The sequence below is a fragment of the Hyperoodon ampullatus genome (genome assembly GCF_949752795.1).
Source record: "Hyperoodon ampullatus genome assembly, chromosome: 18".
Classification (NCBI taxonomy): Eukaryota; Metazoa; Chordata; class Mammalia; order Artiodactyla; family Ziphiidae; genus Hyperoodon; species Hyperoodon ampullatus.
In genome coordinates this window covers 2422508-2493370 of record NC_136931.1, presented here as the reverse complement: position 1 = coordinate 2493370, position 70863 = coordinate 2422508, and the positions used below count along the sequence as shown (strand labels likewise).

Genomic DNA, 70863 nt, shown 5'->3' with positions numbered 1-70863 from the left:
TGGAAATGATCCACACATCCTTCATTGGATGAATGGATAAACTGTGGTTTACCCATATAATGATACACTACTCAGCAGTAAAAAGTAATGAACTATCAATGCACACAACCACGTGGATGAATCTGAAAAATAATCATGCTGAGCAAAAGAAGCCAGACAAAAAGAGTACATATTAGATGATTCCATTTATATAGTATGAGTTGGTGGACAGTGGTGAGCATAGCTGCCTTCCATTTCTATAACATTCAAGGAAATGCAAATGAATCTATAGTGACAGAAACAGATGCACGGTCACCTGAGGACCGCGGGGCAGAGAGGGTTGAGTGGAATTTCAAAAGGGCACAAGCAAACCTTTCAGAGTTGCGTACATGTACTGCACTGCTCCATTTTATACAAGGGACTTGAGCACCCTGGATTTTTATATCCACAGGGGTCCTGGAACCAATCACCTTTGAATGCCTAGAGAGGACTGTATATTGTCACAACTGTAGTGGTGGTTTCACAGGTGTGTGCATATGTCACGATTTATCAAACACTACGTTTTACATATGTGCCATTTATCATATGCCAATCGTATCTCCATAAATCTGAACCCCTGATCCCAGTCACCTACCTGCTTTCGGGGTCTCAAGGACAGAGGGACCCAGTAAGGCAGCACTGCCTCAGCCCTGTGCACCGGCAGGCGGCCCCCAAATTTGGCCTGGCACTCACAGCAGATGGGCTCTCGGCGAACAGAGCTGGGGACAGGGCACATCTGAACAAGAGGCAGAAAAAAGAGAATTGAATGTGATGCTGCAGTAGTGATGTGAGTCAAGGTACTCTCTGAAATAGTAAATCCATGCTCAGAGGGAGCAAGGTTAAGACAGGGCACCCAGGGGCAGGGGCAGGGACAGGAGCCGCAGCTCCCGAAGCTCCCGAAGAGGCAGGCTATCTCGGCCTGCCCTGAGGCCCTCCAAAGTCACTTAGAGGGGCATCACCAGAGCCTGCAGACCAGGTATGCTGGGATGTGCGACCACTTACAGCCACATTACCATGAGCAAGTCTTGGATTTCCCCCCTAAAAATGAGGAAGTACAACCAACTCTAGCAGGGGTTGGGGGGGGAATGATTGCTCTTTGTGTGGTAATCCATGTCAATCTGCATACAGTGCTTTATGTTTGCAAAGGCTTCCACAACCACCCCATGTGATCCCACCACACCCACAGGCAGGAGGAGAGGAAAAGTCATCCTCTCCAGGGGCAGATGGAGCTGATGCCCAGAGCAGATACTTCAAGGGGCAACATTGGTTCTCCCAGGCCTCCTGAATCCCTGTCATGAAGAACTGAGCGGTGGGGGAGGCAGTGGGTAACCCTACATAGAGATCTGGGGGCTAGCATGGTCCCTGAAACCACGGACTCCCCCGTCTGACACACCCTCTCATGAGATGCTGCTTCTGGACCCACATTCTCTGCTCTCCCCACCCCACAGGGGTGTGTCAGAGTTGGGGCAAAGTAGTTGAGATTTGCTTTCCTTACCGAATGATCTATGGGACACACTTCTTCCCCAAAAGTTTGAAATGTGCTTCTTTCCCTAGAAAAGAACAGGAGGGCTTAGAAAGTTCTGGGCTTTGTGTAAAGTGGGAGCAGGAGTACTAGGGTGAGGGCCTGGGCCAGCTTGGCTCATACCATTAAACCCCAAGAGTGGAAGGGGTCATCATTCTGAGCCTAAGAGGGGGCAGGGGGTGACAACAGAAGCAGGTATGTGCACACTCACATGCTAAGGTCTGGGGGTTCCCAGATGTCAAGCTCTTTTGGAATCCTGCATCCCCAAACCTACATGCTTCAGGCACACTCTAGCTAAACCCGTGCTAGGCCCTTTGGGAAAGACAGGAACTTTCCAACCTGGTGAGAATTTTCCAAGACGTGGAGCTGCCAACCACAACATATATGATGCTTTAACAGACACCCTGAGCATACCTGGAATACTGAAGGAAAACATCATCAAAGCTCCACATCTAATGAAGCTCCCTGCACTATAAAAACCTGGGTGCTTTGTCTCTGGGATGACACAGCACCTGGGGCTGCAGAGACTCTGTCACTCTTCCCATTCTCCCCCAAACAAGTTGCTAGAATGTTGGCCACTGTATGGAGAGTGTCCAGTGGGCATAACACCAGCACAAAGCAAAGACCAGCTTCCCCGAGAGCGATGCGTAACATGGAAATGGTAAAAGTGACGCCATGTGAATACTATTATTGCTACCTCACGACAGCAATAGCTTCAGGTCACCGAGCTCAACTCCCCCAGCTGACCCTTGACAACACAGCACGTGGGACGCTGCCCTGCACAGCACCCAAGCCCCCAGACGCTCAGGACAGCATTGCTGCTTCCTCGCGGGGGGCCACAACCCCAGCCAAGGCGGCGAAGCCAGCTCGTTTCAGAGGCTGGCTCAGAACTGTATCATAACCCAAGTCAACCCAGTGAAACCCATCCTGGGACTTCGTTACAATTACTGGGAAAGGGAATGTCCTTTTCTGTTGAGGCTGTAAGCCTCCGGAGGTCTTGGTGGTCATTTTGCCTCCAGGAGGGGAAGAAAGCAAAGCCGAAGATGGAGACCAACAGTCCTCGACCACCGTCTTGAGCATCTGGATACATCCATTCCTGACGACTTACTCCTGACATCCTCAGGACAAACAATGAACTGCCCTTCTGGGCTTACATGATGTAGGTATGGTATCTGTCCTGCCTACCCGGTACAAGCTTCTATGGGACAGGGTGATTTGGGGGTCCTGGGGCTTCCCTCAGGTGACTCGGGGTCCGTGTTCCCCAGGTGACTCGGGGTCCGGCTTCCCCGGGTGACTCGGGGTCCGGCTTCCCCAGGTGACTCGGGGTCCGGCTTCCCCGGGTGACTCGGGGTCCGGCTTCCCTCAGGTGACTCGGGGTCCGGCTTCCCCAGGTGACTCGGGGTCCGGGTTCCCTCAGGTGACTCGGGGTCCGTGTTCCCCAGGTGACTCGGGGTCTGGCTTCCCCGGGTGACTCGGGGTCCGGGTTCCCTCAGGTGACTCGGGGTCCGGGTTCCCTCAGGTGACTCAGGGTCTGGGTTCCCTCAGGTGACTCGGGGTCCGGGTTCCCTCAGGTGACTCGGGGTCCGGGTTCCCTCAGGTGACTCAGGGTCTGGGTTCCCTCAGGTGACTCGGGGTCCGGGTTCCCTCAGGTGACTCGGGGTCCGGGTTCCCTCAGGTGACTCAGGGTCTGGGTTCCCTCAGGTGACTCGGGGTCCGGGTTCCCTCAGGTGACTCGGGGTCCGGGTTCCCTCAGGTGACTCAGGGTCTGGGTTCCCTCAGGTGACTCGGGGTCTGGCTTCCGGGTTCCCTCAGGTGACTCGGGGTCCGGCTTCCCTCAGGTGACTCGGGGTCCGGGTTCCCTCAGGTGACTCGGGGTCCGGCTTCCCCGGGTGACTCGGGGTCCGGCTTCCCTCAGGTGACTCGGGGTCCGGCTTCCCCAGGTGACTCGGGGTCCGGGTTCCCTCAGGTGACTCGGGGTCCGGCTTCCCTCAGGTGACTCGGGGTCTGGGTTCCCTCAGGTGACTCGGGGTCCGGCTTCCGGGTTCCCTCAGGTGACTCGGGGTCCGGCTTTCCTCAGGTGACTCGGGGTCCGGCTTCCCCGGGTGACTCGGGGTCCGGCTTCCCTCAGGTGACTCGGGGTCCTGGGGCTTCCCTCAGGTGACTCGGGGTCCGGCTTCCCTCAGGTGACTCGGGGTCCGGCTTCCCCAGGTGACTCGGGGTCCGGCTTCCCTCAGGTGACTCGGGGTCCGGGTTCCCTCAGGTGACTCGGGGTCCTGGGGCTTCCCTCAGGTGACTCGGGGTCCGGCTTCCCTCAGGTGACTCGGGGTCCGGGTTCCCTCAGGTGACTCGGGGTCCGGCTTTCCTCAGGTGACTCGGGGTCCGGCTTCCCCGGGTGACTCGGGGTCCGGCTTCCCTCAGGTGACTCGGGGTCTGGGTTCCCTCAGGTGACTCGGGGTCCGGCTTCCACAGGTGACTCGGGGTCCGGGTTCCCTCAGGTGACTCGGGGTCCGGCTTCCCCAGGTGACTCAGGGTCGGGGTTCCCTCAGGTGACTCGGGGTCCGGCTTCCGGGTTCCCTCAGGTGACTCGGGGTCCGGCTTTCCTCAGGTGACTCGGGGTCCGGCTTCCCCGGGTGACTCGGGGTCCGGCTTCCCCGGGTGACTCGGGGTCCGGCTTCCCTCAGGTGACTCGGGGTCCTGGGGCTTCCCTCAGGTGACTCGGGGTCCGGCTTCCCTCAGGTGACTCGGGGTCCGGCTTCCCTCAGGTGACTCGGGGTCCTGGGGCTTCCCTCAGGTGACTCGGGGTCCGGCTTCCCCAGGTGACTCGGGGTCCGGGTTCCCTCAGGTGACTCGGGGCCTGGCTTCCCTCAGGTGACTCGGGGTCCGGCTTCCCTCAGGTGACTCGGGGTCCGGCTTCCCCAGGTGACTCGGGGTCCGGGTTCCCTTAGGTGACTCGGGTGCCGGGCCCCCAGGTGTGGAGTGGTGGCCCAGAGTTTAGGACTGAGGGGGCACTTGCCTGTCATGACGCGCTCGGGGTGAGTGCGCGCTGACAGACCGAACGGACACCCGAGGGCTCCCGGAAGTGCCCGCCGCGACTCTAAGTCGTGGTGAGGGGGTTGACGAAGCTCAAGATGACGGCGGTGGCGAATGCGGGGACTGGCCCACGCGTGTCACTCCTCCCACAGACCATCCTCCTCTCTGCGCCCCGTCCCTCCCAGGGGCCTCCTCCGACCCCCAAGGCCCCTCCTCTTCCGCCCCCCCCCGCCCCTCAGAGGCCAGGCTCTTCCGGCGACGGCCCTCTGCGCAAGCCGCTGACTGGCCCTCGTTCAGCCAATCAGACGCTGCCTTCTAGGCACTTACCCGGCAGCTGATTGGGCCCTGGCGCCACGGGCCTCGGGGTCAGCGGGGCGGGGCGGGGCGGGGCTCGGGGACGGAGCGGAGGTCGGGCAGGGCGCGGTTGACCGCGTTTCGGTTGTGGCCCCGGCCTGGCCTGGATGGGCGTCGGCCCCGGAAGACCTCCCCCACCCCACTCCCGGGAATGCCCACTCACCATTTCCGATGGATGGGCCTGCGGGGCGCACCAGCCAGGGTCTCTGTCCCCTGGAAGGAGAGAAAGAGGTGGGACGCGCCCCCCGAGGCCGCAGGGGCGCGGTGCCGGCCCAGGGCCGATTCCGGGTACCGGGGAGCATCTCGGTAGGAGTGTGTCCCACGCAGGACCCGGGACGTACTTGTAGTTGAAGTCGTTGTTTTTCTGACGTTCAGATTTAATCGGGCGCCCCGCATGTCACTGGCTGAATCGGGCTCAAATTGTGACTTTAGAGAATGTGTGTTTCTTAAGCAACCTGGGGGTTCGAAGGCTGTGGAATTCAAAACAACTGATATCCAGAGATGCCGTGCGGTTCTGAACGCTCGGCCCGTTTCTCTACCCGTTGGTCTCTCCTTCCTCCCCTTCGCACGTGTGCGCTCTGGGCAGTTTCCGAAATGAAAACACGATGTTTGTCTTCACATTTTAGTAAAATTGAATGTTTTCTGCCTGTGATCTTTATCACAAGATCGTATTTGTATTTCTTGGAAGCATGGGAGTTCCCTGCTGACCTAGTGGTTAGGATTCCGAGCTTTCAGTGCCTTGGCCCGGCTTCAATCCCTGATCGGGGAACTGAGATCCTGCAAGCCACACCGTGGGGCAAAAAAAAAAAAAAAAAAAAAAGTATTTCTTGGAAACAGACTTCTCAGTGTTTGTTTTGCTTTTTTTCTTTTTTTTTGGGGGGGGGCACATCTCCACGTGCTGCGTTCTAGCCATGGACAAACAGCAGTTCCCAGGCACTGCTCAGGATTCTTAGCTCCTTTATTAAACTGGTAAGTTCATGACGTGTAAACAGGGCTGAGCTTCCAGCCAGTACCCCAACGCAGGCTCTCCGGGCCAGCACCGACGCTGATTAGGCAGCACCCCACCATGTTAGCTGCTAATTATTTCAGACACCACCCCCCACCGCATGTGTGTCTATAAATAATGTCACCACTGGTCTCTTAATAGCTAATGACAAAATTATCCAGGAATCTCACCATTAGCCTAGCATTTTATTTATGGCTGGCTCGTCTCTGCCAGCCTTGGAGGGCCCTTGGCTTCCTTGCACTCTCCATTCTCCTCCTGAGCCCACTGGAACATCGTGGTAGCATAGAAGACAGGTTTGTGCACCCCCCCGAGAAACTCTGGCCCTCACCCCTGGGACTTGCCATCTCATGTCAAGAGTGACTCATCACCGTCCCCATCCCCACCAAAAATAGTTAAAATGTATATTCAGGATAGCCTTGCCTAACTGACCTGTGACAGGCATAGGAGTTCCACAAACCTGAATCCTACGGATTAAGTGAAATCATGATTTTCAAATAAAATCTAAATAGGAACTGTAATTCTTAAGTTCTCATGTCTCATGGCTTTTTGGGTCTCTCTGATGTTGAGGACTCAAGTCCCTTCCCAGCCCAAGCCGCACAGCGGTTTTGGTCAAGATCACACCAGGTGCCACTGTCGCCACGGCCCTGGACATAGGACTCACTTTTTACACGGATGGGGGCCCTGCATGCGGTGACAGGTTCCCACCGGTGGACAGCATGATGTCAACTCTGCTGCCCCAAACCTTACCCTTTCCTCGTGGGACCATAGGCTTCATCGTCACCCTCACTGACCGAGACACCTAGACTTCTCTCTTCGGTGGCTGTGACATCAGCGTCTTGGCTTCCCTTCCCTTCTTCACTGCGAGCTCCTGCAATCTGCTGGGGGACACAGGACCACTGTCATCCTCCTCCTCACTGTTGTCAGAGCACTGTGAAACGGCACAGCCAAGCCAGGCCACCAGGCTAGGAGAGTCTGTTTGTTTTCAGGTGCCTCTGTCACTGTCTCACCCCCACCTCCGAGGTACCAAGGGCCCCGTCCTAGTGCTTTCCCCGAAATCACTGAAGCATCCTCTAGGAGAGGCCTCGGCACCACGTTCCCTGCACCCACGGCGCCCCGTGGGAGCTTGCCTTCCAATAGAACTGTGGAACACTGGGAACAGAAGAGACATTCCATGGCAGTGGGGCCATCCACCTGGGCTCACACAAGCACACAGACCCACACAAATGCATACAGTACATATAAACTATATCTGTGGTGTTAAATTGTCATGGGGAGTATTAGGGGAAAAAATGTCTAAAAAGGCTCCTTGGAGGGCAATGATAATGAATAAAAGGCTGAGAAACTGCTGATGAAAGAAACCAGACTAAAAAAGCTACATACTATGCAATTCAGTTTGACATTCTAAAAAAGGCAAAACTAGGGATGGAGAACAGATGAGTGGTTTTGGAGCGGGGTGCTGGCCAGGAAGGGGCAACACCAGGGATTTTGAGGAAGATGGAACATTCTGTATCTCGACTGTGGTGCCTGTTCACAGCTCTATGTGTTGGTCCACTGAAAGAAATATACTTACACTAAAAATTGACATAATTTATATCTCAAAAAACCTAACCATGAAATAAAAAAGGACAGTCCAGTGATTCCCACTACAGTGCCAAGAACAGCTATGTGTTTAAAATCATGTTCCTTGAGGTATTTTCTCTGGAATCCTCTTCCCAAAAGATTTTGGAAAAGGAGGTATTTGTGCAACATCAGAATCCTTTGGGGGGTTTGCAAAACTAGACTGCTCAACCCCTCTCCCCGGAGATCACAGTTCAGCATGCCAGGGCTGAGCAGGCATCTCCCTCCTGCTGAGGACCTAGTGACGCTGAGCTTCACACCCACCCACCCTTCGGGAAGCCAAGCCACCAGCTCGAGTGGCAGGCAGTGCTGCTGTTGACACAACAGCCATTGCCCCCTCCTGCCCACCAGGAGCCGGGGAAATGTGCCAAGGACGGTGCCGGTACCAGGGAGGAGCCCACGGCTCTGGAGCTTTGCGGACACCCCGTTCCTGGGCGCCTGCTGAGGTTCTGGGAGTGACATCCTCCTGGGTAGAGGGAGACAGGTGAGGACACAGCACCTCGCCCACCGTCTGGGCCCTGCAGGCCAGGTACCACATGACCACCTGCACCAGCTTCCATCTCAGCCTTGACCCCTCATTGCACTGGAGACAGATCATCACCTGATATGGCACCCAAGAATCAAGGGGAGGCTACCTGAGCCCACTTGGGGGATGTTGTGTTCTGTGACCTGTGCAGGACTGAGACCCTGCCACCCGTTCACTGCTGTGTCCCCAACACTTGGCACCCTGTTTGGGGCATGGAGGTGCAGGTACTTACCCAGTGTTTCTCCACCAGCTGACAGTCCCCAGGGGACTCTGGCCGCATCTGGAGGCTTTTTTGGTTGTCATGATGGGGGAGGCCAGGGATGCGGCTCAGCCGCTACAGCAAGCGGGGTGGCCCAGCACAGAATCACCTGGCCCCAAACGTGGAGACCTCATGCCTGCTGGAGAAGCCCCGCCCCAAGCAAGCAGCCGGGCTTGGGGACTGAGAAGCTCTAGGGGCCGAGGCAGCAGCGGGGCTGGTTTCCCCTAAAAGATCTTGTGTCTGGGGCTCGGCCTAGGCTGAGGGTGTGTCTGCGTGCCACGAGAGCAGGACCGTCGGGTGGACCTCAGGTCTGCTTCTCAGGTCCGCCTCTAGGGCCCCCCGTGGGTGTCCTGGGTGACCTGCTGCCTCCTTGCGAGTCCGCTCCCCGAGAAGCACCTGTTCACCCCAGGGCGGGGCAGAGCTGCCAGCTCTCCCTCCCCCAAGTTGCCTGAAAGGCAGCCTTCCATCACTCATGGATTTTCAAGTCAAAGTGGGGGGAAAGGTCTGAAAACTTTACCCAAGTGGCGTATCTTTCTTTGTTGTTTTCACCTTGCTGGCTGGGGTCACGCAGCATGTAGTGACTCTACGTGCCCACTAGAGGCCGGGCTACAAAGGGACCCGGTCACAGGGACGCCGGACTGGAGGGGAGCACACTCCCCAGGGCCACCAATGCAGCCTCCTGCCGAAGGGAAGGGCGAGCACGGTGCCTTCAGGGATGGGGGTGATGCGGCGCCCCAGATGGGGGAGGGGACCTAGCCCCAACCCTTCTCAGGGCTCCAGGCCCAGCTGGATGGGAACATGAGGTACTTTTACTTCCTACATAAAATATTTGAATTTTTCACAAGATTACTTTTATAAACAGGTTAAAATAATACGTAAATGAGCTCCTCAGCTGTATGCCCAGCCGCTGAGCACATCCCCTGCCCTATCTGTCCTGCCCTTCTGTTCTCAGAAACAGCAACTTACTTAGACTTCGGACTAAGAAAACCCACTTCGGCCCTGCCCTCAGGGCTGCCTTGCTGGGGAGGGGGACACATGTCTGCTGGGTCAAAGGGAGGGATCCAGGGACCCAGGGTTGTCCGGGTTCCCTGGGGGTCACTCACCACTCCGTTCCATAACTGGGAAAATCAAACTTTTATCAAGATCCAGTGTGAAAAGCACAGGCCCCTGGGGAGGCCCCCACCCGTGCCCCAGTCCCCTCCCACGACCGTCCCCTGTCCACATCCATAGGCCATGTTGCTTAGGGCTCCAGCCTCCATCTGAACCACATCCCCAAAGAAACAAATTACAAAGCACACGACAAGATTTCAGAAGCTGCTTTATGGAGAAACAACCCCGCATGGTTGTCGTGTCCGGGTCACAAGCCGGGGCCCAGGCTCGCGGCAGCTGCTTCCTCGGGTCCCGGCCCTGCCCCCGCCGCACCCAGCAAGCCCCAGCGGATGCCTGAGGGCGACCACAACTCTCTCCATCTGCACTGTTGTCTTTCTCACTCGGGGTGGGGTTTCAAGATCACACAGGACGAATGTTTTTCTTCTCCAAGCGGGCTATATGATCTCAAACAACAACCAAAAGTACTGAATTAAAGCTAAAAAGCAAAATGTTCTGATCCCTTTACATGTTCTGGCTGGTCTCCCGGCAAGCCCAGAAAGGACCCAGAAGAGGGGCTGCCTTTCTGTCTGAGCCTCAGGTGCCACTGCTGGTCACCTTGGCCCCATGGAAGGCTGGCCTGCAGGCCACCGAGCTGTAAATGACACCACTCCGTATGGCTCCCATGCACAGCATCAGGCAAACGGACGGCATTGTGGCTTTCTTCTGTCTCTAAATTGTTCCGAGAACATACAAATTACACTTCAGATCTTCTCCCAAAAGGAAAGACAGAGAAGTTGGCCTACGTTAACACCGGGATGGACCATGAATTGGGTCATCTTATCCTCAAGGCAGGTGAGGGTTATATGACAACATTCCCGTAGGCATTCTTGAAAGAATCCAAAAGAACATGGCTACTGAGTCACAGTCAGGTGCTCCCAGTCTACACTGGAGACACCGTGGTCACCGGGAACTTAGGAAATTCCCCGAATGACAAAGGGCTGAGCAGGTTTCTGATCCTCTTCAGCTCAGCTCACAAGCACTGAAGTGACCTCACAGCAGCAGCTGTGCAACCTGGGCAACCTGCAAACTGCAACCAGCCCTGAAGGTGTCGGGCTGAGAGGGCAGCTGGCTAAGGGAGGGGTCTGGCCATCTAGAAACAACTCAGTAAGAAAGCCTGGCAGGACAACTGCACCCCTGCGCTTGTTCTGCAGGAAGCGGGAATGTAGCTAGTTAGACCGCTGTGCACTCTCCCGCCCTCCGCATTGGCCAGGGACGCAGGCGCCTGGCACTGAGCAGCCTGGGGTCAGGGGCAGGAGGGGGCAAGGGGTGGTGCAGGGCAGCTGTGGCTGTGAGCATCACCCACAGGGAGCTGGACTGGACTGGAGCAGGGGCCAGGCCCACGTCCCACGGCCAAAACATAAGGTCATTTCCCACAGCTTCACACCAAAAAACGCTCAGCCCCAACAGGGAAAATCGCCAGTGACCCGTGTCTGAAATCTCCAATCACATCGTTTCCAATCGACTAGCAGAGCGTGGAGCCCGCCCAGGTACGCAGAGGTGCACCTGAGCTTCCTTCCCCAACCTCACGGCAGCAAAGTGGCAGTGAAGGCTGGGCCAACCATGGGAAACATCCAAAGACCCTCCGAGGTCCACCCACCACCCCCAGATCAAGCCCCACGTGGACGCTGCCAGTCCCTAACCTGGGTCGAGTGCACCACTGGAACCTGCTTTTTCCAAAGCCCGGTTGCCTTTAGGCCTCGGACAATGGCGTCAGCCTTTTTGAATCCTTGCCTACAAGTTAAATGGTTGCAAGTTCCCCTCCTGAGCTGGTTCACCGTCTGCCAGGAAGGGGAGCGGCCACTGCCGGCTTTGCACACAGAACCGCCACTGTCCCTACATCTCACCTACTGACATCAAGAGCTGGCTGAGCACGGGTCAGACTGGGAGACCTCTGCACGACCGGCTGTGCGGATGACAAGCCCTCACCCTTCATGGCTGCTGACCTGCCTGGCGTCACCCAGGCCACTGCCAGCTAGACAGACCCCACCCACAGGCCCGGGGGCCCCGCCTGACACCAGACACAGAGGCCAACGTGAACGTGGCCAAGAGACCAGGGTTATTTTAGTCACTGTTAGTGGAAAGCATGCATAGGCCAGACACTAGAGGCAGAACAGCATTTAGTTTGAGACTGGTTTTTAATCAGAAGTGCTCATCTCCGATCTGTGTGCGCTTTGCAACGCTGGGGGCCTCAGACGGAGACGGTCCCTTAGCTCTGGGTAAAATACGCATTTTCTTGATTTTATTTAAACAATGATGAAACCTAGAGAGGAACAGCCTAGCCCAGCTGTCCTCTGTTTTCACGGTCCTCAAGGCTTTGCGGCCAGTTGTCACCGTTGAGGAAGGCCATGCTTGGCACGAGATAAGAACAGCCACGTTGTGAGAGGGAGGGAGCAGCCTCAGGCTCTGAGGCTCAGTCCTTCGAGAGACGCAGGAGCTGGGACCACGTTCCCACCCAACCCCGGGTCCTGGTGGAAGGGTCTGGGAGGTGGGCCTACGTGCCTCGGACGAGACGGCCGACAGTGCCCGGCGTGCCCAGGGCAGCCCCATGGAGCTTCCGGGGAGGCCCGGTCTGCATTTCTAGGGCATGCCCAGAGCTTGCTACTTCTGTGATTCTGGGAGCAAAGGAAGGCCAGAGTCGCCAAATGTGCTGAAGCGGGGCAGTGCGGGGGTGTTATTTTAGAAAAGGGCCAGTCAGGGAGAACGCTATCACGAGACACAGGCCACGTGTCGTGGGACACCTCAGGTTGGTCTCTACATGAAGGCACCACAAAGCTGCCCCTTCCCTGGGGCCCCCACCCCCAGTGTGAGAGCTCAGCGCTGTCCAGCCGACAAGGACGAGCAACTGGGAAGGAACAGAGTCCGTCCACCTCGGGAAGCCACACGCCCTGGTAGGCAGCTGCAGCCTGGAGGGAGGGCTGAACAGAACTCCAGCAGGTCTGTGCACAGGCACGTGGGGCTCCGCTCTTCAGGAGACAGCAAGATCAGAGCTCACAGGGGTCCCCAAATGCAGGGGTCAACATGACACAGGGACAATGCCAGCAGAAGGGTCAGCGCTGAGGGTCTGCATGCGGGAGGCTCCCCGAGGGTCCTGGTCTCCAAAGTGCACTCCCTATGTGCAGCGTCCAGAAAGCCCCCGGACCCCCCACAAAGGGACGTCACGCTCACCTGGCACAACCCCTTCTGCTGCTTTGCCTCTCTCAAGGGCGGCACCTGTGTAAACCAAGCAGGAGGAACAGACGCAGGTCATCTCAGAGGGTGCCCTGTCCTGGTTCTGAGACCAGCGGCTGCAGCTCAAGGTCTGACACCAGTGGGTGTGGGGCAGGGCGTGAACTAAGTGAATGCCTGTCTGAACAGCTGCAGTGAAGGTCTAGGTTCTAAAGCCTGAGAGAGGCCGGGCAGGCACACGGCACCGCAGGGACCAGGGTCGGGTGGTGCTTGCAGGGCATCCGAGCTGCTGGAGGGCCTGCAGTGGCGTTCCCTAGTGACCCGTATCATTGGCCCATTTCACTGATTTGGAAACTGAGATCAGGGTGATATGCCTTTGTCCAAAATCCAAGCAAGTCGGTAGAGAAGTGGGTCCCAAGCCCGACTTCCTGGAGCTCTTATTCCACACACAGTGCCCCCACCTGCCCAGGCTGTGTCGAAGTCACCAAGGCCCTCTGGCTCACTTCCTGCAGAGGGGACGGTGGAGCCCGCACACCTCACCCATGACCCCTTCCATCGGCTGGAGGCAACAGACTCTGTTGCATTGTGAACCTCCCTGGAGGAGGATTTTGTTTTCCCTAGAAAATGGCCAATTTCTCCGGTTCAGTCACCTACATGCCCTGCAGCCCGTCCTCTAGGTCGGTTTGTTCTGGTTCTGTTGTTTGTTTCAGACATGCTCAGCTTTCCCATTGCTACTGGCAGATATGTGGGCATCCATGGAAAGCAGCTGGGGAGGCCGCGCTGAGGCTCCTATGAGGAGGTGGGTGTTCCGGTCAGAGGCCGCGTCTCCTGAGCGCACACTGCTGCCCTCCCAGCCCGGGCCGCCCGCCACGGGGGAGCGGGCCATCAGGAGGCGAGGGACTGGATGTTCTTGAGCATTTCCTCGAAGGCCTGTGGCGACGGGGCGTCCGCGTTCCGGAAGGCGGCCTGGACCCTGCTGTACAGGCTGAAGGACTTCAGCTCCAGCCAGATGAACCCAAAGCGATCCTCGTCGAACAGGACGAAGACCCCAGGGGTGCGCTCAGGGCTGGTGAAGCCGTGGCCGGCGATGAGGCCCGTGCCGTAGAAACTGAACAAGGACAAGAGGGAAAGCACGGGGAGAGGGGATGAGCGGGGCCTCGAAGACGCGTGCTGTCCCAAGCCCATCACCTGTGGTCCTGGACGTTCTGGAACATTCTCCATTCCACCTCCAGGCCACTTCCACCATCTGCCGGCAGCTCTGCACAGAGGTGGGGCCCTGTGCCTTCGGGGAGCCCGGCGTTCACCCCACACGGTCGGGCTCACCCCGCCAACCACTGCTCTCTCTCTACCAGCTCACCCAAAGGACGAGGGTCCCAGGCAGCCCCACCTCGTATCTCTATCCCAAAGTACACGTCTTTATGGTGCAGACCCAGGTAACAGAAATCTCAATCCCTGGGACAGTTAGGTCCACGTATGAACAACTCAAATGTAATCAATAATGATTTATTGGCATGCAACTGACATTAACCAGAAGCAGAACTTTCAAATACCCATTACAGCCAAGTTTTGAGACTCAGGCTGTAATATGTTTATTTCTTTCCTGCAAAGAACAGGTGACGAGGAGTTAGGGGCTGGCCTGAACCTCCCAATGCGTGGAATGGTGACTGGGATGCCCACCTCCGCCCACCATGCTGAGGCTCTGCCTGGCGGGAGGGGGACAGTAGCCCTGCGCCTGAGGGCCCGTGGCTCAGAGAGTTTCGGGGGGTTGGGGCACCAAGCTTAGATACACACAGACGTGTGTTGCACAGGCACTGTGGCAGTGCCAGAGAACGGATGAGCCCCTCCTGGCCGAGCCCCTGATGTTTAGCACCGGGTGGAGGACCATCCCATGACACAGCCGGGGGCTGGGCCAGAGCTCCCAGGCCGGCGCTGCCAGAGGGCTCTGAGCTGGCCCTGAGATGCTGCAAGTTGTCAAGTTTCCCAGGGATGACAAAGCCTTTTCCTTTATGACCTTTCAAAAATTCACACATTCACTATGTGTACATCTCCCTCCAGAAAAACCCAAATTCAGCCTCTTTTATCACAACAGTATTAACATGAAGAAAATGTAATTAATTTTTTCCATCAAGTCCACTCAGACGCCTAAATTCCCTTTGGGGAGCTCGGCGTGCACCCGCCTACATGTGAAAAGCCAAGGAGACCACTGCGGGCACACGAGAGGCAGCAGATGGCCCAGAGGTAAAGAAAGAAACCTTCACACGTAACGTGACAAAGGCAGAGACACGTCGGCTGTAATAATCTGCCAGGAGACTGACAGGTTCCTCCCTCAATGAACCCCGAGGTGACTGTCCATGAGAACGCTCTATGGCAATGGAATGTTCTAGACCTGCACTGTCCAACACACGAGTGACCACTGAGCACTTGAAATGTGACCAGTGTGCCTGAGGACCTGAATTTTTCATTTTATTCTCTGTAATTAAACTAAACAGCCCTGGAGTGCAGGGGACCAGGGCAGGGCGTGCATCTCTAAGACAGGACCGTGCAAACAGCACGCCAAGGGAGGGGCTGGCAGCAGCGGGCAGGCTCTGTCCCAGACCGGGGCCCACGGCCTCTGTGGGGAGGCTGTTAGAGCCAGGGAGAAACCACACGAAGCAATGAGGAGGCGGGGAGACCCCAGGATAGGCCTTCCCTGCAAGGCCATCCAGGACGCTGCGAGCAGGCTTTCCAGGGGAGGTGCGGGGAGGGACGCCACGGCCTGCTTTCAGCGCTGCCCGACGTCTCACCTGTCTGCCTGTCTACCTTTGACCTTAGTGGCTGTGCGGGGAGAGGCATTGGGGAGGAGGCCCACTGCCTGGCAGCTGAGGCCCCCAGAGGGGTGAGGGGACAGGAGCCTCACAGTCTGCTCGGCCCGGGATGGGACCCGGCCCAAGTAGGCAGAGCTTCCCCACCGGTGCAGGGCCCCCAACGCGGGGTCGGCCCCACCCCAGGCCACCTCCCTGCTGGCCGGGCAGAGCCCCCCTCCGGGAAGCCCCGTCTTGCCCGCCCCGCGGCATCCTTACCACATCCTGCAGGTCCGGGGATAGTCCTCGTTCCTCGAGCTCACGCCCACCGGCAGCACAAACGGCTGCCCCTGCCCCGACTGGGCGGGCGGCTCAGCCGCGGCCTGGGCCCCTCCATCCCCGGGCCCCTCGGCCTGCTCGGCGGGCGGCTCCGCGCAGGACGGGGGGCTCTGCCGGCCGAGGCCCACGGCGTCCCCGCCTTCCTGCGGCTGCTCCTGGCGCAGCTGCTCGCGCACCTCCAGGACGACGCGCGAGAGCTCGTTAAAGTCGCGGAGGCGCTCAAGGTCGGGCAGATGGATGCGGCGCCTGAGGTCGATCTCTACCGTCTGCTGCCCGGCAGGGATGTTGGGGTCACCCTGTGGAGCCAGCGGGCGGCGGTCAGCAGGCTCAGAGACCGCGGCCTCCAGCCCCGGTCACACCTCCGGCCGAGGGCGCTCGCTCAGCCTTCCTACTGATTGGGTGGAGACCCCTTACAAGTCAGAAGATCCTAGAAGCCCTTAAAAAGCAGCACCCGGCGCAGGCAGCCTTCTGTGAAGGACCTCTGAGGACAGGGAACAGCAGCACCCACGAGTGACCCTGGGAGGGCCCGCAGGCACATCTGCACCCAAAGACCTCAGGTGGGAGCCAGCCTGCGTGACAGCTGAAGAGATGCGCGGCCTAGAGAGGTCCACGGACCCTCCCCGGTCAGATGGGGGCAGGCCGGAAACACCAGCCCAGACTGTCTGCCTGGAACACGAAAGCTCCCCAGCATGGACCCGGGAGAACGCCCAGGCCCCACGGCCTGGTCCCAGGCCCTCGTCCACAGGGAGCCCGGCCGACGGAGCTGCGAGCAGTGCCCTGTGAGGACCAGGAAGAGGCCTGCTCTGCGCCTCCACAGAGACTCCCCCAACACCTGCACAGCGACAGGGAAGCACGTGAATAGCAGCCCCTAGAGCGGGTGACAGAGGGCCTGTCATCGAGAACCCCACTCAGCTCAGAAATCCTCCCAGTGCGTTCCCCAGCTGCTGAGGCCAGGACGGGCCACGGGGGCCGGAGTGCTAATGCAGAGGGTGTCCACCATGGCCACACCTCAGGGTCACCCAGGGAGCTCCTGGAGCCCCTCACCTGGCCCACCCCCATTAAATCAGAATCTCTGGGATGGGGCCCCATCATCAGTGTCTCCTCCACCTCCCCAGGGATCCAGGGTGTGGCCAGGGCTGAGAGCCGTGTGGTAAGGCTGCCTTGGAAACGTTCAGAATCGCCGGGGGATCTTGTGGAAGGCGGGCCCTGGATCAGCAGGTCTGGGTGGGGCCTGCGTTCCCAGCAAGCTCCCCGGGAAAGCGGTGCCACGGTCCGGGGCCCACACTGAGCAGCCAGGGTGCGGCCTGAGTCACACTACGCCACGCCGATGTGATGGAGTCCACATGGTGCTGGGCCTGCCAGGGCAGCCCCTGGACTCACCGTGATCTTCGTGCCCCTGGCGTGCTTCCCGTGGAAGCTGAGCATGACGATCTCCAGGCCGTGGCTGCCGTAGGTGCCCTTGAAGAGGCCAGGCCTGATCAGGTCGTCCGGGTGGCTGGGCGGGAGGTAGATGCGGCGGTAGGTCAGGCAGTTGCTGCAGGGGGAGCAGGCAGCATGAGAGCTCGGCCACAGAGCCGCACGGGAGCAGGGGCAGGAGTACAGAGCTCATGCACCTCCGGCCATGCTGCACAGGGCGGGCTGGGCAGGGTGGCCCAGGGCAGCCAGGGTTAGCTCCCCACTAGGGGCACCCCTCGTTCCTGAGCTACGCTCCCCCCAACGCACATGTGCACAGCACACCTCACACCTTCTCCATCACCCTGGGGCAGGGACCCCTGAGACTGCCAAGGGGCTAAACAGGGGCCATGGGACAGGGTCCGGGGGCAGAGGGCACAGCAGCAGGGAGGCTAAGAGGCCCCCCAGGTGGACGTGGGAGAGCAACTATGAGGCTCTAACACACAGGCCAGGCCCGTGACAGCACACGCTGGTGGGTGATGATAGTCCAACAGACAGAAAACAGACACCGGGGTGGGCCAGGAGGCAGGGAGTGTGCTCATAGTACCCTGAGAAAAGGACCATGTTCACAGTATGCAGAGAGAGGGACTGTGCACACAGCACCCACCAGGAGACTGTGTTCACAGTACCTGAGACAAAGGCTGCTCACACCCAGCGAGGGGCCGCACTTACTCGTACTGACTGGTGTAGATGAACTTCATCAGGATGAGCTCCTGCATGTGCTCGTGGAAAATGTCCTCCAGCGTCCGCCCCCATTCTTCCCTCAGCCACGTGCGGAATTCCTTCGAGAGAACACAGGTCACAAAAACCGCCACAACGCTAGGGCTCGGAGAGGCTGTGATGCTGAGAGCATGGGATGAAGACAGAGGCTGGGCAGGAGGGAGGGGAGCTGCTGTGTGTTTGGTCTCCCAGCTCCTGGCCTCCCTTCCTGTTGAGGCGTGGTGCCAGGGGCTCTGGTCCCCGCTTTCCCCGACTTCAACAGGAAGGAAGCGCGGGGACCGTGGGGGTCCTTCGGGGAGGATGGGGCCGCAGCCCGTGTCGAGAGCACCTAGGAGGCAGCTGTGCAAGCCTCACTTCTGTGCCACCCACACAGGTGGCATCTACACTGAGCCTGGTTCTCAGGTTTCTGGGGGAGTGGGCACAGCAGACCCCCGTGCCGGCCGAGTCAGCAGAACTGCTTTCTGCAGCCACCAATGAGGAACAGGATAGGGACAGGCGGGGCGGAGAGTGTGGGCGGATTTTCCTTTTTAAAATGCTCCTTCACTGGGATTGACATATACACACTACTATATATAAAACAGATAACTAATAAGGACCTACTTGTATAGCACAGGGAACTCTACTCAGTACTCTGTAATGACTTATATGGGAAAAAAATTTTTTAAAGTGTGGATATATGCATATGTATAACTGATTCGCTTTGTACAGCAGGAAATAACACCACATTGTAAATCAACTATACTTCAATAAAAAATTTTTTTTTTTTTTTTTTTTTTTTTGTGGTATGCGGGCCTCTCACTGCTGTGGCCTCTCCCGTTGCGGAGCACAGGCTCCGGACGCGCAGGCCCAGCAGCCATGGCCCACGGGCCCAGCCGCTCCGCGGCATATGGGATCCTCCCAGACCGGGGCACGAACCCGTATCCCCTGCATCGGCAGGCGGACTCCCAACCACTGCGCCACCAGGGAGGCCCAAAAATTTTTTAATAAAATAAAATGTGCCTTCACAGTTATTAAGTATATTTGTAAAAAGAAAACTTTCATAAACACCTCATCCGCAAAGCCCAATAATTCATTATGGAATCGAACAATGAAGGATCGTTAGTGCTTAACAGTTTCATTCTGTACACTTAACATAACTAATCCACAGCTCTGAGATCCTGACTCAACACAGCATTTCTAATGAATATTTAGAATTAGCTTTACAAACAGAAGCAAAAGCAATTTACAAAAAAAAAGCTACAATCTGTCAATTGCTTTAATATGTTACTGCCCAAACCCTGGCAAAGAAGAGAAATTACTAGTGACTGAAATAAACAACTATTAGAACTACAAAGTCAACATATAAAATTAACTGAATTTTTGTATACTAGCAGCACAAAACGGGAAAGTAAAAAAAAAACTTTAAAATCCTACTTACAACAGCCTCAAAAGACATAGGATTTAGGAATAAACATTACAAAACATGTGTGATACCTCTACTCCGAAAACCACTAGATGCTGCTGAAAGGCGGGGGAAGAGGCCTACAGAGCACAGGCACCTGCGAACCGGGAGACTTGGTATTAGGTCAGCAACTGTCTCCAAACTGATCTACAGACTCAACATCAGGCCAATCGTAATCCCACCATGCTTTCTGTAGAAACTGACAAGCTGATTCTGGAATTTGTTTGGAACATCCAGAACAATCTTGCAAAAGAACAAGGTTGGAGGATGTACACTAGCGTGCACTGTGACCCACTACAAGACGACAGTAACCAAGATGGTACCTGAGCAAGAGGGCAGAGCTAAAGACAGAACCTGGAGGGAGTTCCCTGGTGGCCTAGTGGTTACGATTCCGGGCTTTTGCTGCCATGGCCTGGGTTCGATCCCTGGTCGGGGAACTGAGATGCCGCAAGCCGTGTGGCCAAAAAAAAAAAAGAGAGAAAGAGAGAGAGAGAGAGCCTGGAAACACCCACGTGTGTCTCAGGAGTGGACTTTCGATCACAGTGTCCAAGCCACCCCCCAGGGAAAGAAAGTCTTTTACACAAATGGTGCTCGAACAACTGCACAACCACAGGGAGCAAAGGAGCCCCGATCCCCACCTCACACCACACACAGGAACCATTCAAGATGGGTCACAGACCAAAAAGTAAAGTAAAGCTACCAAACTTCTAAAAGGAAGAGAGAGAGAGAGAGAGAGAGAGAGAGAGAGAGAGAGAGAGAGAGAGAGAGGCACTCTCTTTGCAACTGGAGGGTAAGCAAAGTTTTTTAAGACAGAAAACAACCACTAAGGAAAAACCTTGACAAATTAGACTTCACCCAAACCAAAATCTTCCACTTAAGTGGCTTAACTCATGAAGGGTAGTCCCTTAAAAAAAAATCAAATAGAGAAATAACAGATAAAAATGGAAGTAAAAGAATGTAGTGATTTCAGTGTTGCCATGGTGCATAATCAGACTTGAGCTAAATACCATGAAGCTGGCCTGTGAACAATCATAATCTTATTTACTTTGCATGAGAAGGTCAGTCATTAAGAATACCAAGCAGACCCAATTACTCAGAACAAATATGCTTACTATGAAATTATCTTACCAGATATGTATCCACAAGGAAAAACACAGGGGCCTAGAACATATCAGACAAGAGTAAGTCCACTATGGACCCAGGGCTCGTCCACCATGGCCAACACAGCCCCATCACTGCTTCACTCTGCACAGCGGCCTAGGAACTGGGTGCTAACATCTTCCCTGTTCTACAGAGGTTTGGGGCTTGGAAAAGTCAACAGACCTTTCCAGAGCCACCCAGCTAGCAGGTGGCAGAATTAAACCTAACCAAAGGCCACGTGCTAACCGGTCTCATCTCTGCCAGGGCCAATGCCAAGGCTGGCAGGAACGTGGTGAGGCAGGGGGCTCACGTGCCCTGGTGGGCTGTAAATGGGGACCAGCAAACTGACAGCATGTAAAGAGAATTTGGAACATCTTCAGGGCCTTTTACCCAATTCCATTTCTGTACAATCCAAAACCACAACGTTTTTCCAGAGTTCAGGCAACGGGTCACAGTAATAATGCCCGGCATCTCTCCTGGGCGGCTCCAACCAGGCCTGGCACTAAGTCATTCACCTGCAGCATCTTACTCAACCCTCCAGAATCACTCGGCACCGCAGGTAATCTCATGGCCCCATTTTACAGACAAGGGCTGAGGCTCCCAGAGGCTAAGTCACTGAGGCACATGGTCAGGAGGGTAACAGGGGAATATCTGACCACAAACCCCAAGTCCAACTGCAGGACGGTCACACACCTACACACCTACAGTCATTACAGTGCAGCAGATGACAGATGGAACGCTGCATTAAAAATAAAGTTTGTAGGGACTTTCCTGGTGGCCCAGTGGTTAAGATTCCACACTTCCACTGCAGGGGGCATGGGTTCAATCCCTGGTCAGGGAACTAAGATCCAGCATGCTGCACAGCATAGCCAAAAAAAAAAAAAAAAAGTTTGTAAAGAATTCTAATGAGACTGGGAAATGTTTCTGGAATAACGGTTAAGCTAAAAAAAAAAAAAAAAAAGAAAAACTATCCAAATTAGATAGTTAGACTGCAATTACATCACGAAGGCTGAAGGAAACTTGAAGGGATGATGGAGGACGGGCACGGAGGCCGCTCCTCGTGGGGCTGTGTCAGCACTCTTTTCCCTCCCGATTCTGGGGATTTCGTATCTGATGATGACGAGGTATCACTTTAGGAATGTGGCGAGAAAGTACATAAGACAAAGGAAAGCAAAATAAAAGCCACTTGTGTGCAACTGAGGGGAGTCCAGCGCCAGAGCCTCTCTGCAGGGCCGAGCACACTGCAGGTAGGGCCAGGCCACACGCCCTTCCTTATCTCTGCTCCTCCTCACAGCACCCCCCCCCACCCCGATTTCCAGAAGCGTCAGCCTGTAGGGCCTGGACGGGCACGGGCAGGGAGGGAAGATGGTGGCTCAGCCACGCCATCATCCAGGAAGAAGAGCAGGCAGCGTCTGCAGCGGGAGCCAGAGAGCAGACGCACTGCTGGGGTCTGGGCGGGCGAAGGCCTGAGCTGCTCTCAGAGGCCCAGGAGATGAAGCTGCAGTTTGAGCAGCACAGGGAGGGCCCCCTGGAGGGGCACGTAGGAGCAAGAAGGACACCCCAGTCCTGAGGGGCCAGATCCTGCCGCAGGATGTGGCCTTAGAAGGTGCACAGAGCTGGCAGAAGTCCCAGAACTGGGGACTGGGACAGGGAGTGGGGTGGTTGGCAAGCCTCAGGATGCAGCTTATGCAGAGCTGGCCTTGGGTGTTGACGAAGGGATCACAGCCAGCACGGCCTGCAGGGGCTGGGGCGGGCATCTCCACATCTCTCCACAGTACCAAGGACAGCCTTCTGCCTGGAGACAGTGATAAGCAAGGCCCGTTCACCTTCCTACCCTCCTAGGCCACCAGGAGTCCTTCATTCCCTTGGGAGGCACCCTTGTGGCCCAGAATTTTAAGTGACTATCAACCATCAGAGCACAGAGCAGCCTGGAACCCGGGGCTGACTTTCACCTCTTCTTCAGAGCTGTCAGGACACACGGCAGTGCCCACCTCACAGCTCCTCCTCTCTCCCTGGAGCCTGAAGCCACGCTCTGGGTCTGAAAGACTCAGCTAGAGAGTGAAGATGTTTCAGGCTGACACAGGAATCCATGGGAGAACCCGTCCCCCAGTCCCCCAGCTCCCCCCTTGGAGGGCGAGAGGGAGGGAGACGGGAGACAACACGAGGAGCCGGCAAAGCGGCCCCGGGCAACTGAGATGGACAGACAGACTGTGCCTCAGACAGCAGGCCCCCCTGCCCCCACGACTCTAGGACGGGTCTCTCGGCACCTCAGGCAGCCCAGCCCCTGCTCTGCCTGCAGGTGTGCGGCATCTCCCCACCCCAGCCCAGCAGGAGTCCCAAGTCCACTATTAAATGATTCCGAGGCCTAGAGACAAAAGAAAGGCTCCCCAGTTCTAGAAGCCAGCGAAAGACTGCTCCTAAAGCCAAAGACGGCACAAAAAACGTTAGACCAAGCCCGTTCGTCAATGCAGAAGTCCTAAATGAAACAGGACCAAAGAGCATCCAGGAGCAGAGAGAACTATACCCCACGATCAAACAAGATCTCTTCTCACGACTTCAATGTGGTTAGAAATCTATTAACATAAGTCAGCTCATTACTAGATTAAGGGGGAAAAAATCACCTGATGGTTTCCACAGATGCTCAAAAAAACTGGTAAATTCAACATCATTTCTCAATTAAAACAAACAAAGCCCTCTTAATAAGACACGAATAAACAGCTCAATCCCTAGCATAATAATGTATATCTTGACCCGAGGCCACCTTGCTGCCTCGTGACAGGACCATGTGAACCACACCCACCACTAGACAAGGGTGTTGTCCTCACCACAAGGGGTCGAGGAAGAAGGAAATGTCATTATTTGCAGATAATCAGTATTATCCTGGAAAACTCAAGGTAATCAACTCAAAGATGCTCATAAAGGAAAGAGAAGGCAGTAAGATGGGTGGGTACAAAATTAATATGCAACAGCTTTTATATATAAAACCACCAGCTGAAAGATACGAGAGCCAAGAGTCCATTTACAACAGCAACAAAAGACCAGACACTTTACAACAAACGTGCAAGATCTACCTGAAGAAAATCAAATTCAAATGGCAGCACAGGACAAAGATGGCATTTTGAATCGTAGAGAAAATCTGGATCACTCAGCACCAGTGATGGGGTGACTGAGGGGTACCTGCACTATAGCCAAGGCAGGCTGAAGCTTACTCTACAGAATAAACCCACAGAACCAGCGATAAATGTGGGAAACAAACACATGAAAATGAAAACACGAGCTCATCTGTAAGTATAATTTCAAAGTGGGGAAAGGATTTTAAGATGACATCAAACTAAGAAGCTATTAAGGAAGGGGAACTCCCTGGCGGTCCAGTGGTTAGGACTCTGCGCTTTCACTGTCGAGAAGCCAGGTTTGATCCCTGGTCGGGGAGCTAAGATCCCGCAAGCCACACAGTGTGGCCAAAAAAAAAAAGGAAAAGACAGATACAACTGCAAATATAAAAATTAAAAACTAAATTCTACAAGTGAAAACATACCTCATATCAAACCAAAAGACGAAAGAATGAAGGAGGAAAAAATATTTGCATCTCGTATCTTGAAGGGTTCACTTCCTCACAGGATGAAAGCTCCTACAAATCAGTTAGAAACATAACACCACCAAACAGGACCAGGCAAAGGATATGAACACAGATTTCACAGAAAAGGAACCACAGGACACTAATCTTAGCCTCAGACATAAGAGAAATGCAAATTAACCACCAAAGTCAGGATTCCAACAAAGCATTTTATTCTCACCTTAACTTCTAGGTGTTTTTCTAGTTTCCACAAGGAGCATGTTATTACCTTCATAATGAGAAAAAATACCATTCCGTCTCCAAATTGGTGAGGCCACACACGGTAGCTGGCTCACAGGAACTTTCTCTGATCCCAGAGTGCATATTTCCAGAAATCCATTACATGGCCCTTTTAAGGTCTCAACAGCTGAGGAGGTTCTATTCTTGGAAAATATGTTGTTGACGTCTTTCACTTAAATGTGGACTTGGAGCAGCCACTGATGGGTATGTGGTTGTATGTGAGACTGTGAATGACGGTGTCATTAGGGAAGGAAGCACGTCATTACCATCACCTCCACATACCATGCGTTTGGGAAAACAAGGGCCTCATTTACCCTCAACAGATTCCAAGCAGCACGTGTGTACTGTCCATCTGCGCTGTCTCCCCGCAGACCCCTGGCTACCAGGGACCCAGCAGACTCAGAAACGCTCAGAGATGCACCCGACAAATAAATGCAAGCTGCAGTGAGCATCCTGTATTTAAAGGTCCAAGGTTTTCCTAAGACTGCTTCAAGATGGTGGTGTAACTAACACTCAAAGGCGATGTGAGATCATTCGTGTGGAAAGGAAATCCGAAGACACTCACGCAGGCTCACCACATGGCTGTGACCTGGGAACCTCCACCACGGGGTTCACGCCAATAAAGGCCTCTGGTCTCCCTGCAATTCACATCCAGGAAGAGACCCCACCGCCCACGGGCCTCTTGTCAAAGGGGCGACAGAGAACCAGGTAGAGAATTATTTCTACTCGGCCCGTTCATCCTGGGGGTGGTGGGGACTCAGAAGCTGGGCCCAGCACACACGCCCACAGCGCCAGCATGAGCCCGGGAGGCGGCCCTCCCTTCAAACCACCCACCCTCTCGGCTGTCCCGCAGGACAGGAGGGTCCAGCCTCACCTCCTGCCTCCCACCAGACATCCTGTGGTGGTCCGTCTGGTTGCACTTGGTGGAGAACTCGTCCTTCTTCACGATCTTGAGGGTCCACAACAAGGAGAAAGGGTAACGAGTCAGCCCCTGACCCCCACCACAGCAGGCGTGCACCAGTCCCTCCTGCACCCACGCGTCCCACTCATCTACAGGAGCCCAAGAGGCCGCCAGATCGCGGCTGGTCTAAGAAGGAAGGTTGGAACCCCCCTGAGCACACGCTTCCCTCCCAGGGGGCCAGGCGTCGCTGTCCCCCGGGGCGTCCGAGAGCAGCACAAAGGGGCTGGCGCTCTCCTACTGAGACAGAGAACAGGCTTGCTCTCGGGCTGGCCACCTGCCAGGCCCACATCCGAGAACAGAACTTCTGGTTCCAAGCTGATGCCCTTGCGAAGAGGAGAAAAAGGAACAGTGAGGAATCTCGCTCGGAAGGACAACTGGTTCTAACCAGAGGCAGAATCAGGGGAGACTCCGGCAAGTGAATCTCTGAGGAGCGACAGCGGCATAAACAGCGCACAGAAGGGCCGGGCCAGGGCCCGCTTCCCGTTCCTGCTGACCGGCATGGGCGCGGTGCACAGCTGGGAAGACCCTGGCAAACAGCTGGCAGCAGGCCCGGGAGGAAGTGAGGAGACCCAGCCCCTTACCTGCACACGCTGCCCCGCGTGCTCACCTGGACGTGGCCATTGTGGGGCCCCCTGTGGCCGTACATGCACTCCACCGTGGCCGACTTCCTCTCCATCAGGTGGATTCGGAACAAGGGCTTGAACCGCATCGGGTCGTCCACATGAGGGTCGTGGGGAGGCAGGTACATCCAGCCAATGATGAACAAGCCATCCACCTGCGCAGAGGTCCACACACGGGTGAGGGGGAGGTGGAGGCTCAGCACCCGCACCCCCCAGATCACCACGAGGACCATTCCCGTCTCCACACTCCGGTCCCGCGGGGACCTTGGGGTCCCATCTAGCGCAGCAGGACGAGCACGGCCCCGTCCACCAGTGTGTGTTAATCGAAAAGTGGTTTATGCAACATGAAACATGGTGACTAAAGTTGATAACACTGCTATACCACTGAAATCTACTCAGAAATAGAACTCAGTGCTCTCCCCACCCCTCAAAAAACATAAAAATGTGAGGTGATGGGTGCGTTAATTAACTAGACGGGAGAATCCTTCCACGGTGTGTACTTGTACATCAAATCAGATCACCACAAGGTACGTTTTATATATCTTACAGTTTTGTCAATTATACTTAAATAAAGCTGAAAAAGTAACTAAATGTTTTAATAGAAAATATAGTGGTTAGCCCCAAATCCGAGCAAACCTTTTAGAGGGAACTTCCAGCTATGAAGTGGGGGTGGGTAGGTGCCGGGAGCCCAAGCTAAAAGACATCAGAAAGAAGCAGGAATGATCCAGAAAGTGCGACACCCAATAGGGCAACTGACCAGAGGAATACGGGGGTGCTGCTTTCCACAGAACAGACTCAGGAGGCAAAACAAACCAGGCAGCACGAGGGCCTGGTTAGATCCTCACGTGAACAAGCCAGCTGTCGAAGGCAGTTCTGAGACGGTCAGGGAGCCTCAAGCGTGGACTGAGTCTCAGGTAATCCAGGAATTACTACCACTGCTGTGAGGTGTGGTCAGGACCTCACATGTGTGGGAACGTGGGAAACACCCACGTGGTTAGAGATCCACACTGAAGTACAAACATGAACTGACACGGGCCTGGGATTTGCTTTAAAATACCGAAAAGAAAAGGCAAAAGGGCAGAGACAGATACCGTGAACCTGGCGCGCTACGGCCAACCTCTGAGTCCAGGAGGTGGGCGTCTGTGGGCGTTCACCCTGCCATTCCCACTACCCTTGTATGTGTTCAAAATGGCAAATGATAGAAGTGGTGATCAGGTCAAAGGAGGGGGGGGGCAGTCTCCAGGCACATTCTCAGTGGAGGGGAGGGGGTAGCCTCTGGAGCCCACTTGGGATGCCCCAGCAGTCGCTCCTGCCTTCCTGGGGCAGCCTGGGTCCACAGCTTCCAGCTCTAGCGACAGAGGAGAGAACTTAATCGCTTACCGTCTGAGACAATAGCCAATTGGTGGTGTTCTGTCATGGGCTCTGTTTTCCCCTAATTATCCCCTGCTTTCAGAAGGCTTTTTTTTTTTTTTAACTCTATTACTCACTGCCAGTAAGACAAACAATTATCACCCTCCCCGACTAAAAGAAAGGAAAGAACCTGCCCACACTGGGAGCTGTCTGTCTTGGCCCCTGTGAGAATGTTCTAAAAGCAAGGCTTCCCCAGTGATATTAAACAGAACAAATGTAAAGCAAGTTTCTTAACAGATGTTTCCACCAAATTATAAAGAATATGAAGCAATATTTATCCCTGCCCAAATCCTACCTGGTGAGCAAAATACAGAGTAACGAAGTAACCAGTCACCCTGTGGCCTACGTGAACCAGGCTCGGGGGAGGCCACAGTGAGGCTCCCTGGGGGCCCCAAAGGCCACAGAGAGGCAGACCCGCTAGCCGTGACACGAGCTGCGGCCAGTCCCCTGGACTTGGCTTCTGGCCTGCCGAGCGCGTGTGCAGCGCCGGCCAAAGGGCACCTGGCTGTGTTTTCCCTGCATCATCAGCTGCGGCAACATCGAGGCCAGGCCCCTGCCCAGAGCTCAGCAAGTACAATGGCCCCACTCAGGTCCCAGCTTCTGTCCCAGAGGCACCACTCGTGCCTGGCAAGAGCACCGGCGAGGGCTGCATCCTGCTAGACACTGACACCAGTTAAGCCCAAGAAAAGTCAGATCTGAGTTTCTCAAATGGACCCCAAAATGAGCAGTTATTATATGCTTCTAAGCAAGTGACCAAGAAGCATATAAAAATTAAAACCAGAAGACTCTTCTCCTGGCTACGACCAAGGAGCTTGTATCAAACAGCCCCTCCTGCTGAGACCAGCTACAAAGACTGAATAAAGTAAAGTTAAAATGCTGCTTGTAGACCTCAGGGGGCAAGCCTGAAGAGAAGGGACAGACACGTGCCATGACACCAAGCCTGTGCCACTTGGTAACCAGGTGGAGCGGGCCTGGCGTGGGCTTTCTGTCTAGGGCCAGCCTCCGAGGGCCCCACACGGCCTCCTTTTCTTTTAGCCTGCAGACCCGATTTAGGGCAATGAACCAGTGCACAAACCAACACTGGAGTGTCCTGGAGGTGTGAAGGCCGATGGCCCTCAGTGTCCAAGAGGCAGGGACCGGGGAAGGCATCCCGTCATCACGAAGTTCGTGGGTGTGGCAGAAGCCAAGGGCTACTTAAAATGAATCCTGCTCGTTTAGAAAATAAAATCTGGCCCAATGAGCCTTTGTGAACGGCTGGCCTGCCCCTTGGAGGGAGAACACAGTCCCATCCGCAAGAACGCAGGCCCGACGCTCTGGGACTTACCACCACATTCAGCAGTCCTCCATACGGCCCGATATCCGGCTGCCACAGTCCCAGAATGTGTCTGTATCGGTGAAGCACTACAGGGAGAGAGGACAGGACTTCATTGCAGAGCCAGCTGATCTTCACTTTACAGTCAATAATTGGAGGAAAGGGCGTGAGAAAGAGGAGGAGGGACGTGTGAAGAAATCCCTCACGAAGGCTCATAACAGAGCCTTGCAAACAAATGTGGATTCAAGCAAATCTTACAAGTGTCTAAATCATTCTAAGAGTAAAAATGTAACAGACAACTGGGTCATTTTGAAACCCAGCCTCTGCGTATCAGCTCCAATGACAAGGAACTGCTGCCTCGAAGGACGTGCAGTGGGCGCCCTTGTGAAGCAATGAACCTCCCCTCCCATCAGTCTACACAACAGAGGAGATGTGGGATTCTTTACCAGGGGCAGAGTCCAAAACATCATGGGGCTGTAGAGTAAGATTTAATTGGGTCATCTGTCTTTCTTTTAAACACACACACACACACACACACAAACACACACCTTCCCCCTTATTTCAAAAGCAGTGCATGTATATTCATTGAAGGCAACGGGAGAAAAGGGCACCTGATGCCGACCTGAGACCCCACTGCACAGCCATGGCCAGCACAATAAGTGCCCTGAGGAAGAGTCCTTTGCTTCCATTTCCTCTGCATGTGTATTTGTTGAGTGAACAGTGAACAAGTGAAAGAATGAGCAAACTGCACAAAGAAGACAACCAGCTCATGCAGGGCCCTGCCTGCCAGCTTCAGGGTCTGGGGTCTCTCTGCAGCCAGTGTGTGGTGGTAAAGTTTATATGTCAACTGGACTTGGCCATGGGGGGACCAGACATTCTTAATCAAACATTATTCTGGTATGTCTGTGTTCCCAGATGAGAGTAACATTTAAATCTGTGGACAGAGAAAGCAGATTGCCCCCCCTAGTGTGGTGGGCCTTGTCCAATCAGTTGAAGACCTGAGTAGAAGAAGGCTGGTGCTCCCACCAGTAAAGAGACGCTCCTGCTGCCTGGCTGCAGGCTGGGATATCAGTCTTTTCTAACTTTGAAATCTAACTAAATCATGGGCTCTTCCTGAAGAGGACAAAAAGGCTAACCCTCCCACAAATACAGGGGAATTTTCTCCTGCCTGACTGCATTGAGCTGGGACATTGGTCTTTTCCAGCCTCTGGATTCGAACTGAAACATGGGCTCTTCCTGGGTCTGGAGGCTGCCAGATTTCGGACTAGAACTACACCATCAGCTCCTGTGGGTCTCCAGCCTGCTGACTGGAGATCCTGGGACTTGTCAGCCTCCATAGCTGTGTGATGTAATTCCTTATAATAATCTCTTTATATATGAAGAAATTGGTTCTGTGTCTGAAAACACTGGCTAATAGTGGGAGCCATGGACGGTCTCCAAGTGCTGGAGCTGCATCATCACAACAGACTTCAGGAAGGAAGACCAAGCAGCAGGGCCCAGAGGGACCTGAGCCCAGACAGCAGTTCTCTAGCCACCACTTGGTCTGGGGTACAGAGAAGAGGAATGTGAGGCCAGAACCATCCCAAGCCTGCAAGGCATGCAGACGGCTGGTGGGAAAATACCAACTGTTCCCCAAGGTTTCAGCCTAAAGACACACTTCTCTAAAGGAGCCTTGATGGTCTGCAGGGTGCCTGCCACTCATGCCGAGTGCAATCCTCCGAGTTGGTTTACAAGACACACATTAAAGTCAGTGGTTATTTTATGGCCATACCCTGATGGGTTTTGTATTTGTTAAACAAGCAATAATAAGCAGGGTCAGGAGCCATAAACAAATACTGAACTCAGACAGTGCAACACACACTCAGGTGTTTAGGGGTGAAATTGACTGATGGCTGCCAGTTACCTTGAAATGCATCGCAGAACAGGATGGACGGATGGACGGATGGATGGGTGTGTGGGGGTGAAGTGGAGCAGGGTGCTATGGAATCGGGTAAAGGGGTGTTCACTGCACAATTCTTTCTACTTTTCTGTGTGTTTTTAAAATTTCACGATAAAATAGTGGAGAAAAAATTAAATGGGCCCCTATAGCATGGTCTTCTCTTGTCTCCCCTCCCCTCATCTCCCAACTTGACTGCTGGCAACGTCTGGTTCTTTCCAAGATCAATCAATCTGATCTCAAAGCCCCTGGAAAGACTGTTCAAAGAATATGCCACAGACTCAGCAATTCCCAAAGGGGAGTTCCTTGTTTTGATTTAAAAGCAACATCTCTTTGAAATAAAAGTTCAGCCTCCCATGTGTGCTTAGAGCAGCAACTGTCTCTGGATTTTAAGCTCTGTGCCCATTAGAAGACTTGGGTGTGCCCCTTGCTCCCACTGACACGACGCTGGCTCGCCCAGCCTGGGCCCACCCAGGACAATCCAAGGGGAAGTCAGAGACCAACGCCATCAGGTGGACTGTGAGGCACAGGGTTTCCTAAGGCCACGCGACACCTGTGTTTTATAACGTGTTCTTTAAGAAGTCTCAGAGTTAGTCCGGCAGAAGTGACCTGAAAGACTCAGCAAGTCCAGGCAGCACTCAGACAGAAGGAGTCCACTTGAGTCACACGAAACTCTAGGTGTCAGGAGTGGGAGGGCAGCCTGTCCACACGGCGACCTTGTGTGCCCGGGGCCTGCTGGGCAGGGCAGCTCTAAGGCGTCACCACCACAGGAGGTACGGAGTACGATGAGCTCAGGCACCGGCCCCTGTGCACTCCTCTGACCCGCACCCGGACCCTGCCTAGGGCACACAAGGGGCCTGCAGGCTTAAGACAGAACCCACAGCACCTCCTGGCCCAGGCGCTGACCACACCCCAGGGCTCCTCGCCTGGAAGAAGATCCCAGCTCAACAAGCCCTCCCGATGCTGTTTCCAAACAACCACTGACCATGCAGGAGAGTAAACGGGATTAAGTCCCAGTGACACCGGCTCAGGTGCAGACGGCGGGCTTGGGACCTAAGACAGCAAGTGGACTGGGTCAGACCCTTCGGGTGCTTTCCTGTCAGAGACAGGTGTGCTCTAAGGGCCCAGCTCTCAGGAGGCCACAGAAGGCAGGCATTCGTGGGCAAGGGGACCCACACACCAGAGAAGCACACTTCAACTCCGTCAGAATAACACCAACACTCCTGCTCTCAGCCCCACGAAGCGGGACGTGGGCCTTCCAGAAGGAAAACCGGCTCAGAGCCTCTTCCAACCACTGATCCCCGAGGTCAGCACGGCTGTGTTCAGAAAACCATGCCTGGCTCTAACGCAACCCTCCTACTCACCAAAATAGGAACAATAGTCCAAGATGGCTAAGGGATGGCTCAGCTCAGGAGCTAACAGGAAAAGAGTCCTAGTCAGGGTTCTCATCTGCCAACAGGAAGGGTCACTTAACAAGCCAAGTGGGAAACTCCGATACACTGGACAACACCCAACCCAAAAGATCCAGCTCTCCTTGCACAGCATGCTCTGATGCTGAGCAGTCGCTTCCCTGCTGTCCTACCAGCAGCTGCCATTGCCCACCACACTCGGGACAGTGGCCCACCACCCAGCAAGGCCATAACATCATTCTTGAATCACCACATCTGTCGCTGCAGAACTGAGGTTTCTTGCCCAAAGGAAAATCATACATGCAACTAATGGTATCTCCTGCCACTTGCTAGGAGCTTTTGGTAATTAGAATAAAATCAGAGGAGGGAACACTTCCAAACTCATTCTATGAGGCTGGCATTACCCTGATACTAAAACCAGACACAGACAGCACAATAAAAAAAAATTACAGGCCAATATTCCTAATGAACATAGATGCAAAAATCCTCAACAAAATATCAGCAAACAAAAATGGATCATAAACCATGATCAAGTGGGATTTATCCCAGGGATGCAAGGATGGTGCAACATCTACAAATCAATCAATGTACTACACCACATTTACAAAATGAAGGCTAAAAAATCACATGATCATCTCAATATATGCAGAAAAGGCTTTTGACAAAATTCAACATCCATTTATGATAAATGGGTATGGAGAGAAGGTACCTCAACACAGTAAAGGCCATGTATGACAAACCTACAGCCAGTATCACACTCAAAATGAAAAGCTGAAATCTTTTGAAAGACAAGGATGACCACTCTCCCCACTTTCATTCAATGTAGGATTGGAAGTCCTAGCCAGAGCAATTAGTCAAGAAAAAGAAATAAAAGGTATTCAAATTGAAAAAGAAGAAGTAATACAGTCACTATTTGCAGATGACATGATACTATATATAGAAAATCCTAAGGACACCACCAAAAAGCTATTAGAGCTAATAAGAGAATTCAGTAACACTGCAAGATACAAAATCAATACACAGAACAAAATCAGGGGAAACATTCCATAGACACGTAATCAGCAGGGGGTCTCTCCTCTCTCAGACGTACATACTGTTGGTGACCCACTGCCCTTTCCAGGAGCACCCTTCTGTTTTATTCTTACCAATGGTCTCCTTCCTTCCTCAGTAACCATCCTGCAATGTGTTCTTGGCTCCACTTGGCAGACTGGACTTTGGAGGGGCCTTCCCCTCCAAAGACTCTACCCTGTGTTATCTGCACCTGAGGATTAAAAGTGGTCTCCTCACCAGTGGAGGGGGTGGGTTTCCACCAAATTCCTCGTATCTACTCGAGCAATCTGAAGCACTGCCCAGATGCTGGGTGTGAACCTCAAACCCCAGAGCCCTACAGGTACATGACGTTATTTTTAAGTTCAAAGTGCACTCGGACAGTCACCATCGATTAGCACACACAGACACGTGTTAGACCCGTCGTAAAGGCAATATATCCCCTAGGACACTCCGGACACCCTACAGACATGGATTATCAAGACCATCAGGAAGCTACATACACACATCAAGAGCAGCTGATCTGGGCCACAAGGCTGTGGGGAGACATCATCTCTTGGGTCCAAGGGAACGTGGCCCAGAGGACTTCAGGGGACCAGGGGACACGAGGCCCCACGGCTCTAGGAAGAGCACAAGTGGATGAGGAACAGCCCCAGGGCCTCGTTCCTTACAAGCCGGTCATCACAGCACACGTCTCTGGAGCTTTGGTGAGTGTCAGAGGATGAATTCCAAGCTGCCCTCGGTTAGGACACACTAGGACACTGGAACACAGAACACCTGGGCGTACAGAGGTTTCAAATTCAGTTGAAACTGGTTTTTTGTTCATGCATGTAAGTTTTTCACTGATGTTTTAGGAGACCATCCAGGTAACAGACCAGTCCACAGAGAAAGGCAACCAATGCTGACAACTGGTTATTTTCATTATGTTTTCTAGATCTTTCAAGTTTTCTACTGTATTTTTATAACTATACTCACACCTCAATGGGACAGTAGTCCCCAATTAAAACAAGTCTGCAATACAGCTACAAGCAACTGGGGGGCATCTCGGTATGTGGCTCTAGTCCAGACACTCTGGACGTGGTCTCCTAGAAGCATGGTAGAAAGTCTGGGCGTAGAACTTGTCCGCATCAGCTGCAGGAGTTTCTGCCCACTTCTTGGGGGCAAAAAGAACACCCCCCAAAACAACTCTAGGCGCTTCCTAGGTCCCAGCCACCCCCAGAGGTAGGTCAGAATTCCACACTAGCCCTACGGTATTAAGTTCCAGATAGGCTGTTGTTCCAGAAGAAGCCTGTGACAGCGGTGTGACATAATGGACCTCTAAGTGCTTGTCTGCTTGTATCGAAAACCCCCCGGCACCCAGTTCCCATCAGCACAGCCAGTGTCATTGATCCGCTGTTCTCATCAATACCCACTACGTCACCATCTCTCCTGTGGGGCTGCAGAAGGCTCCGGGATTCACTGACTGCTAAGCAGGGAGAGCAGCGCAGTCCGTGACAAAATGTTCTAGAGAGCCTACTGCCGAGATGGCAGGGAAAAGAACAGAACTCGTGTCCTCATAGCCAGCCGGCCCAGCCCCAAACCTGTGGTGATGGCTCCCACACCCATCCCCCCGGGGCCTGGGTGACACACAAGGTGGGTTTGTTAGCCCAGACACCACCCCAAAGCATGCTGCCCACACCCGGGCAGCCCTGTCCGGACCCCAGGATAACCCCCTGAGTAAAACGGGGCCAGCCAGCACATGGCAGCTAGGTGGCTGGAGTCTGATGGGGGTTAGGAGAAAATCCACAAACGACTCTATTCCCTCTACTCTGAGTAGGTTTTGTTAGAAACTGGGCACTTCTTTTTTTTTTTAAACATCTTTTTTGATGTGGACCAGTTTTAAAGTCTTTATTGACTTTCTTACAATATTGCTTCCGCTTTATGTTTCGGTTTTTTTGGCCGCTAGGCATGTGGGATCTTAGCTCCCTGACCAGGGATTGAACCCAAGCCCCCGCATTGGAAGGCGAAGTCTTAACCGCTGGACCACCAGGGAAGTCCCGAAACCGTGCACCTCTAAGACCCAGCAGTGGATCTGCTCCACGGTGGCAATGCTGACATGAGGAGCACTCAGAGGGGTGGAGTAAAGAGCAGAAGGGGTGTCCCTGTGCTTCTCGAAATGTAAAAACAGCTTTCAGGACTTCCCTGGTGGCTCAGTGGTTAAGAATCCACCTGCCAACGCAGGGGACACAGGTTTGATCCCTGGTGCGGGAAGATCCCACATGCCGCAGAGCAACTAAGCCCACGAGCCACAACAACTGAAGCCTGTGCACCCTAGAGCCCGCAGGCTGCAACTACTGAGCCCACGTGCCGCAACTACTGAAGCTGCACACCTAGAGCCCGTGTTCCACAACAAGAGAAGCCACCGCGATGAGAAGCCCGCGCACCGCAATGAAGAGCAGCGCCCGCTTGCTGCAACTAGAGAAAGCCCGTGCGCAGCAACGAAGACCCAACGCAGCCAAAAATAAGTAAATAAAATTAATAACTTAAAGGAAAAAAAAACAGCTTTCAGTGCATCTCGGCTCAACCCGACAAAAGGCAGGGACAGCGGGCTTCCCTGGTGGCGCAGTGGATGAGAGTCCGCCTGCCGATGTAGGGGACGTGGGTTCGTGTCCCGGTCCGGGAAGATCCCATGTGCCACGGAGCAGCTGGGCCCGTGAGCCATGGCCGCTGAGCCTGCACATCCAGAGCCTGTGCTCCGCAATGGGAGAGGCCACAGCAGTGAGGGGCCCGCGTACCGCAAAAAAAAAAAAAAAAAAAAGGCAGGGACAGCATTCATCACCTATGGAACATGGCTTAGAAAATTTCCAGAGCTCAAGTAATGCCAATCAAAGGAGGAATTAGGACCTAAATAATCAACTGTTTCTACACACTTCTGTTGTGTGTGTGTATGTAAACTTTTTGAATTGACAAATGCTGTGAAAACGTGATTGACTAATAAAGCCTAGATGTGAATGCTTACATTCCATTCTGGAATAGAAAGGTTTTGAGGCTTCTACTCTGCCTCAAGAAGCGATAAATGCTAAAATGCACAGCAACATGGTGATCCTGCTTGGTACAACCCCAAAACCCAAAGCTGCCGCGGACACCCAGCCCGTCTGTGCAGCTGCCCTGGAGTCGCCGCTCGAGAGTGACCCTGGTTGTGCCAAGCCACGGAGGATGCTGCAGCAAAGTGAAAACCAGCAAAAGCCAAGGAGGTCAGCTCGCTCTCGGGACCAAAGCTGTCTCGTGCTGTCAGTGAGAGGCCCTATCCATGCAGCTTCTCGGTCTTGCTCGCCCACAAAAGCGGAAGCCAGCAGGAGATACGTACGGCAGGTGTAAACATCTCTGTATTCCATGTGCTCGTAATCGGGAAGAATTTTCATGAAACGGCCCGACTTCACACGAGGGTTTATACCTGAACAGACACAGCAGGGAAAGGGCTGAAGACGGTTCTGCCTCCTCGACTGTAGAAACCATTTTCACAGGACCCAACACCTGTCCCTCACCGACATCACACACTTCCCTACATCCTCGACCCCCAGAACCTTGGGAGGCAAGCGGTTGCCAAGGAGGCAGGCCTGGACAGAAGGAATTGTGGTGACAGGTGTCCCTGTCAGTCAGTGATCCACACCAGGAACTCATGATGGCAGGCCCGCTCAGGACCCCCTCCGGGCTCTCTCCCCATCACCCACCACTATCAGCGGGGCTCACCGAGGTGGGAGGGCAGAGGTCGCAGCTCACAGATATTTGGGGTGACTGTATAGGGAACCCTGTGCCCCAACCAGGATCCCCAGCTTGCCCGCTGCACACCTGGCACTGTCCTTCACCTTCTGCACGTGTGTATCTTGTTTTTGACAAAGGACGGTATTTGCCAGCCTCCTAACTCCATCAGACCCCTTCACCCCTGGATTGAGGTAGCTGACTCTACCATCTAAGTAGGAACTAGGGGTGACTGTCTTCTACCACCTATTCCAGAAGCTAAGTGATTTTCTCCTGGATAACGCCTTCAAAGCAAATTCACAAAAACACAGTTCCTGCACTGTGAAAATGAAAACTGAAGCTCGCTTTGGCCGGGGCAGATCAAACGCTCTGGGGCGCTGGTAACAGATAATATGAATCAGTCTCTGGATTTGGCAACCATGTTCAAGGGGTTGAAAACCAGCAGTCAAAGAAGTCTCCAGACGTCCTCCTTTGCCTGTGACCTCATCGTGGCCCTTGTCCCCTCTCCCTGGCCCACCTGGACCTCCCCGTCTCCTACTCACCGGCCCATCCATCTGTGTCCAGACGTCCCCTCCACAGGACAGATGCCCCCAAGGCCCGGGCAACCCCTCTGCCCACAGCTGAGATGAGCTCTGTGGGGGCCTTCATTCTCACACGTGTTCTCCTCTGGGTGCTTCAGCCCCCAACACCTAGCAGGTATGAGCACCTGCCTCCCTCCAGGAGTATTTTGAGGGCTTACAACTCTTAGACAGAACTCAAGTTGCTTTGAGATGATATCATCAAATGGCCTAACAAACTCAAAAAGCAGTGAGATGATAAGGACTTCTCATATTAGATCCTCATGGAAACAGCTGACCGTCCCAAAAGCCAGGAACCTCTCGCTTCTGTGCGCTCACAGGGACTCCTGTGGGGAGTGTGCCTCTGACTTGGACACGACACCCATAGCGAGGGCGGCCTCCTGGATTCTCTGCTCTGGGAGACTTAAGGCACGGACACTGGGAGGCAACACTGGAGCCGAAAGTGGAGCGGGGCCCTGGGGGCACCCCCAGAATGGAGGGCGGGAGGGGAGGGAAGGGGACACAACCACCTTTCCACCCCTGGAACTCCAGGCTTTGCAGGGTTCAAAGTGGCACTGTTCTCACCACTGAGACCACAAGACAGGAAGGAGTTACATTTTCACAAGACGTGACCACTCGGGACCCAAGACCCACTTCCCCTGGAGACACGCATTCTCTTGGGTGGGTGGGACATGAAGCAGAGGCCAGAGAAGGAACCAAAGTGCAAAGCTGCACAGGGAAGGAGGCGCGGGAGGCCTTGCGCAGACCAGCCCTGCCCTGGGCTTCAGGACCAAGGACAGAGGCACGGGGGTGGAGTGGGGTGCTGGGTTGGGATGGCGTGTGAGGGTAGGTGAGGATGCAGCCCGAGCCCCTCGGCAAGTGGGGAGAAGGGGATACTGGGAGGTGGCAGAAGTGGGGCTGGGACACACAGGGCTGCCAAGAAGGTGGGAGGGGGCAACAGCCTCGAAGGCACAGCCGAGCGCCAACACCGAGAACCACACGTGCCCAGGGCGGTCGGGGAAGGCCCACGAAGAACTGAGCGCCTCCAACAGGAGACGTCCCCACTCGTGAGCAAATTCTAACCCAGGAACACTGGCCAATCCAACATCCCAAACGGCCACGGGATCGAGGTGGAGAGAAGTCTGATGGGATGAAGAAATCAGCCCAGATTCAGGGACCAACTGCACCCCCCCAGGCTGTCTCCCCACAGAGCTGATGCTCCGCAGAAGTCCACACTCTACCTGTGCAGGGGATGCGGGACACAGGAGGAGAGGCGTCTCCCAGGGGGGCTCTGAGAGCAGCAAATCCACTGAAAAGAGGGAACACAGCAAGCGACACCAACGAGCAAGCCCCTGACACTGGAAGGAAGCCTCCAGCACGCTGGCTCCCACCCAGCAGCCTGGCCCCCGGGAAGTCCCTCCATCCTGAATCACAGGTTTTTCCGAGCAGGAGCCCGGTCCCCAGCCTCTGGGTGTTTAAGTAAGAAGCACCATCTGGTCTAAGTGTTCAGTGCAGAGCTGGTGCAGAGTTCAAAAGAATGTGTAAGCCAAAATCCACCAAGATGGTGTCAAGATGAACACTTAAGGTCCCTTTCAGCGAGGTCAGCAGGTCAACCTCAGGCCAAAGAGCAGTGGGCCGTCATGATCCTTCTTTCCCCGTCCTTTACTACCCAGCCCCGAGTGTTAACAACACACGCCACACCCCGCTGGGCAGGGATAGGCGGGCTGCTCCCCGCGGGATGGTGTGCCCACTGCCCCTGGGTGATGTCAGTGCCAATGGACACCCTCACAGCCTCACGCAAAGGGCCCTGAGGAAGGGCCAGCAGAGAGGTGCTTGGGGCCGGGGGCTCTAGCATCACGGACTCTGGAAAGCAAAGGGGCGGGGACAAGAGATGCGGGCGCTAGGAGACTCAACGTGCCTGCAGGAAGCAAGCCAAGGAAGGGCCGGGGCTGGTGCGGTCAGGGTCGCGGGGAGGAGCCCTGGCAGCTGTCACAGCTGCATGTCACAGTCGCTCCTGGTGTCCACGTCTCCAACCAGGCTGCGGGCCTGGGATCTAGAGAGACTGGCACCTCCAAGCACACCAGAGTTGTTTCCAGGGCAGCCACGTTTCCCAGAGGAAAGACACCTTCATCCACCTGCGCTGCAAAATCAGGGTCATGATTCACTCAGAAAGGGAGAAGAGAGCCCCCAACCTTTTCAGTGCTGTTACTACCAGCACTGTCTCTACAATGTCAAAACTGAATTTAAACGGCATCTGAGAACAGACCTGTGGGCTGAGGGCCATGGACTTTTATTTTCCATGGCTGATGTCACTGAGCACCTGCTTCTGGAACAAGTTAAAAGAAGATGGTGACAGATTAACTTACGCTTTGCGTAGACGTCTCGACAAGACACGCCCGTGATCTCCAGCTTCCGCAAGTTTTCACAAACGCCGTACTCTGCAACAAGAAACGTTTGCTGGAAATTACAGTCCAAAAGTCATAAAGCAGCAGAAATATTAATAGACAGACATGCGGGTGGGTGTGGAGCAGGCATGCCTCAGCCTTGGCCTTGTCTTCTCAGCCTGACCCTTCTTTCACTGTGGAGATTTCATGGGCCTTCTCCACATTCAGTCAACACCCTCACTCACCAAGGAAGCCACGATTCTATTTTTAGGCAACTCCACTCCGAATGAAATAGCAACCTGCCATGTCTATTCTGATAAGCTCTAGAAACCTAATCGCTCAAACCCACAACCAGACATCCTGGTTTATGACCACGGTGTGGCAGAAACTGAGACTGGAGACAATGCAAGTTCCCCTGGAAATGAGACCATCACTGGTGTCAGGGTTCCACGAAGGCCCCCCAGCCCCCTCCTGATTCTGTTAAACGGAGACACAGCTGGCGCTGCCCAGGACGGCCTGGAAGCACATCCCTGACGCCCACCTCCACGGACAGTACTCTGCCCACACCTCTGGGAGAGAAACCCAGGCGTGGAGGGGTTGGTGACGCAGCAGTCCTTCCAGAAGGGGGACTGCAGTCTGGCCAGCAAAAGGCTGCCCACCTCATCACATCACAGACCCCACCCCGGCCCCAAGGCCTGGTCTTTTCAGTGGAATGGATGATGACACTAACCCAACGCTTCTGTGAAGATTTTGACCATATCCAAGCCAAGCTCAAGATGCAGACGGTGGAGAAACTAGCTGGGCCAAGGCGGTTAGCACCTGGCAAACCTCCCTGAGATGGGCCTGCCCGACGGGGCGCTTTCCCTGCTTCCACTGCTGATGAGCAGACCATGGCCTTGCTCATCACCAGACAAAAACACACATTTTATCCTCCTGCCAGGAAGAATGTGGGCTCCACTCTGGAGTGTTATGCAAGTTACAAGAACTTGTGAGGAACTAGATAACAAAATGTGCTTGTTTGTGACCTTGGACGGGGTGACACCTGCATGTCACATGAGTCACCAGCACCTGAGAGGCCCTGGTTTGTCAAAATCCTTGCAGACCATGCCAGGGACCAGCTGGAAGGGCCACTCCCGCCCCCTGGTTGGCGACCAAGCTGGAGCTGGTCTACCCGTGCTCTTGAGAAGAGCTCCGCTCCACCATGAGCTGTCTTCATGATTCCCCGTCTGCCCTGGGATGTCCACCACGGCCAGGCGGCCCTCCTGACGACCACAGCGGCTGTCACCACGTCGTGTGCTCTCCATAAACAGCGTCCTTCCCTCGCACCAACCGGGCGCTCCAAAACCGTCACCGCACAAGACTGGTGCCTCGGTTTGTTTCCTACATGGTGCTAAAGGACAGCTCCTCTCCCGGTTCCAGCAGCGACCAGCGCACGGGATAGGCGGGATGCGCCTCTTGCTGCCTCGCTGACCAGACGGTTTGGGAGCCAGGGTAGGGGTGGGGCGGGGGGTAGTCTTCTCTGAACTGCGCGCTTTTGTGATACATGTGGACACTCTGCCGGTGAGACGCAGGGCACAGACCCAAGGCACATCCGAGTGTGCGCCGGCGGCCTGCAGCACACTGAAGCAGCAGTGCTGTCCCACAGCATCTGCCGACCCAGCGGGTGATTCTCGCATCTGAGCCCAGGTCATCCTCTGACCTGCTAGAGACAACGCACCACCTCCCCGCACCCGCTCAGACTTCCAAGCGATTCTAAGGTTTTTAGCCAGGATGACCAAATTGTCAAGAATCTCTGCACGTCGTGTCAAGAAAAGGTGCTGGTAATATCACACAACAGATGAACCTGCACGAGCAGACAAACCACCCACAGAAACGCCACTAACAATCAGAAGAAAAGCAAAAGTATGATGCAGTGCTAATAAATACAGCAATGCTTAGTGGGTTTTTCTTAATGTTCCCAAAAGATAATCAATTCACCGAAGTGGAACAATGTCATTCTGACCCAACTGCTCCTTCAAGAAATGTTCAGTATTTTTCACATGATGGAAAAATCTTTTTTTTTTAAACAGTGGCTCAGAACAATTCCACATCCTCTGACTGTTCCATAAACCTTCCCATAAGTCATCAGGGAAAGTGCCCTTAAAATAGCATTAAGGCCCGTGTACATGCAGCACCAGGGATCCTTCCCCCTAGAAAACCTCACCCAAGACCAGCGTCAACGCCGCCCTGCCCAAGATGGTTAAAGTTAGCTCAGCAAACCGTGCTGCCCACAGCTGCTTGCTAAGTGCCAAATTTGGGTTGCAGGCTGCCGATTCAAATACTTTCCTTGCTAATCTATGACATAAAGTAGCTTGTGAAAGTCTGTTTTGAAAGTGTCTACTCCAAAAATGGCAGCAAGTAAAAAACAGTTGGGAAGGGGGAGAGAAGTGGGTCAGCTGGACTTGAGGAAATTTAAATTAACCATGGAATTACCATATGATACAGCTATATCCTATTTCTGGGTACATACCCAAAAGAGATGAAAGCAGAGACTCCGAGATGTTTGTACACCCATGTTTATAGCAGCACTATTCACAATAGCCAAGAAGGTGAAGCCACCCAAGTGCCCATCGATGGATGATGGGTAAGCAAAACAGGGTCCATCCACACGATGGAATATTATTCAGCCTTAAACAGGAAGGAGAGTCTGACACCTGCTAGAGCCTGGCCGAACTTGAGGGCGTTGTGCTGAGTGAGATAAGCAGTCACAAAAGGACAATATTGTATGATTCCACTTATATGAGGTCCCTATAGAATAGTCACATTTCACAGAGACAGGAAGTAGAATGGAAAGTGCAGGGGCTGAGGAAGGGAAATCGGGGAGTCAGTGTTTAATGGGGACTCAGTGTCAGCTGGATAAGATGGACAGGCTCTGGAGATGACGGTGGTGACGGCTGCACAACAATGTGAACATACTTAATGCCACTAAACTGTAGCTTAAAAATGGTTAAAGTGGGCTTCCCTGGTGGCGCAGTGGTTGAGAGTCCGCCTGCCGATGCAGGGGACATGGGTTTGTGCCCCAGTCTGGGAGGATCCCACATGCCGTGGAGCGGCTGGGCCCATGAGCCGCGGCCGCTGAGCCTGCGTGTCCGGAGCCTGTGCTCCACAACGGGAGAGGCCACAACAGTGAGAGGCCAGCGTACCGCAAAAAGAAAAAAAAAAAAAGGTTAAAGTGGTAAATTTTATTTTGTGTATATGTTACCACAATAAAAAATTAAGTTGCCACTTCAAATACTCCAATCAGAAAATTTCCAGAAAGCTATTGAACAAATGTTTTGCCAACACGGAAGGAATCTGGGCCAAGTCGACACTGAAGCTCCATCCTCTGGTGCACACTTCCTGTCCAGTGAGGTCAGTACTGTGTGACGGTCATTACCGAAAACCCCCGCCCCCAGAGCATGTGTCTGAATGTGCAGGAAGTCTATCCAGTCTCTGAGGGTGGGAATGGGTGAGAAGAGTTTTCTCTCTCCCTCTTTCCCACTCTCTTGCCCCTACAGGAGAACCTAAGGAACACACGCTGCTTCCTGAGGCTCCTTCCCTCGAAGAGAAGATTAACGGAGATGAACGGAGGCAGTACCTGTGCCAGCCGTGGCTGAGATGTGCACACTCTCTGCATCGGAATGGAAGATGACGAAGTTAACATCATAATTCTATGCACTGCACCAGCCTTGGTACCTGCAATTAGAGGGAACTTAGCCCCATGCTCCCCATAAATGCCACTTATGAGGGTCCCTGCCACGTTGGAAGGGCACAGCACTAAGACAGTCTCTGAAGCAAGTTGGTGGGCACACAAGATAAGGCTGGAATGGGGGTGGTCTCCTGGTCCTGCCAGAGCCAGAGTCCACAGGAAACGCAGAAGCACTGAAGAGTCTCAGGTAGAAAAGCAGCCTGGACTGGGTAACCTGTGGGTGGAGCCAGCAGAGACACACCTGGAGACGCAGGTGGGGGGGTCCCATGAGGAGGCCACTGCACCACCAGGTAAGGCAGAGGTGGCAGGAAAGGATGGGGGAACCCAGCTGGAACCCAGCTGTGGCCCCCGGCAGGCAGGAGAGAGTGGGAGAAGGAAGAGTGGAGGAGTGCTGCAGGCTTGTGTCCCACCTGCTGTAAACTCACACAGTTTTCCAAATCAAACCAAAAGGCAGTATTGATTGCAAATTTAGCGCATTTTTGTTTGCAGTAAATTAGGGGATAATTATATCCCTTAATAAAATATGGTTAAAACTTTACTTCCGAGGGAGTTCCCTGGTGGTCCAGTGGTAAAGAATATGCCTTCCAACGCAGGGGACTCGGGTTTGATCCCTGGTGGGGGAACTAAGATCCCACATGTCACGGGACAACTAAGCCCACGCGCCACAACAACTGAGCTCGCGCACCTCGATGAGAGAGCCCGCAGGCCGCAAACTAGAGAGCCCACGCGCCCTGGAGCCTGCGCACCACAACTAGAGAGAGAAAACCCGCACGCCACAACTAGAGAGAAGCCCTCGCGCCACAAGGAAGAGCCCGCGCCAAAATGAAAGGTCCCCGCAACTAAGACCCAACGCAGCCAAAAAAATAAATAAGGAAAATAAATAAATAAAACCTTTACTTCTGAGGCTGAAAAAGGAGGCAGATGCAGGGGTGGGAGTTGGTGGGGAGGGGGCTCCACCAGGCTCAGGGATGTCAGGCAACTGGTCCCCAGGCTTCCCGACACAGCTGCTCCGAGGACACCCCTGCGACAGCAAAGTGCTGCTTCCAAACCCCTGTGTGTCCCCCAGCTCGCTGCTTTCCTTAGCTATTGCTATAACTGCATGAAATGCCTTTTTTTTTTTTTTAATAATGTAGCAGATCTGGAAAAACACTGTGCAGCCAGCTCATCTTAGGATGGGAAGAATTTAAAAACCAAAACCTGGATACAGCCCATAGGCATCTCCTATTCAACACCTAGAATATTCAGGATGCTAACCAATAGTTCCCAAGGACAGCTGACAGTGCCTACATACTCAATGCGACTTCTTCCCAACCACCTCCACCCCTGCAAAGATGAACAGTCTTTGGTGCCAAGAGCAGCCTCGAGAAGTCTCGCCCTGCCAGCCAGAGGACGCTGACCCTGTCCAGCTCCACGATAGGTATCCCTGGCCAAGGGAGCCCCACTCCAGCTGAGGCCCACCTGTCATGCCCGGACACTTCTTCCTGGTGCACGCACACCTGCTCGGTCTCGCCACCCACTCATGAGACCAGCAGGCAAGCAGAGTCTGACCCTGCCATCACCTCACCCCGGACCCCTTCTCAGATTTCAGATACTTCCCGACTCCCCACTAAAACTCCTCATACAGGCTTGGCTACTCTGGGTTTCCTCCCGGATCCATCACCACTGGGCGGACAGTGAGGGTGTCACTGGCAAAGGATGCTGACTCATGAGTTAGAACCCAGGCCGCCTCCTGACCGGGCCTGGGTTTCTCACAGGACACTTGTTCCTCCAAAGTCCCAAAGACGCCCTTGTATTTGCACACTCTTTCCAGCCAGAAAGACAAACCAAGATCCTCAAATGCATTATGTAATCACTTTGTAAACAAAGCGAAACAGTGAAAACGGCCCACCAGTTCTTCCTGGCAAGGCAACCATATCTGCCCAATTAAGCATGGCCAAGGGGAAATCTTCACTCGGTGCTTTCTGGGGGCCAGGTCCACTGTCCAGCTCGCTTTCGTAAGGTCAGCAATGTCCCTCAAGAGGCACCGCTTTCCTTTACCCTTTCCTACTTCGTTAACTGGACGGATTAGGTTTCTCTGTGAAGCAGCACATGAGATTCAACTTCCAAAAATACAGAGACTGTAGTCCTGACAATAGCAAAGCAGAAGAAAAGGATAAATGTTCCCCTACAATTCTGAGATCCTGCTGTATGTTCAGGAGGTGGCCTGCTTTCCTCTTCTCATGGTTGAGGCAGGTACGCTTCTACAACCTCAACATCGCCCACCCCAGCCCCAAAACAGGAAGGCTCAACAAGCATCTGCTTAACAAGAATCATAAAATATGCCCAAAGCCGACTTCAAAGCCAACAACTTGCCCATTTCACCTCTTCCCAAGATGACCCTTCCAATTACAGCCATGTTTAACAAAAGCCACATTTCTCACATTTCACATCAGCATATCAAACAGAATAGAAAGCGTTTTCTTCTGCATGCAAATACAAAATTACATATTGGTTTTTAACTTCCCATTTCTGTCATAAAGCTCATACATTATGGGAAAAGGGTATTTCTAATTATGATGGAATTTAAGCCCACTTTAGACTTACAACGGATCAAAATATTATACAAATATTATTCCGGGTGTCATTAAAACACTTACCATCAAGGGGAGAAATGGACAAATTATATATTATAAATTCAAAACCTCACTCTATGTCTCAATATTTAAGAGTTTGGTGTAGAAGGGAAAATACACGTGGGAGCACTTCCTTTGCATTTCCTTTGCTTTTAAATGTTTCTTTTGTTATTATTTGAATGTTCTGATTTAGAACCATGGTCTGAATTTTCTAAACAACTTAGCCTCAGGCAGACCAGCCAGCATTTCAAAATTCACCAACTAAACAGTGAAGTGTTAACCAAAAAAAGCCTCCGCTGGGTCAAAGGCAAAGAACGGACTCAGCTTCTACGCTATGCTCTGAGAAATGATGGCATATTTATAGCCCCACATGCCAGTAACTGCAGGAGGCCTGAAGCCAAAGGAGGGATGCATCAAAACATTGCTCGGCTCCTGACCCCGTGCCCACACTGCAGGCTGGGGTTGCTCTGGTTTGGTTTCCTGTAAGAGGGGAAATAGCGCCTATTTGGTGTATCTGCCCCCAAAACAGGAGCACAGATTGGGCTTTCTTTTTTCAACTTTCTTTCACCCGCCCACAGAAATACCACCTGAAAATAGTTAATCAAATAGTTCCAACAGGTAGGGGGATCAAAAGACCAAATTCTATAAAAACAACTGATTTATTATTGTTGACTTATTATTGCTAGGACACTGAAAATTGTGAGATTCTCACCAAGCGCTATAAAGCTTCTCACTTTAAGTTTGTAGTGTCCATACGCCCCCACCCCCACCCCGAGTCATCCTCTCATTTTACGAAGAGCCACCGACATGCTTGCCCTGCCCGTGCTCTGGAAGTCCATCACGGCCCAAAACGCTCTGAAGCAATAAAATACAGGCGCGTGGCACCCTCCTCCCTGTGCCCCTTTCTGTAGCTTGTCTTCTCCTCTAGGAAACCCAATTATCAAAATACAGAAAGCAAACGTGTAAACACTGAGTAGTAAACGGGCAGACTCACTAATGTCTCACTCACCTTCCCAAGACACTGACAAGTGGAAGCACCATCGTGCCGTGTCAGGGCCGGACCTGGAGCTTCTGGGCCAGGAAACCTGCTGGGCTAGGACCACCCACCTCCTGCTCACCAAGGCTGGGAGCACTTTGGTTTTTGCCTCTGTGGACATGACTTTGGCCTTAACACCCACCATAACCAAATGTCTAGTTCAGGATGGAAGAAGTTTGGGGCTCAGGGAAATAAGATCAGACTTGTCTCGCACATGACTATTCTTATACATATTCCAGACATAATTAGACTAACCCTATGAGATGCCTATGAATTACGCACGGAACTGCCAACCATCCAATGTTGGACCCAGATGAGCTGGAAATGAAAGCTACCAGAATGAACTAGTGAAACTGAAGACCTTCATAACCTCGGGAGGACAATGATTACTTAAACCCAAAGTTAAAAGTTCGTAACTTTGATTAACGCTGTAACTTTTACAGAAGTCACTGACTAACGCGGTAACTTTTGCAAAAGTCACTGTAAACGAAGTTAACAAGCAAAGGACTATTGACTACGAGAAAATGTTTTGCATATATTAAACAGAAATTGACCCAGATTAAATAAATAAAACCCACAAATCAATAAGAAAAAATAATGATAGAGAAAAAGGGCAAAGATTAAGGATACGCAAATAAGAGAAATCCAAATTGCCTATAATTTTATTTCTTAAATGTGCATCTTCACGAGTTATCAGCCATCTGCAAATTAAAATGAGATGCTGTTTCTCACCCAGATTGACACAGATTTTTAGAAATGAATCATTCAAACTAGAAAGAATTTAGAGGACACTGGATTAAATGAGATAACTTAAAGGACCCAGACCACAAAGACAGCTACTTTGTGAATAAACACAGAGCATTCCTGTCACTTTCAGTGACTTGCCTGTGCACACCCTCGTGACAGGTGTGCAAAGAAGAAAATACAACTATGTTATATTTGGAGTGAAGAATCACTCCAAAAAAATAACTGGTCAGTATCTAGTAAAACTGCAAATCTCACAGCCCACTACCCCGGCAACACCACTTCTGGATATATTCCTTAGAGAAATTTACAAATTTATCTGTGTCTGAAGACACATAAGAGCTTCTCTGCTGTAACACTGTGTACACTGTATGAAAAAAATAAAAATGAGCAAAGGAACACGTGTGGCCTCTTCAAATTATGAACCACCACATAGTGTTCAAGAAGACTGAACCAGACTTAAATGTATTAACATGGACAGAATTTAAAAACACAAGTTGACAGGGGGAAAAGGCAGATGCACAATACTTGTGGTATGATATATTTCTTAAAATTAAAGTACCATAAAACAATGTTATACATTGGGGATGTTACAGGAATATGTATATACAAGTAAACTCAACCCACAATAGTGGTTGCTTCTTGGGAGTGGGAAGGTCAGGGGTGATCAGGAGGGACTTAAATGCTGGCTGAGAGGTTTTCTTTTAAAAAAGGTAGAGGGCTTCCCTGGTGGCGCAGTGGTTGAGAGTCCGCCTGCCGATGCAGGGGACACGGGTTCGTGCCCCGGTCTGGGAAGATCCCACATGCCACGGAGCGGCTGGGCCCGTGAGCCATGGCCGCTGAGCCTGCGCGTCCGGAGCCTGTGCTCTGCAACGGGAGAGGCCACAACAGTGAGAGGCCCGCGTACCACAAAAAAAATAAAAATAAAAAAAAATAAACTCCCTAAGAAATAAAGAGACCAAAAAAAAACCAAAACAAAACACAAAAAAAGAGGTGAAATTAAAATGGCCAAGAAGCATCATAACCATTTAGGGGGTGAGGGCTTCACCTGCATCATCCCATTTAACCCTGAAAGTCACCCTATGTGAGCAGCACTTGCCAATAACACTTGGGAAGGTGAAGCAGCATCTCCAGGATCTCAGAGCAGATAAAAAGATTACAAATCAGTCTTGACCACTGAGCATTATGGCAGAAAGAAGATGACTGACTGACCCCCTGCTGGGAAGGATTTCAGGAAAGCGGTCTTCTCATGCAGTCTTCCTGGGGGTGCAAATACCAACAACTGGGCAATGAGTATCTAAGGTGTTATCAGCGTGCACACCCTACTGCCCACAACCCCACTTTGGGAAGTACATTCCAAGAAGATAATCTCAGAAGTTCTGAAAGGTACATGTAAATGCACAAAGGCACTCTTGATAGCACTGTTTACAACAAGAAAAAACTGCAAACTTAAAAGTCTATCAGTAAGGGACTAGTCTGTGGCATTCATAGTGGAACACTATGAAGCTTTTTTATACTAAATTTTTCCAAAATTTTAAGAGTGGCTTATCTTTGATTGCAGGGGTCCCGGAAGATATTTTACTTTCTTCCCTTTGCTGTCCTTCACTGTTTGTTTTTTTTTTTCTTACCTATTGTTTTTACCAAAACATGAGAGCTTACTGAACATCAGAGATCTATCAACGTTTAAATGAACAGAGACTTGAACTGTGGATTAGGTAAAGCTTTCTTCCTGGGATTTGTTACAAAACTACTCACTATCCTCACTTCGGCCACCAGCATCCCTGACGGGGGCATCAGTCCCCTGCAGCACTGCCCGGCTCCACCTACCGCTCCACAGACCAGGTCCTCGCCCTCAGAGGACACTCCAAACCCTCGGGCTCCCCTAACTATTCAAGTTCACCCTCATCGTTCCCGTCAGCTCCGCCCCCAAGGACTGAGGACCAGGGACAGACGTCAGCTTGCTCCCCGGCCTAAACCCAGCCCCAGCTCGCGTCACTGCCCTCGGCGTCCTAGCCCCCGCAGCTGGGGACCCCTCAGCCCCCTCTGATCACCCCATGCAGGCAGAACCCGGTCCGCCGCCCACCCGGAACTCCACCGCGCCCGGAACCCGCGGTCCCGGGTCTGTGGCAGGGCCCCCCGGGGTCACAGCACGCCCCGGCGGCCAGGACCCTCCTTCTGGAGCACCGTTCCGAAGCAGGTGCCTTTCTAGAGCCCGTGGTGACCCCGCCCAGAGCTTCCCCCAGCCAAGCCCCCTCCACCAGGCCCCGCCCCGACGCACTTACCCTCCCGGCAGCGCCGCCTCCAGATGGTGTCGGTGTGCAGGATGCGCCGGAACTTGGTGCAGACCTGGGCCAAGCTGGGCAGGTCGGTGCCGGGCAGCGAAGCGAAGATCTCCACAAGCAGCTCGGGCGGCAGCTCCAGCAGCGAGCAGCGCGGGGGCGACGAGGGGCCCGCGCTCCGGCCGCCCCCCGCCCCGGCCAGCGCCGCCGCGCCCGCCTCGATGCGCTCTTCCTCGGGGTCCGTGTCCGGCTCGCTGTCGGCCGCTGCCGCCTCGGCAGGGCCCCGGCGCTGCTGGCGGCGCCGGCATCCCCGCGACGGGCCCACGCCGCAGAGGCGAGCGCACACCGCCATGCCGGCGACTGACGGCCGCCGCGCCGCCGCCGCAGCCGGTGCGCACGCGCCGCCAGAGAGCCGAGCCCCGCCCCACCCCTCAAGGGAGCCTATCCCCGCCCCGGTGAGAGTCGAGCCCCGCCCCCTGGAGAGCCTAGCCCCGCCCCCAAAGGATCCGAGCCCCTGCCCCAGGAAAGCAAGACACGCCCCTGGGATTCGAGCCACACCCCTCCCGACTGTCAAGCCACGCCCCCAATGCATAGGCGACCTCGCGGTCTAGGGCTTGGCCCCGCCCACCAGGGGGGACCTGCAAAGACCCGGGCCGAACCCGAATGCCTCCCGCCTACCCCCGCCCTCCCGTGTCATTGGGACCGTCTCCCCGTGGCCCCACGACCCCCGGGGGGACCGGCGCCTGGGCAGCAAATGGCGCGCTGTCGGGTGTGAGGGCCGAACTTAACCACCTCCCGAGTATGGGGCTGACGCGCTCTTCCAGAGATCAGCCCCGAACACCCTACGGGGCACCTCCCCCCAACCCAGAATGCCCCAGGAAGGCCCGAAGGGCCCCCGCAGAACCCCCCAGGAAGGCCCAAAGTTGCCCCCCAAGAACCCCCCCTGAGCACCCTTCCATGAAGAATCCTCCAGGAAAGCCCAGAGGACACTGCTCCGAGGACCTCCCAGGAAGGCTTGGAGGAGCCCACCAGAACTCCCCAGAGGACCCCAAGAACTTCACGCTAGGTGTGTAGTCTGTCTGATCTTGCTGTGCCCTAGTTACCTTATTTACTGGGTTCTGGAGGCTGACTGGGGCCTAGGGCGGGGGTGGAGAATGTGCAGACCTTCTCCTGACAGTGGCTTCACCTTAAGGAGCACTGATAACAAGAAACTGTCCAGAGAGGAGGGCCAAGGGTATGGATGTGATTACAAGATTACAGGATTATAGGAGCCTCCGCCTGGGTTGGCCCAACTCCTTTCTGGTCAAGACTGACTTCAACACCCTGAAGTGCTGGAGAGCCCTTCAGGAGCCCAAAAGGAAGACTAACCAGAGCCCAAAAGGAAGTTAAGAATACACAGACCACCCCAGTGTTTCTGGTCAGTGTTTCTATTTCTACTCAAATAGAAAATAGTGACCGCGCCAGTTCCCTGGGCCCAGCCTCCACAAGGTCCTGGCTATTCACTACCTCCCTAAGGAGGTCTCCAAGCGGAAGAGAGGGCTGCCTACCCCAGTCCACAGAATCCCATAAACGGGGAAGTTCATCTTCTGACAGAAGTAACCATTCTGTACTTCAAACCTTGACCATCTCCCCTCCAGGCAATTGAAAAACAACATGTAGGGACTTCCCTGGTGGCGCAGTGGTTAAGAATCCGCCTGCCAATGCAGGGGACACGGGTTCGATCCCTGATCCGGGAAGATCCCACATGCCACAGAGCAGCTAAGCCCGTGCCCCACAACTACTGAACCTGCGCTCTAGAGCCCGTGAGCCACAACAACTGAGTCCGTGTGCCACAACTACTGAAGCCCGCGCGCCTAGAGCCCGTGCTCCACAACAAGAGAAGCCACCCAGTGAGAAGCCCGCGCACTGCAACGAAGGGTAGCCCCAGCTCGCCGCAACTAGAGAAAAGCCCGCGTGCAGCAATGAAGACCCAACACAGCCAAAAATAAAAATAAATAAATTTAAAATAAAAAAGACTCCGCACTCAAAAAAAAAAAGAAAAACATGTAACTGCCCTCCCTGTATCTCAACGGTTTTTCAAACTGTCCTCCACCCTGTTATCAGAACTCTCTTCCTGCAAATAGCAACACATAAACAAAAGCATACTCATCACTTCACTCACCTATTTAGAAATATTTAATGGCCCCATTGACTTCTTATGACATCACACAAAGTACCTCACAATCCTGTCCTAACCTCCCAGTCTGGCATCATCTCCTGTCTCTACTGAAACTCACCATGTCTGCCCCTTGTTCAAGCTGTCTCCTCTGCCAGGAGAACCCTCTCCCCAGTCTATGCCAGTAAACAGCCACCCCTTCTCAGAATGTCCCTTTATTACAGCACCATCATTTGTTTTATTGCAAACATTTGCTTCCTTTGGTAGCAGCCTTACTAGATGTATCTCCTGTCACATGATAGACCTGCTAACATACATCATGTAATCGGCAAATGTGTACTGACTAAGTGTTTGTTCAATGAAAAAGGAACAAATGATAAACTGGCTAGAGGCTAAAAAGTGAGGAATGTGAACCAGATATAGAGAAGACTAGTGGATTTATCACCTGAACTATCCAAGCTAGCAAGTCTCCCAGCAAACAGCAAACAAATGCATTCACTAATGTAATAAATATTTATAGAATGCCTGACTAACCTACATGCTATGTTCTGTGTGGACCCATGGATTGTAAATCATGAGCTTTGCTGTTATATATTTCAATCAGTTTGTTTTTTAAATCTATCTACTCCCTACTAGGTCCTATTAATAAAATACAGTATTCAACAATTAATAAAATACAGTATTCTCCTATTAATAAAATACAGTATTCTCAGGTCCTATTAATAAAATACAGTATTAATAAAATACAGTTTAGAGTACATTAAAATGTACAAAAATTTCCATCTTTAGAAGAATGGTTAACGTATGTTCATAATTTGAATAATGCATAATTCAGTGAAAAGATACCTCTAAATCTATATACTCTTGACAGCAGGAACAACAGAGGGCTGTGTACAATAACCCACAAAGGTGTGAAAGGATGGAATTTGTGCTGACCATCAGAACAGAAAGAAAAGAATGGCCATGAGAGCTTGGGTAATCCATGTCGGTGGAGAGGAACCAGAGGGGAAGAGTTCGGCTGTAGCAGAGAACCATTACACATTGAACTCTGAAAGCTTTGTGTCCTCGAACCTTTTACAATTCCTTATATAGAACGGTATCCCTTACAAAGATGCTAAGGAGCATACATTCATAAATGAGGAAAACCTAGATAGAAGAGGCCCTTTTTTATGGAAATTTTTTAAATTTTTATACAATTTTAAGGCTTACTTTTTATTTCCAGTTATTACAAAATTTTGGCTCTATTCCCCGTGTTGTACAATACATCCTTGAGCCTGTCTGACACCCAAACATTTGTGCCTCCCTCTCCCCCACTCCTATATTGCCCCCCCCAGTGGTAACCACTAGTTTGTTCTCTGTATCTGTGAGTCTGCTTCTCTTTTGTTATGTTCAACTAGTTTGTTGTATTTTTAATTTAATTATTTTTTTTCAAGAAAGCAAAGTGAGGATTTACTAAGCGAAAGTACCATCTCAGTGGGAGAGTGGGCAGACTCAGGTGAGTAGCTGCCTCGTTTGTTGTATTTTTTACTTATACCACGTGTAAGTGATATCATACAGTATTTGTCTTTGTCTGGCTTATTTCACTTAGCATAATGCCCTCCGATCCATCCATGTTGCTGCAAATGGCAAAATTTTGCTCTTTTTTATGGCTGAGTAGTATTCCACTTTGTGTGTGTGTGTGTGTGTGTGTGTGTGTGTGTGTGTGTATCTCACATCTTTATCCATTCATCTCTTGATGGACATTTAGGTTGCTTCCATATCTTGGCAGTTGCAAATAATGCTGCTATGAACATTGGGGTACATATATCTTTTCGAATTAGTGGGGTTTTTTCAGACATATATTCAGGAGTAGAACTGCTGGGTCATATGGTAGTTCTATTTTTAATTTTTTGAGAAACCTCCATACTGTCCTCCACAGCGGCTGCACCAAGAGATCATTTGTTTTAACAGTATGTCGGGAATATAAGAATGAACTCTTTGTTAGTGAGAAGTGATAACAACTAAGGAAATTAGTAGAGTACAGGACGAGGCATTTCTCAATTGGTTGCCTCAAAAGTAGTTCTTTCAGGTTGCCCCTGAAAGTAGTAGTTCTTGAACTTAAGAAAACCCTGTTAACTTTCCCCATGCTGGTTCTCAGAATCCAGATGTGAAAAAATGGCGTCTTGCCTGCTGCTCAGAAGAAACAGTCAAGGTGAATGGAAAGAAGGGAAAATATTCAAAGGCTAAACAAGAGGTTTGAGGTGCGAAATAAGAGTCTCAATGATTACATCCTTTAGTCCCATACATGGGCAAAAATAGCAATCCTTCAGAATTTGTTTGGAATTAAACAAGCAAACAACTACAACAGAGAAAAAACCCTGTGGAATGCCTGCCAGCTCCATTAGTTGTTACACGCTCACTTAAAAGACAATGTTAGGTTTTAGGAGTGATTTGAGATCACTTTCCTGCATGCACCAGTGTGCTGGTTTCTGAAGTTGTACACCAGAGCCAGAGCGTCCTGGGAGAGGAAGCACTCCGACATGGTGCCTTTCTCGTTTCGGACAATCCCTCCTGGACCTGGTGAAGACACTCCTAAAGACTGCAAGCTATGGAGCATCAACTGCAAAACCCCCCTGGCTGAGTCCTTTCTGAGAACAGCGGGAACACTGCTCTTGAGCAATACTTGTTTGTTTACTTTAGCTAAAGAGCAGAGATGACACAAGCTTGATTGGACCACTGGCCAATAGTGGCCCAGACAACAAGGAGGGTGGAATATCTTTCCCAATCAGAAAGAAGAGAGGCAGGACAGGCCGGGAAGGCCTGAAGAGCTCAACTAACCCTCGGTGTAACTTGCCCTCCATAGTGAGTGTGGCAAAATAACCCTAACGTGTTCTGCACTGCCAGTTAATGTTTCATGCTTTGTGTGTTTTTTTTTTTCATGCCTCGTTTAACAGATTCCTAGAAATAGCGAGACAGCATGATTTACAGCACGTTACTTCACTAATGCTGGGACATCATATTCAATTTCTAGCTGTTACCTTATAGAAAGAAATAGGGCAAGAGTTACTTAAAACTGACACTGCTTGGCTTTCTAGAATGATTATTAAATAGCTTAAAAGTACCATGAGATTTCTGGAGAAAACACTGAATAAATTCACATGGCAGATGCGGTCTTTTCTACTTTATGTGGATTATTTCAAAGAAGAGTAATATTTGTTAATCGTTTAAAAATAAATTGTACTATTCTTATATTAACTAGCTTAAAATAGATCATGATACTAATTTACCACTCTGAATATCATTTACTATGTCGAACATATATTAAACTGCAATCTGGGGGGATTTCCCTGGTGGTCCAGTGGTTAAGACTCTGCAGTTCCACTGCAGGGGGCACGGGTTCCATCCCTGGTTGGGGAACTAAGATCCCTCATGCCACATGGCACAGCCAAAAATAAACAAAAACAAAACTGCAATCTGGGGGCACATGAAATTTTTCACATACACTCAAGCACACTTGTTTTCAAATTTTACATGAAGTTATGGTACTTCTTAATTGATATTTATTTGCATATGACTAAATTAGTAAACTAAATATAACTTATATTTTTTCAATATGTTGTTCTTACATGCTCATGAGACACCTTTAACACCAACTGCTTTGGATGATTTTCTGAGACACCTATAGGGAAGTGTGGTTTTGGATTCAAGTAGGAAGTGAAGATAAGAGCATAGCAATCACTGTAAATGTGGACTTCAGTTCTTGAAAATCACAAAGAGTAATCCTGTCCCATCTCTATCACAGCCCTTGAGGTAATCCCTGGGGCAGTGAACCCAAGGCCTGAGGTTATTTGGTAAAGCTTTATGGATGCCTAAGGGACTAGGAAAATATGAAACTCTCCTTCCCCTCCCCCCAGCTCCAGATGCCTGATATTGATTTTTTTTTTCACTCCTCTTGCATTTGGAACAGTTGTCCAGCAAGGGAACAAAAAGTCCATTTCTTATAAACTAGCAATTAAGCCAAAAAAGCACTCACCAGTCAATACTCAATATCATAAATACCCAGAAAAGAAAGCAATACACAGTCCACACTCTCATTTAAGACTTCGAAACTGATCATTTTGTGTGTGGCAGAAGGTAGGTACACTTACTGGATTCCCCCCCCCCCCAATTTTCACAGAATAAATAAAAAACAACCAAGATAGTACACTTGGAGCTTAAAACCTTCCTTTGGAACAGTGGAAAGCAGACAATGTTTAAGTCATCTTTATTAACTGTACACTATTAGAGATTTTTCAAGGTAAAGAACTGTGACAGAAAGGAGAAAAAAAAAAAAACCTGGGAAAGTGACATATGCACAAATTCACTTTTCTTTTGTAAACAGTGGCACAGTACAGACTAACTAACTAACATCACTGTTCTGGAAGATAATTATAGAAGATACTTGGCTACTCTGTAAAGAAAGAAATTCCAGGTGCATTGGAACCCCTTTGAGAAATATATATATATTTTTTAGTAGGTTTTGTATGTTTGTTTAATAACTGTATATTAGCACAATCCAATTACTTCATGAAACAGACATTTTAAGAAAGGCTTTTACAAACTCAAAAAGGGGAAAATACTTTCAAAGTATGAAATATTAAAGAGCAAAAACTGCCAAAGAATCACGTGTTCATTCAGATACATATTTATCAGATGTTTGAGTTGGGCAATAACTGATTTGATAACTAAACGTTGCGTAGTATCTATATTCTACCAGGCTCCTTTCATTTGCTCCTCAGAAAGCACTTGGAGTTCTAAAATAGTATTGCCCTCTTACACACGAGTCGGAGACTGAGAAAAATGGTTACGTATTCAAGGTAGCTCAGCTAGTTAGTATTTGAAAGACTGAGGGGTCTGAACACGGGTAAGACTCCGTATCTGAGACTCCGTATCTGAGACCAGCAGAGATGAATGAAAGGCAGTGAACCCTGCCAGGTGTGGGCAGGCCCGCGCCCTGTCAGCGCAGGTGATGCCCAGGGCTCATTCGACCACCTGAGTTACCTGAGGCCGGATGCCGAGCCCAGGGCACGGACTTTCTCCAGGGCCGGACTCTACCGACCATAACCTGAAATAACACAGTTGCGGTTCTTTTCCTAATTGGGACAATGCGTGCCGGAAGTTACCAGTGGACAGTTTCCTTAAAAAAGAAGAGAAAACTGAGACGTACTTGACGTGGAAGCCAAGGAAAACAAAGACACAAAAAGCCGCCGGCGGAAAAGCACCAGCAGCTCCAAAGGAGGCAGGGGCACAACACCCCTTTATTTTCAGGTGCAAACATCACCAGGCATCAGAACAGGCACCCGGAACAGGAGCGAGGCCGAGCCGCGGCAGCTCGGCCGCGGGGGCAGCACCGTGCGTGTCTGCGCGGCGCGTTTCCGCGGGTCACAGGCTGGTCCAGCGCTCGCGCTCCCCACGCGGGTCGCCGGCCCCCCCACGCCAGCCCCGACCCCTCCCCGGGCGCTGCGCTCGTCCTGCTTCCGCCACGCCCGCCATGGCGGCGGCGGCGGCCCGCTCCTGGCCCCGCCTCCCGGGACGCCGCGCCGGTCACCTGACGCGGCTGCGGGCTGAGAAGACACAAGAGCCGTCGCTGTCGCCACAGTCGGAGCCGTCTCAGCCACCGCCTGGAGCCGCCGGGACTCTCCACCTCGCCGCCCCCGCCCAGCCTGCCGCGCCATGCCGTCGGAGAAGACCTTCAAACAGCGCCGAACCTTCGGTGGGTGCCGCGGGGCCGGCCGCTGACGGAGGGCCGGGGCCCTGAGGGGCCGAGGCGGCGGGGCCGGCCCTGGCGGAGGGGCTCCGGCGAGGGCGGACGGGCCGAGGTGCCATGGGCTGAGGGGCTGAGCCGGGCTGAGGCGGGGGCTGCGGGAGGGCCGGGCCCGGGCGGCCGAAGGGCCGAGGCGGGGGCATGACGGGCCGAGGGCTGCCGGGCCCAGGGGGCTGCGGGCCCGAGGGGCCGGAGTGCGGGGGCCGGGGCCGAGGGCGCACTGGCGCGGAGCTGCTGAATCACCTTTTGGCCCCGGGAGGCCGGGCAGGCTGTGGGTTCGGGGCCCGTCAGCCCTCCAGCCCTGGGGTGTTAGGTCCCCCGACGAGACGAGCGGGAGCCGCGCAGGGGGTGCCCTCCTTGTAGGGGAGGCTGGCCCGGGCACCGGCCTGGGACAGGTTCTCCGAAGTGGTAGCACCGGGGGTGCAAGGCAGTCGTCTTCTGGTGCGTCGTCCGGGTTACACCTGGTCCATTTACGCGTCAGGACCTCCGCGGAGAGGAGTGACTCCGAGGCCGCGCCTCCTCACGCCTGCCCCTTCCCCTGCAGCCCCGCGTGGCCGGGACGTCTTGGTCCTATTTGTGGCACAAGAGCTAGGGTGGGTGGCTCTTCTAACTGGCTTGCGACAGCATTCTTTGACAGCAGCGGCGAATCCGTTCTTTCCCAGTTCAGGCTAGAATCCCCACTTAGTTTGCTGGCATTTGGTTGAAACTGGAGGTGACACCATCACAATATTTACTCCTCCACAAAACCGATGGGAAGGAAGTGATTGGTGCCCCCTTTAAGCAAGACAGTTCCGCAGTAACAACGTGGCCTCCTTGCACATCGCTGTGTAGGGCTTGTTTATCTCAGCCCTGGAAGGCCAGGTGGAGTGGGGCGGGACCAGCGTTCCTTCCTGCCTTAATCTTTAGGAGCTTGAGCAGTATCGCTTTCGTCTACTTTTGTCTAGTTTCCTGGAGTCTAGAAAGAGCCGAGCATTCACTTGAGCTAGGATATGGTTTTGTAGATCTCGTTATTGATCATTGGTTCTTGTGCCTTGGAAGCTCCAGTAGATGAAATTCACGTTGACCTGTGGAGCATATCATTTTAGCCTCTTGAAGCGGTTGGTTAGCAAAACTTAGACGTGTCTTTTTTTTTAAAAGAAATTTTCTCTTTAGTGACTTTCATGAACTCAAGTTGATACTCATGAATATTGCTTACTTTTTATGCAGCCATGAGAACAGCATTTAGAGCAGATTTGCCATTGTATCTGGCTTCTGTCCTTACAGACTCTGGCATTGAAAGCTAACTGGGGACATTTGTAGGGAAAGATGCCCATTTTCTCATGACCAATACTATAGTTACTTTCTTTTTGCTTAGAGTATTTTTAGGTTATCTAGAAAAATCGCTCAATAAGAGTAGATGGTAAGAGTAGGAAAGGTGAGGAATAACTAGAATAAAAGTGAGAATAAATGAGAATAAAATAGCGAATTAGAAGGAATTCCCCTGGTGCCTGTGGCCTTGAGGGTAAACCAGCAGGTATGCCTCATTTTTTTCTCCATTAGTGTATTTGTGGGCTTTCCTCTTTGTTCACCTTTACTCCCACTTCTTTTTTTCTCCCTGGTCTCCTGACTCTGATTCTTTTTTTTCTACTTTTATTGAGAAATGACATTCATCACTGTATAAATTTAAGGTATTCAGCATGATGGCTTGGTTTACATATATTGTGAAATGATTACCATAATAGGTTCAGCTAACATGCATCTTCTCACAGATAAAATAAAAAAGGAAAATTTTCTCCTTGTGAAGAGAACTCATAGGATTACCCCCCTCCCCCCCTTTTTCTAAAAGGGCTCTTTAATAGTCATTTTGCAGGGCTTCCCTGGTGGCGCAGTGGTTAAGAATCCGCCTGCCAATGCAGGGGACACGGGTTCAAGCCCTGGTCCAGGAAGATCCCACATGTCGCGGAGCAGCTAAGCCCATGTGCCACAACTACTGAGCCTGCGCTCTAGAGCCCGTGACGCACAACTGCTGAGGCCCGCGTGCCTAGAGCCTGTGTTCCACAACAAGAAGCCACCACAGTGAGAAGCCCGCGCACCTCAACGAAGAGTAGCCTCTGCTCACTGCAACTAGAAAAGCCCACGCACGGCAATGAAGACCCAACGCAGCCAAATAAATAAATAAAAATAATTTTTAAATAAGTAGTCATTTTGCAGAAAAATATCACATCATTTAATGGCTACTGCCTTTCCTTGCTACTGATTATGGTAATCAGCACGGACAGTTTTCGGAGATTTGTAACACAGTAAATGAGGGAAATAAGTTGCTTGGAGATACCTTTTTTAAAATTTTTTTTATTTTTGCGGTATGCAGGCCTCTCACTGCTGTGGCCTCTCCCGTCGCGGAGCACAGGCTCCGGATGCGCAGGGTCAGTGGCCATGGCTTACGGACCCAACCGCTCCGCGGCATGTGGGATCTTCCCGGACCGGGGCACGAACCCGCATCCCCTGCATCGGCAGGCAGACTCTCAACCACTGTGCCACCAGGGAAGCCCTGGAGATACCTTTTTTATGGAAACTAAGACCAGCCCCAGTTAGCTTGAGCAGTACTCTTCGCAAGTGAGTGAGTTTAGGTTAATTAAAAATTGAGTATAGCTCTGCTGCGATATATTCTACCAGGGTTGAAAGGGTTGAGATGAATCTTAGGGCTCGCCCAAAACAACCGCTTACTTTTGTGGCCAAAGAAACTGGGTGGGGCCCTGAGAGGTGGAAATCATGGTCCACCTAGTGGCAGAGTCTGGACTTGTACCCTTCCGATAGGAATTCTTCTGTCCTCCAGTAGGTAGCCATCATTTCCAGTACATGAAGTGGACCAACACTGAGTCAAGAGGCAATAGTGTTTCCTTTTAAATGTTTTGAAAATTTTTATGAACTTCAGAAGTTGTATTTGAGCAAATATTTTTGGATTCAGTCTTCTCAAATGTCATAATCTCACTCCCATTTTCTTCTAGGGTTGCCCTAGTTTGTTTAATAACAGATCTGTCTCCTAGACATCATTCTGCTGAGATTCAATGTTAAACCTAGATCTTAAGCTTCACCATCAATAGCAAAAGGTCTGCAAGTTCATGTGATGGTCTAGAATAAATAGCTCCAGCTATGTAACAGGGAGACTGGAGAAGTAGCTTTATGCCAACAGCTAGGTAACACTCCCTGCTCTTAAGCTGTGTCACTCACTGATGGGTGGGATTTTATGTTTTCTATTTATAGGCGTATTGGGGAAAATATTTATGCTTCCACTTAAGTGAACTAAATCCTGGAAAATATATGTAAGCCTTACTTTAAATGCCCTAGGGAATCTATCTCAAAGCATCTTTGCAAATAAGACACCTTAGACTCCTAGTCTCTATTTTTGTAAGGCTTATAAGCGTTCTTAGAGACAGGAAGAGGAATCTGGGGAAGTATATCATCCATATACAAGCCTGAGCCCTGGGGGAATACAGACATGACTAGAGCTGGATCCCCTGACTGCCAGGGGCAGTCTGTTGAGAAAGGCAAATGATAAACAGATCATCACAGGATTAAGAAATAATTGAGTAAAAGAAGTGCTCTCATGTGCCTTTGATCCAGTGGCGTTGGTAATGCTTTTGTTAAATATACTGTTGGCTTCTGAAAACAGCCTTCTGTTCAGAGTTAGGCGGCAGCATATACCGTATTTATTTAATCACTCTGGGCTCATCACTGGATTTTCATTACAACTGGCCAGGATGCTAAAGACATTCCTGCAGGACTTTGGAACTACTCTTTTCACCTTAGGGAAGTCACTTTTCTTCCTCTGTTGTCCCACCTTTAATGAAAATAATCATTTTTGCCTTCCGTTTTGGACCATATTTTGGGGATAAATCAAGATAAAGAAAACTTTTGACACTGTAGTTTGACTTTGAAGCCCCACATTTAGAGCCCATTTTGTTTTTTCCTGGTCCACTTAAGAAAATAAACCTGTTTTCCTTGCATAAAAAATTCTCTCCCCCTTAATGCCTGAATGATTCCTTGAACCTTTTAAATTTTTTTGGATGAGCTTTTAAATGTGAAACATTTCAGGGTATATTAAACTTACTATTTATTGGCTACAGTGAATTAATTAAATTGTGATTTCCCCTTGCTCGTGAAATCTACTCTGACAAGATGGAGGTATTTGTTGTGAAGATGGCTGATAGCTAAGTGTAGATGGTAGAGCGTCTTTTCTGGGGTAGGACAGACACAGGGACAGGTCTTAGAGCTGAGAGAAATGCTGAAGTATCCATGACACCCCTAGAAATAGAGCGGGGTTCTAAGGATGATAGAAAGGAAAACTCTTCCTTTGTGTCCCCTCTGCTCTGCAGTACTCCATAAACACTGCAGCTCACTTCTGACACCAGACAAGCAATTCAGCTAGTTGTCATACAGTTTAACTCAATTCTAACACTACCTGGTGATAGCCTCAGATCCAGCAGGTGAAGGGCTCCGTCCCACCTGACAACCCCCCCGCCCCCCACCAAAGGCTAATTGCAAGTACAGGTCGTTGCTCTGACTAGCTATAAATCAGTTTCCCAAGACCACCTTGTGTTTGATTAAATTACTAGAGTGGCTCCCAGAGCTCAGGAAAAGCCTTTAATTACTAGATTATCAGATTATTGCAAAGGATATTAAAGCATAGCGGTGAACAGCTGAATGAAGAGATACATGGGGTAAGGTCCTGAAGAGTGCTGAGCACAGGAGCTTCTGTCTCCATGGAGTTTGGTGATTGCACTCTCCTGCCACCTGGAAGCTCTCCAGACCCTTTGTAAATAAGTTCGTTTGTATTATTTTTTAGATTCCACATGTGATACCATATATGATATTTCTCTTTCTCTGACTTACTTAGTATGATAATCTCTAGGTCCATCCATGTTGTTGCAAGTGGCATTATTTCATTTTTTATTTAATAACAGCTGGCATTTATTAAGCATTTACTATGTGCCAGATATTTGCAAGGGACGTACCAACATTCTCACTGAATCTTTTCTCTTTTCTATTATGGTTTATTACAGAATATTGAATATAGTTCCCTGTGCTATAAAATAGGACCTTGTTGTTTATCCATTCTGTATATAGTAGTTTGCATCTGTTAGTCCCAAACTCCCAGTCCAGCACTCCCCACCCTGCTCTGCCTTGGCAACCAGAAGTCTGTTCTCTACGTCTGTTACTCTATTTCTGTTTCATAGATAAATTCATTTGTGTCATATTTTAGACTCCATGTATAATTTATATCATATGGTATTTGTCTTTCTCTTTCTGACTTATTTCGCTTTGTATGATTATCTCTAGGTCCATCCACGTAGCTGCAAATGGCATTATTTCATTCTTTTTGGCTGAGTAGTATTCCATTGTATGTATGTAACACATCTTCTTTATCCATTCCTCTGTCGATGGACATTTAGGTTGCTTCCATGCCTTGGTTATTGTGAATAGTGCTGCTGCGAATATAGGGGTACACGTATCTTTTCGAGTTAGAGTTTTCTTCGGATATATGCCCAGGAGTGGAATTGCTGGATCATATGGTAGCTCTACTTTTAGCCCAGGAGTGGAATTGCTGGATCATATGGTAGCTCTACTTTTAGCTTTTTGAGGAATCTCCATACTGTTCTCCATAGCAGCTGTATCAGCTAACATTCCCACCAACAGTGTAGGAGGGTTCCCTTTTCTCCACACCCTCTCCAGCATTTGTTATTTGTAGACTTTTTTTTTTTTTTTTTGAGGTACACGGGCCTCTCACTGCTGTGGCCTCTCCCGTTGTGGAGCACAGGCTCCGGACGTGCAGGCGCAGCGGCCATGGCTCACGGGCCCAGCCGCTCCGCGGCATGTGGGATCTTCCCAGACCGGGGCACGAACCCGTGTCCCCTGCATCAGCAGGCGGACTCTCAACCACTGCACCACCAGGGAAGCCCTATTTGTAGACTTTTTGATGATGGCCATTCTGACGGGTGTGAGATGATACCTCACTGTAGTTTTGATTTGCATTTCCCTAATAATTAGTGATGTTGAGCATCTTTTTATGTGCCTATTGGATGTCTTCGTGGATGTCTTCTTTGGAGAAATGTCTATTTAGGCCTTCTGCCCATTTTTTGATAGGGTTCTTCGTTTTGTTGGGTTCTATGACCTGTTTGTATATTTTGGAAATTAAGCCCTTGTCGGTCGCATCATTTGCAAGTATTTTCTCCCATTCTGTAGGTTGTCTTTTCGGGGTTTTTTTTTAATGTTTTCTTTGCTGTGCAAAAGCTTGTAAGTTTGATTACGTCCCGTTTGTTTATTTTTGCTTCTATTTTTATTGCCTTGGGAGACTGACCTATGAAAACATTGCAGTGATTTATGTCAAAGAATGTTTTACCGGGCTTCCCTGGTGGCGCAGTGGTTGAGAGTCCGCCTGCCGATGCAGGGGACACGGGTTCGTGCCCCGGTCTGGGAAGATCCCACATGCCGCGGAGCGGCTGGGCCCGTGAGCCATGGCCACTGAGCCTGTGCTCCGGAGCCTGTGCTCCGCAAGGGGAGAGGCCACAACAGTGAGAGGCCCGCCTACCGCAAAAAAAAAAAAAAAAAAAGAATGTTTTTACCTCTGCTCTCTTCTTTTTTTTTTTTTTTTTTTTTTTTTTGCGGTACACGGGCCTCTCACTGTTGTGGCCTCTCCCGCCGCAGAGCACAGGCTCCAGACACGCAGGCTCAGTGGCCATGGCTCACGGGCCCAACCGCTCCGCGGCATGTGGGATCTTCCCAGACCGGGGCACGAACCCATGTCCCCTGCATCGGCAGGCGGATTCTCAACCACTGCGCCACCAGGGAAGCCCTGCTCTCTTCTAGCTAGGAGTTTTATGGTTGTCCTCTCTTACATTTAGGTCTTTAAGCCATTTTGAGTTTATTTTTGTGCATGGTGTGAGGGTGTGTTCTAACTTCATTGATTTACATGCAGCTGTCCCACTTTCCCAGAACCACTTGCTGAAGAGACTGTCGTTTTTCCATTGTATATTCTTGCCTCCTTTGTTGAAGATTAATGGACCATAGGTGTGTGGGTTTATTTCTGGGCTCTCTGCTCTGTTCCGTTGATCCATATGTCTGTTTTTGTGCCAGTACCACTCTTTTGGTTACTGTAGCTTTGTAGTATTGTCTGAAGTCTAGGAGGGTTATGCCTCCTGCTTTGCTCTTTTTCCCCAGGATTGCTTTGGCAATTCTGGATCTTTTATGGTTCCATATAAATTTTAGGATTATTTGTTCTAGTTCTGTGAAAAAATGTCATGGGTAACTTGATAGGGATCACATTAAATCTGTAGATCGCTTTGTGTAGTATGGCCACTTTAACAGTATTTTTCCAGGGACTTCCCTGGCGGTCCAGTGGTTAAGACTCTGCCCTTCCAATACAGGGGGTGTGCATTCAATCCCTGGTCGGGGAACTAAGATCCCACATGCTGTGCAGCCATAAAAAACCCCCAAAAAACCCAATATTCTTCCAATCGAAGGGCATGGGATATCTTTCTGTTTCTTTGAATTATCTTTAATTTCTTTTATTAATGTTTTATAGTTCTCAGCGTATAAGTCTTTCACTTCCTTGGTCAGCTTTATTCCTAAGGTGTGGGGGGTTTTTTTTGTTGTTGTTGTTGTTGTTTTTCTGGCTGCGTTGGGTCTTTGTTGCTGCGCACAGGCTTTCTCTAGTTGTGGCGAGCGGGGGCTACTCTTCATTGCAGCACATGGGCTTATTGCGGTGGCTTCTCTTGTTGCAGAGCACGGGCTCTAGGTACGTGGGCTCGGTAGTTGCGGTGCACGGGCTTAGTTGCACTGCGGCATGTGGGATCTTTCCGGACCAGGGCTCGAACCTGTGTCTCCTGCATTGGCAGGCAGATTCTTAACCACTGAGCCACCAGGAAAGTCCCTGGTGTGATTTTAAAAGGTAGTTTTTTAACATTCCCTTTCTGATATCTCATTGTTAATGTTAAGAAATGCAACCAATTTCTGTATGTTAATCTTGTGTACCAACCTTTGCCAGGTATGAAGTGTTAGTGTTTGGTCTCTCTCAGTTCTAGGGAAGATGTCTTTACTGCTTTGCTCTGCCACAGCTAAGGATAGGTGGATTCAGATGTGGAAGTCACCAGTAAAAATGCAGGAAAGAAGCTGCATGTTTGGCCCTTAATAATGCCTGTGTTTCTTCCTTTCCTTTGCAGAACAAAGAGTAGAAGATGTCCGACTTATCCGAGAGCAGCATCCCACCAAAATCCCGGTAGGTGGTCTGGGCTTCAGTCGTTACTAATGTGCGCAGAAGAGAGCACGGCTTCAGTACAGCGCTGCTGTGTGCGACCGACTGACGGGCTTCTTTTTTTAATTTATATTTATTTATTTTTTATTTGTTTGTTTGATTATTTATTTATTTTTGGCTGCGTTGGGTCTTCGTTGCTGCACGCAGGCTTTCTCTAGTTGCGGCGAGGGGGGTGCTGCTCTTCATTGAGGTGTGCGGGCTTCTCATGCAGTGGCTTCTCTTGTTGTGGAGCACAGGCTCTAGGCACACAGGCTCAGTAGTTGTGGCGCACAAGCTTAGTTGCTCTGTGGCATGTGGGATCTTCCTGGACCGATCTTCCTGGACCGGGGATCGAACCCGTGTCCCCTGCATTGGCAGGCAGATTCTTAACCACTGCACCACCAGGGAAGTCCCTACCTGATGGGTTTCTATAGGAATCCTCAGCTATGCAACTGGTGTGTCAGGTTCATGACCTAGAAGGGAGATACGTTAATCTACAGTTTAATCTAATCACATTCTGTTTCCTCCTAAGTCTGAGTTTACTGTGTTAGTGTTACACACTTCACAGATCAAGGGTGTTTTCCTTGCGGGGGAAGGGATCGAGGGGCTGGACCTGTTGGTATTTTATCCGTGAAAGTTGGTATCCACCCTCTTTTGAAGCACGCAGAGACGACTGCTGTGGGAAAATCAGTAGCCCTCCAGATTTAAATGTGACTGCGCATTCCAGGCTGCCTGACTTTGATGCCCCAGAGAAAGAAGTCTCTCCTTATATTTTATTTCTTTGCAGGAGATGGAGGAAGGATGCTGCTCCTGTCCTATGTAGGGACCTCATCCAACAGTGTCCTGTGCCCTGGATCCTTTGGTGGTGGACCTTAAATAGGTTTCTGCTGAGGCACTAGGTCTAGAGAGAAATGGTCAAGGAGCTTTTGGCTTCAGACAGTGGCTGAGTTCAGGCCCTAGGTTCAAGGTTACTAAGTGATCTTGGGCTAATTACCAAAATTCTGAGAGGAGCTGCCATATCCTCATCTATACAATGGGAAGAGAATCCACCCATGTGGTTGGAAAATTTTGCATAATTCTGGGGACATGATTGTTACTTCTTACAGACCACTTCCAAAGAAACTCCACTGCTAAATTCTGCAGAAGCTTTCATGGTTGGCTTTCTGATTGATCATCTCATACCAAAGTGGGGGAAAAGAAGATGGGAAGATGTGTGGGGCTGGGGTTGTGAGGTGCACAGAAGGGAGAATAGGATGGGTCTGCTCAGCAGTGTCATGACTGTAGGGTTCTGTAGTTAGAAGATATGTTTCTTGGACTGGTTGTAAATTTCAGCCTGTCTTCACACTCAGGGCCAACATACGGCCTGGGGATGAGGCTTCTGGGTAATTTCCTTAATTTCAAGGTTTTTCTTCACTTTGGAGTACCTGCTGTGTCTCTTTGCTAGCAGGTACTCATCAGTCACTGGAAACAAATAGCCAGCCCAACAGTCTGCCAGTATTTGTTCCATAGCCTCCTTCTGAAATGTGAATATCTGCATATATCTACAGTCATCTTTTCTGCTAATAGTTTTAAGTTTTTTACAGAAGTCACATTCATACTTGTAGATACCATGTTCTGAACACACCTCATAGATAAAGCTATTGATCTTACCAAGGAAGGTGATGACAGCCTGACTTGGCCTTACACAGAACCTCATGTAGGCCCCATGCAGTGCAACAATGTACATATAAGCATTTTTCTCTCTTCTGAAGATTTTCCATTCCTATCTTCCAACTTCTCATTGTCATGACAGGGTAAAGCATTGCTGTATGTCGAGAAGGATGTCTGTGGTGCTCAGTAAATAGGTAGTATTGAGGCTCAAGGGCAGTCACCAGTTTGCTGTCAGAGCCTACATAAATAAAGTGGCTTAGAACTAGAAAAGATTTTTTCCTTTATGGAAAGGAGGATGTATGGCAAGGAGCTAATGGATTTATTTCAAGTCATAATGTGGAACTATTTTTGTTCCCTGCATAGTTCATCAAGGCTATTTTATCAAAATGGCAGGATCTTCGAGACTTATGCAAAAAAAAATATATATCTCCAGACCACCTACTCATGGTCTCTCCTTCTCAAATATTTACTTAGGATTTGACTCTATTACCAGAGTTAAGATCTTACTTACACTTTTAATAAAAGTTTTATTAAAAGACTCTTGTCATGTCACAGGAAACGGTGATAGTAGAATTGGCATAGATTCAGATCTTTACACTTAAAGCTGGTACCCAGCGTCTCTGCTGTTATAAGGCTTGGGGTCTTTTTCTGACTAGGTAGTATATTTTCATGGTTCCAAATAACAGAATTTATAGCAGTTTCTTTCCCCACCTCAGGGCTACCTTGCCCCTCCCTGATGGCAGCCATGTTGTCCTGTGCACCATATTTCAGAAGGAACCAAAGTGCTGTTTTAAACCCCATTTTGGCATGTGCCAGCTACAACATAGGAATTATTTTATTGGTTTTTCATTGTTAACGGCTATTTTTAAATCACTTTTCTGGCTTCTTTTCTAGGTAATAATAGAACGATACAAAGGTGAGAAGCAGCTTCCAGTCCTGGATAAAACAAAGTTCCTGGTGCCTGATCATGTCAACATGAGTGAGCTCATCAAGATAATTAGGTATTTAATCCTCTTTTTACTTTATTGCTTTGGGTAACTTTTCATTCTTTATCAGGCTTACAGATAAATCTTCAGTCTAGCTCTGATAAAAATCTATGCAACTTAATAAAACTGTAAGACATTTCATTTCTGAGTTTTTCTATTTCTTACCTGCTGGGTCTCAAGTCCCTTCTGATCCTTTCATCATAACATCTATGTAGATGTCTCTTAATCGAAAAGTTTTATATAGGAAAATAAGAGAATGTAGACGTGGTCCAATGGTAATAAGTTGCATCAGCTTAGATCTTAGTTTGTAAATTATATTTTGAACTATTTTTATCACATTAGACACTGGTGGCTACTCAGATAGCATACTAGTTTTAAAACTGGCCTCAGGACTTCTCTGGTGACGCAACGGTTAAGAATCCGCCTGCGGGCCTCCCTGGTGGCGCAGTGGTTGAGAGTCCGCCTGCCGATGCAGGGGATACGGGTTCGTGCCCCGGTCTGGGAGGATCCCATATGCCGCGGAGCGGCTGGGCCCGTGAGCCATGGCTGCTGAGCCTGCGCATCCGGAGCCTGTGCTCCGCAACGGGAGAGGCCACAACAGTGAGAGGCCCGCATACCACAAAAAAAAAAAAAAAAAAAAAAAAGAATCCGCCTGCCATTGAAGGGGACACGGGTTCAAGCCCTGGTCCGGGAAGATCCCACATGCCGCAGAGCAACTAAGCCCGTGAGCCACAACTACTGAGCCCGCGCTCTGGAGCCCACGAGCCACAACTACTGAAGCCCGCGTGCCTAGAGCCTGTGCTCCACAACAAGAGAAGCCACCGCAACGAGAAGCCCCACGCACCACAACAAAGACCCAATGCAGCCAAAAACAAATAATTAATTAGCAAAATAAATAAATAAAACTGGCCTCAGGAAAGTAGTAAGAATGATCTAGCAAGGATTATCATTAATACTTACCATGCATATAGTCGTAGAAAACATCCTGTGTTTTATGAGAAGAAATATTCAGGTCATCATCAGTAAGGCATATATTTCATTTTGCCAGAAGCAGCGTTTACAAAATCTTTATACTTTTATATTGATCCAGGGTGGGTGATATTTTTTACACATTCTCCCTAGGTATTGATATATCAATATTTCTTCACGTTTTCTTTCAACAGAAGGCGCTTACAGCTCAACGCTAATCAAGCCTTCTTCCTGTTAGTGAATGGACATAGCATGGTGAGTGTGTCCACGCCAATTTGTGAAGTGTATGAAAGCGAGAAGGATGAAGATGGATTCCTGTATATGGTATACGCCTCTCAGGAGACTTTTGGAATGAAACTGTCTGTGTAAGACTAAAAAAATATGTGTCTGTTCTAGAATTTAAACCCTTACCAAGGAATAAAAAAGGGATGTTACCAGCTGAGATTGATCAGTTCACCTAATCACAGATCATCAAAACAGTAGTAGTGTTCCTGCCTAGGAGTTTTTAGGAAGTTGTTTTTTTGTACTTCAGGCAGAAAAACTGAGCTCCAAATGAGCACATTCAGCTTTGGGAAACTTCATTATTTAACCTAGGCTGTCTTGTTTTCAAATTTAGAAGTTTAAAAATAAAATACTTTGCATTCTAAGTTGCCAAGAAAATAGACCTTCAAGTTATTTTAATGTTTTTCCCCCAAAAGGAACTTGCAATTTGAGCATTCAGAGAGACATTCAGTCTTCTCTCTAGTTTCACAGAACCTGCCAGCTTTTTATAGAAGGGTTTCTGCTCAACTAGAGAAATCTCCTTAAGAGGATCTTTAAGCCTAAATTGTCAGGCATAGACACCCCCCACCCCCAGCCCATTTGCCATAATAGCTGGCAGAAAGCAGGGTGGATGGGGGTGTATAGGAAATA

At 51.2% G+C, this 70863-nt stretch overlaps 2 protein-coding genes across 6 annotated transcripts; one reads left to right on the top strand and one right to left on the bottom strand.

Moving 5' to 3' along the window:
• Positions 1–13531: 13531 nt before the first annotated feature.
• FBXO31 (F-box protein 31) lies at positions 13532–50495 on the bottom strand (the record flags this gene model as incomplete). Of its 4 annotated transcripts, XM_079724271.1 has the most annotated exons (10): positions 13532–13754; positions 15706–16061; positions 17146–17299; positions 17890–17999; positions 25246–25320; positions 25940–26107; positions 28687–28763; positions 36413–36499; positions 39728–39799; positions 50147–50495. In XM_079724271.1, 10 exons carry the CDS (start codon positions 50493–50495, stop codon positions 13532–13534), a joined length of 1671 nt encoding a protein of 556 aa, XP_079580397.1. The 4 variants fall into 4 exon arrangements, with proteins under 4 accessions (XP_079580397.1, XP_079580398.1, XP_079580399.1 ...); XM_079724272.1 differs by lacking the exon at positions 36413–36499; XM_079724273.1 differs by lacking the exon at positions 36413–36499 and having other exon boundaries at positions 25249–25320.
• A 7380-nt stretch (positions 50496–57875) lies between these two features.
• On the top strand, positions 57876–70512 carry MAP1LC3B (microtubule associated protein 1 light chain 3 beta). 2 transcript variants are annotated; one of them, XM_079723955.1, is made up of 4 exons: positions 57876–58029; positions 66276–66331; positions 68891–68997; positions 70149–70512. In XM_079723955.1, the coding sequence occupies exons 1-4, from the start codon at positions 57990–57992 to the stop codon at positions 70318–70320; spliced, it is 375 nt and encodes a 124-aa protein (XP_079580081.1). In that variant the 5' UTR covers positions 57876–57989; the 3' UTR covers positions 70321–70512. The 2 variants fall into 2 exon arrangements, with proteins under 2 accessions (XP_079580081.1, XP_079580080.1); XM_079723954.1 differs by having other exon boundaries at positions 70146–70512.
• Positions 70513–70863: the final 351 nt, after the last annotated feature.

What these genes read in the sequence shown, in the direction of transcription:
- MAP1LC3B (XM_079723954.1), top strand. Translation starts at nt 57,990, where the DNA reads ATGCCGTCGGAGAAGACCTTCAAACAGCGCCGAACCTTCG. An exon ending in CAAACAGCGCCGAACCTTCG is followed by an intron (nt 58,030 to 66,275) that starts GTGGGTGCCGCG and finishes TTTCCTTTGCAG; the next exon opens with AACAAAGAGTAGAAGATGTC. An exon ending in GAGCTCATCAAGATAATTAG is followed by an intron (nt 68,998 to 70,145) that starts GTATTTAATCCT and finishes TTCTTTCAACAG; the next exon opens with AAGGCGCTTACAGCTCAACG.